Source organism: Meleagris gallopavo, chromosome 5 (genome assembly GCF_000146605.3).
Source record: "Meleagris gallopavo isolate NT-WF06-2002-E0010 breed Aviagen turkey brand Nicholas breeding stock chromosome 5, Turkey_5.1, whole genome shotgun sequence".
Taxonomy (NCBI): domain Eukaryota; kingdom Metazoa; phylum Chordata; class Aves; order Galliformes; family Phasianidae; genus Meleagris; species Meleagris gallopavo.
In genome coordinates, this window is record NC_015015.2 from 5,225,005 (window position 1) to 5,288,200 (window position 63,196).

General features: G+C 45.1%; 1 protein-coding gene, 1 long non-coding RNA gene and 1 other non-coding gene across 4 annotated transcripts; all 3 read left to right on the plus strand.

Moving 5' to 3' along the window:
• Positions 1 to 913: 913 nt before the first annotated feature.
• On the plus strand, positions 914 to 9,103 carry LOC109367638. Its single transcript, XR_004159805.1, has 2 exons — positions 914 to 1,049; positions 5,968 to 9,103. It is a non-coding gene; the product is annotated as an uncharacterized LOC109367638 (long non-coding RNA).
• A 5,865-nt stretch (positions 9,104 to 14,968) lies between these two features.
• Positions 14,969 to 57,956, plus strand: CCDC9B (coiled-coil domain containing 9B). 2 transcript variants are annotated; one of them, XM_010710851.3, is made up of 14 exons: positions 14,969 to 15,164; positions 18,968 to 19,081; positions 20,431 to 20,535; positions 21,269 to 21,331; positions 21,704 to 21,865; positions 29,510 to 29,659; positions 37,241 to 37,315; positions 39,905 to 40,089; positions 41,421 to 41,482; positions 41,986 to 42,039; positions 42,491 to 42,587; positions 49,552 to 49,609; positions 49,978 to 50,771; positions 56,143 to 57,956. In XM_010710851.3, exons 1-13 carry the CDS (start codon positions 15,144 to 15,146, stop codon positions 50,737 to 50,739), a joined length of 1,908 nt encoding a protein of 635 aa, XP_010709153.1. In that variant the 5' UTR covers positions 14,969 to 15,143; the 3' UTR covers positions 50,740 to 50,771; positions 56,143 to 57,956. The 2 variants fall into 2 exon arrangements, with proteins under 2 accessions (XP_010709153.1, XP_010709154.1); XM_010710852.3 differs by lacking the exon at positions 21,269 to 21,331 and having other exon boundaries at positions 14,971 to 15,164.
• On the plus strand, positions 43,544 to 43,656 carry LOC116216728. Its single transcript, XR_004160043.1, has one exon. It is a non-coding gene; the product is annotated as a U5 spliceosomal RNA (small nuclear RNA).
• Positions 57,957 to 63,196: the final 5,240 nt, after the last annotated feature.

Here is a 63,196-nt window from a genome sequence, read left to right on the forward strand (position 1 = left end):
AATGACCACGGGGCGCTGCCGGCGGAGGCTGAGGACGGGTGGAGGGAGGGGGGAAGCCGGAGGAGAGGCTGCGTGGTGTGGGTGAGCCCTCGGGTGCTGTCCGCATGTTCGGGAGGAGACTGAGCCAGAAAGGTACAGGTAAGAACTCTGGGCAGCGCAAGAATGTGGAGTTCTCAAAGATGGAGCAAAGCACCTCACCCAGCCCCAAACTCACTGTGCGTCCTCACTAAAATGTGAGTAGAGCAGGCTATATGTTTGAGTAGTTCATTCTTAGGGTGGCAGGTCTCTTGAAGAGTTGTGCTGCTTTCACCCAAGGTAGGAAAGCTCCCAGAAGCACTCTTAGACTTCATATCACAGGTGCAGGGCAGCATGTTGAAGTGCAGAAGTTCACTATCTGGATTTTAGCAGAATTAAGTTTGTTTAAATAGATGGTAGCTTTGAAATAACTGAGTTGAAAGCTAGAAGAACACCAGGAGGTCAGATCTGCTAACACTGGTTATCAGTACTGCAGACCCATGTGAATGTCCATGACATTACTTGTGCTGGGAATGGCCTGAGCTTTTCTCATGGCTATGCATATGGCCAGGGGAGTGATAGCAACCTTCTCCCTTCTCATGATTTTTCATGTGGCTATGGACATGGCTGTGACCTCCTTTCTCATGGCTGTGTCTACGACCCTCACAGGGGCAGTGACCTTCTTTCTTATGAGGGTGGCATCCTTCTTGCTTCACTTGATACAAAAAAGCCGAAGCAAAAAGGGAGAGTATTAGACCAGAGAGTATCCTGTAATTCCCACTAATCCTCTAGCTGTTTGGAATAAGCCCTTCCTGCCTTAATGATTTAAATGCCCAAGTCAGTTTAAAGAACAAAAAGCTTTCTCTAATGCTACTATACTTTCTCCAACTGTAGGCTATCACCTCTTCAAACCCAGCAGGAGGGACTTCCAGCAGCAAGGCTTCAAGTGTCCTAGTGAGATGAAACCCACTGAGGCGCTGCCCACAGCGAGGGGAGCAGCCTGCTTCGCTGATCCTTAGCCACAGAAATGCCTGGTAGGATCAGATACATTGAGCAGCTAGAGAGTAGCTTGTATTATGTTGCTCAGCAGGAAAGACTGAAACCTGGTATCTACTGAAAGGATTGGCTGGGATTAATGGGATGGCAAGGGTATGGTTGCTGTTTCCTTTTCTTTCTTCCCGATGCTTAATAATAATACTTACAGCAGCAATAATAATAATACAGCCATGGGAGCTGAAAGGACTATGGGAATAATCTGAATTGCAAACATCCCACAGCTTCTGACAGACAGTCGCACCGTACAGCTTCTAGTTTGGCTCAGTGCGATGTGTGAACTCTCTGTCTGTGAAGTGGGGGTGATAACATTTCCTCACTCCCACAGCTTGGCAGTATTCCTGCATGGCCTGTGAGATATTCAGTGTCGGGATTTTTTTTAAATTGCCCTTAAATGAGGAGTACTGTAGGGCTTGTGCTCCCATGTAGAGGCTAAGCACTATGCAAGGTGTCAGTGGGGCTGCTCACCTCTCTCCCAGGGCTGTTTTTACCTAGACAGAGCTGGAGCATTGCAATGGTACAGTCACTGGTTGGAGCTGGGTTTTTGCCATGGCAACTCACATCCGAGACCTGCCAGCATCACCTAGGTCCAGCTGGTCCCCAGTGGTGAGTGAGAGGGGCACAGAGAGAAGTTGCTGAAAACCTCATAGAAACTAAGAGAAAAATAGGAAAAGAAAAAAAAAAAAGGGAGATGTAGGCTTAGGAGTATTAAAAAAAAAAGCAGACAGGCAGTAATGGAAATGTGCGGAAAAGGGGAAACCTGATGACAGATCAAGGGAAAAGGAAAATATACAACAAGTGAATAGAGTAAGGATGCACAGAGGGTGATGTAAGAGGTGGCTGAAGTAGATTTACAGAGCTGCTATGCTGCAAAACCACTCTGTCATCCTAGACAGCAATTTTCTGCTGCTGACCCTGAGAAACTTAGGGGATCCATCAACTACTCCACATTTCATGAAGAGCATCCAAGAGCATCAAGCCTCCTGTCTCTGGGCTTGAGCTCCCCAAGCAAAATCAGTATTTGTGACAAATGAAGACAGATTTCTTATCTCTCCTGATTGACCTGTGAAAGAGATAAGAGAAACTTTGCACTAAAGCTTTGATATGTTTTTTACTCAAAGCATCTTTTTTCTTCATTTTATATAGCTTATTACTTCTCCTGACTCCCTTGCTGATCATCCATTTGCATTTCTTTAACAAACAGAAAACAAAATGTTGTCTCTCCTCTGTAGGAGAGAAGTCTGAGTTGGAAGTGAACACTACGTGGCACTTGATGTGTGTGCAGTGTCCCCATAGCTTGGAGATTCCCCCTCTCCCACCAATGTATGTAAAAAGGCTCCTTTTATTCTTAGGAATACAAGACGGGCATAGCATTAGAGAAGCCGAGGAAGGAAGAAGTCTTACTTCAGTGGGCTGGAGATGTGGCTGAGAGCATTTCCAGATGGATTTGCTTTATAGTCACAATTCAGCATGCATCATTTCCCAGCACCCTGTCTGAGCACAATTCATTTTCCTTCACTGTAAATCAACATTTCCATGGGAGAATTTAGCTTGCTTTGTGCTGCCCTGACTCCTGTTTGCAAAGCATTGCAGCTGTTGTACTCAAAGGCTCCTGTTCTCAAAAATGTCACTGAGCATGAGCACATGGGTGGACTTTAAGACCAGAGGGAGCTGTGTTGCTCATCTCTCTCCCTGCAGCACAGAGCACTCTATTTCCATCAGCTGCTGTGGCAGAAAACTTGGGAACTGCTGCAGTGCCCATCAGTAACAACAATTCTGCTGCACAGCAAGCAGTGCTCTCTGTATATCCAATCCTCTTTGAGGTCTTCAAAAACTGCCATTTCTTTGGCTTGGTGTACTCTTTGAGCACCAAGGGCAGAAGAAAGAGTGAGCTAAAAATATTACCTACACTTCCAGTTAGGGCAAACCCTAAGGGCCTTTCTTCCCTGACTGCAATGATCCACAACAAGCAGCATGAGTTTGTACACAGCTGAGGCATTTCACCAGCCAGTGCAGCCATGTTGTGCAGCAATGCTTCAGAACAAGCCTGTGCTTTTCTGGCCAGACACTCACATTCTGCTGCTTCCCTGCTCTGCTGTATGTGTCTTGCTTTCTTCTGTGCTCAGAGGAAGAAACAACAAATCCTGCAGTCCTACTGGCTGCTCATGCAAACAGCCTGCTGCAAGTACAGCTCTGTTCACACCATGCCATTTACATCCAAGGAGGAGGCTGGCTTCTGTTAGAACCTTTACCTAGACTTGCTGTTGGGAGCAGGCAGCTGTAGTGGTCAAAATCCTGGATGCTAGGAATCCTGTTCCTCAAAATCTGCTTGGCTCTTGTCCTGGCATTGCAGCAACCAAGGAGCTTCTCATGCCCATCGGCCAGAAGCTGTTGTTGGCCCCACTGCCTGTTACGTCTACATATTGCCAGAATGGTAGAAAAGAACTTGTGCCATGGTAGGGGATACTTGTGCTAATCCCAAGATTTCCTCCCTTTAAGTAAAAAATACAACAGTGAACAGGAAGGATTACCAAATAGGTCTCCTAAACTGTTGTATGGACATAAATGATCCCCGTAAACCCATTCCTTCCATCTGAAACCTTCTTGCCACTGAACATTCATACGGAGGGATATTTTATTCCACAGTGCCTGGTCAGCACGATGGATACAGAGTGGTCCAGATCCATACCTTTGGATGGTGATGCATCCCTACCTCTCAATGCAGGTAGTGCTACCCTGGGTCTCAGAAAAACTGCATTCCAGCCTGACTGCTTGCAGTGGTGACCCCACTACAACGCCAAAGACTGTTCTTTTTCCAGCAAAATCACTCACATTATGAGTTTTATAGACAGCTGAGCTCTTGGAGTCACCATGGTCATGTCAAGGCTGGAGATCACAGTGTAGCCTACAGCTGCTCTATGGCTGCACTCACTGCTTTGCTTTGCAGCAGGCTGACATTGTAAGCAATGTGCACTGTCTTGCAGATCTGCAGCCAGCTACATTTGAACTCAAGCCTGCCTGTGCTCACTGTAGCAATAAAATAGGAAGGGTATTTTTGCTCCTCAAAGCCAGCAACTGCATGCCAGTCCCTTCCCATGCTGGAAGATTTCCATGAGTACAGCAGCAGTAGTCCTAAGCTTTTCTGCTTCATAAACCTCTTGTTGCCTCAGCCCGTGAAATTGTTCCCTTAGCCGGAGCACAAGTCTTTGTGGGAGTTGGTGCTGTGTTAGCAAATTGAGCCCCATTCACCTTCACTTCACGGAGCTTATTTTACAGGTGAATTTATCTACCTCCTTACTGCAACTTCAAGAAGGTTTAATTTAGTATAGAAATGTGCTTTAGTCACAGGTTGAATGCCAAGACCTGAGTCAGACCTATCTATCCAAAAAGCTGCTTACTTATAGGCTGACACTTATGCCAAAAACATCATCTCTGAGCCTGAAAGAGAAAGGTCTGGATGCACATTTTGTCTCCTGTACAGAACTGATCTGATTTCCTGCACCAGTAGCATGGCACAAGCAATGTCACTTAAAAGGACGCATATCTCTGCACACATTCACACTCAGTGGATCCTGTCATGTTCCTCTGTGTGACTCCATTTACATGTGTCAGGTGAAATAGTCCACAACTGCCTTTTTGTTGTTTGGAGGTGCAATTCTGAGAAATATAACTACCAGGGGAGAGCTAAAACAAGCTAGAGGCAGAAACCAGCAGGTTCTATGGAGTTTTGCTTTTTATTTTAAAAGATATATGTATTCAAAGCTATCTGTTGATTACTCTCTCCTGAGATGGGCTTGAAGGAGCTGTCACCTTCCAAAATTTGTTCAAAGTTTCTGCGCTGATAGTTGCAGCATCCTCTGCAACTAATGCTTGCATCAGCAAGAGGCACAGGATTTCAATGGGACTAAGGAATCAGGCTCCGGGGATCTGCTATTATTTCTGTCCATCACAGACATACAGCAATAAGGGGCAGTACACCCATGGAGACCTATTTCACCATTGTCTTGGCAGGGAAAATCTCACTGTAGAAATGTTGTACCATTTTCTGCAGTGCCTTGTGCTGGGACCACAGCCATGTTTGCTCTGAAGCAGCCCATATGTTCACACTATTTCCCAGTATAACTGACAATGAGCCAATTCCTTCAGAGCATCCTGAGATATGTAAGACTTCATTTTTTGCAGGTAAATACGGTCCTTATGAAAGTCTGAGACAAGTTTTCAGCTTGGGGAAGGTCTGAGAAGATGCTAGGGTATATCAACTTCTATCTTGTCTAACTGTGTCTGCTGTAATATGTTCTTTAGCTTCAGGAAGGTTTGAAAATCACAACTGACTTTTAGTGGAACTGAGGATCTTGCGGACAATCTTCACAGTGTGGCCCTAGCAGGACACAGCCATATTTGTGTATAAAATACAACACTTCAAAACCAGCCAGCCCCTTCCCAGGCTCCTGCAATTCACATGTGAGACCCACATTTCAAGCTTGGTTCTACAAAACAGGCTGAGCCCAAATATTTCACAGCACGTTAGAGCCTAGCACATAGATACCTGTGTCTCTGAAGTATCAGTGATTGCTTTCAGGTTTCTTCATGCTAACAAAAGCAGGAAAAGAAGGGAAAGAGATCTGGCATTAAGGATGCAGTGAATGAGGGAAGCTCCTTCCTTTTAAACTCCTAAGAATAAATAAAGGTGTGTTGCCACTTATCTGAAAAGTGTTGAGTCTTGAAGAAAGCCCTGGCATGGTTGGTCACCCTCTCTACATCCTATGTACATCCTAGAAATGGGAATTTTGCCTGGGTTCTGTCATTCAGGATTCATAGCACATACACAGCCTGCTAAGTGTGAGGATGCTGTGCACGATATGTGACCCACATTGTTAACACAGTCTTTGATTCTTTCAGCTCCAAAAGAAAAGCAGCAAGCTAGATGCAGACCTGGTAGACACCATGAGGAGAACATGAGGAACCTACAGAGTTTTTGAAGTAACCCCAGCACAGCTGAGATACATAAACTCTCAAGAGAGAGGTGCTCCTCTATTGTTAAGAAGATGTAGGAGGAAGGATGACATGGCTGACACCCTGTACCATCTATCCTGACAGAGAAAGGAACAAGTCACACATTTTCTGCTACATCCATTGAATCTCTGCACAACTTCCTTTTCTCATACCATATTTGCTCCTGGCCCATTGCAGGTAAACTGTTCTTTAAAATGGATTGATCACAGTTCAGTGAGCCTCAGACATTACATCTTCATTCCAGAAGTATGGGTTGATAGTAAAGAGGTACACTGAGAGGCACCGTTTTTCTGCCAGTGCCTTGGACCTCTAATCTGTGTAGTGAGGCAGCTTTGTACAAAAGAGGGATTTTGATTGATGCTGAGGAGGTAGGAGGCAAGAATATTTCTGTTATCTGTAGGTTTGGGCAATTTGTGTTGAAAAACAAAAAGGAGGACAGGTCCAAGATTTTAGAATAATAATTTTCTAAAAGAGGAGATTTACTGAAATCAACTGGACATATGAAAAAAAAATCTGTTTTCTGAATGGACACTTCCGCAATGGGGAAAAAAATCTTATAAAATACTGTCCTGTGGTAGCTGTGAGATATGCCCTTGAAGACTTACGGCTTCTGCTTTACATTCAAAATATTTCCACAGAGCTGCCTCTAAATCCCATGGAATGCTGCTCCCCATCACACACATCTCTGGCATCTCCCTCCTGTCCTGGAGGCCTCTTCTGCCCTGAGCTCCCCTGCTTTGTTAGCACAGGATGTAAGTAAGGAGTGCTGCTGGTTCCTGTGGTTTTGCAGCTGATGACACGTGTTATCACTGCTCAACAAACACAGCCAAGGTATCAGTTACCAGGAGACTCTCAGTCTTTCTAATCTAATTGTTCAATAAGGAAAGTTTGGCTCAGAGCTCCAGAGAGCATTTAACTGTCTGCCTTCCTGCTCCAGCCATGTAAAGAGAAGACCATGTTGCTACTTCTACTGTGGCAAGGCTTATTTAAGGGCTTCCTGCTCTCCTCTCCTTCATCTGAGTTTGTTAGAACAGTGCTAACACGTTTATGGGCAAGGGAAAGTCTCAGCCTGTAAGACTCTGTCCATACCATGAAAAAGAAAATCAGATGAATCAGCTAATTAGACCAGTGGTTATCAGCTAGAAAGTTTTAATATGGGAATAGCTTTTAAATTTACAATCCTATTATATCATTCTTTCTCTTGATTCATCTAATCTTTCTTGCAATGCCTACAAAATATGAATATTCTTGCCAAGGATGCATTTAAATTTCACTGATTAGTGACTTTATGCTGTGAGTCTTTGGGAAAAGCCTTTTTCTTCCAGAGCTGATGTTTGTAGACCACAGCATGCTCAATCCAATAGTGGTGGCACCTCCTTGGCTCTCCCTGGGCACTCCTGCTACCAGACGGTGGCCCAACAGCTGCCCCAACACAGAGGCATTAGGCCATAAATTTAGCTTTTTCCTCATGCTTTTTAAACTCTTATGCTGCACTCACATGTAATTCTTACTTTGTACACCATCCCAAACATCCATCTCCATACTTGATGATGCTGTGGGACATTCATCTCTGCCAGCTCTATCTCCCTTCCTCTCATTGCTGGATTTGAAGTTTGGAAGGCTAATGTTAAACCTTCAGCCCCTGCCTCAATTCATGCCTGGCTTGGGGATCATGGTGGGCTCACAATGAGTTACTGGCCCTTTGCCTCTACTGGGTCTGCTTTTTGACGGCTTTCACTCTATGCTTCTGATCTTCGAGCAAATCCTAGCTGTAACCCCAGCCTTCACATTCCCCTTATGAACTGCTGGCAAACCCGCCCCCTTCTTGCTCTAGGAACCCAATGGAGTAACTCCTGACAAATTGCTTTCTTCTGTCCTTGTGGCCAGTGCACAATCTTAACATTACCTTCTTGTCTTAGTTAGTGCTGGCAGCTTTGGATCGCTTTGGAGAGGACTTTAAGTTAGGATGACTCTCACTTTTTATGTAGGATTAAAATTTGCAATTTTTCAGGTAGTTAGGGACAAACTTCTGCCTGGCTCTGGGCCAGCGAGGGCTCTTGCACAGCCTGCTGGGGCAAAGGAAAGCTAGCACAGCAGGGATGGTTTCACTGAAACCAGTTTGATGGCTCTGGCAGGTTTCTGGACTGTTGTGAAGGTGATGATCAAAGCTGCAGATGGGAATAGGACCCAGATGTAATGAAAGACAGAAGAGCTACTCTCTAACATATCCTTAATCTTGTCAGTTTAATGCATTCTGTATTCAGTTATGAATTTGCCCATTTGTCTTCACAATAACTAATGCTACTCAAACCACAGATACTAGCTTTATGGCTGGATCTCACAGGATTCCAGCTATTCTGGCTTCTTCACAGTCCCCTGTGTTGGGAGGAAGACTCAAGCTAGCAGAACTGGCTGCAAACTGATGATCCCTGCCTTGCCAGTCTCATACCCACAGGATCTATAGGACCCAGCAAGAACTATTCTGTCCCTATGGCACTGGTGCAGGTGATTTGGTCTTATTCAGGGAACTGCCTGTTGACATTTTGGAGAGGAAATTGACCAAATTTAACAGATTTCTTCTTAAGGGACTGAAGGAAATGCAGTTTTTTCTTTTTACAAACGCAACTCTAAGACTCTTTGTTTTAACCCTTCCAAATGCTACGTGCTTAGACTGTGATGTTCCTCATCCCTTCTGTCATGCTTTGGATGACACCATCATCCAAAGGGATCACCAGCTGGCCAGACTCCCAGATGAATTTCACCTTGTACAAGAGCTCACACAGGGACCAGAAATAGATGTCCAGAGAAAAGTAAGAACAGGATGAGCACATATCATGGATCCCCAAGTCATTTGCATGGAATTCTGCAAGCATGGTATGGTGTGTTCAGTTGGGAAACCTCAAAAGAGCCATTGTACAAATATTTGTGTGGTCTCCTTTTGGACTTGGGTAAACCTTTTGCCTCCATGTGTCCCTTGGTAGGGTGTTCTGCGGATGTGAAATAAAGCCTTTGTTACTTTGAATTTGGCTCCTGCTACCTTCATCTGATGGTCCAGGGGTCTTTAATTGATGGAAGCAGCTGGGGCAAGCCATACTTTACTACTGTAGCCATGGTCAGGGTGGTTTGCAGCCCGAGAGAAGGGACACAGAAACCCTTTATTCCAGAAGGAAATCTTTTCAAGTGGAGGTTCCAGAAAGCTCCCTGAAGTACTCATTAATTTGGAAATGTAGTCACATATATGGGTACTGGAGATGGAAAGGCTGGGGGATAGAGACAAAAAGGCATCTATCCAAAATGACAGGAATTGTTCTTTATTTCTTTATTTCTTTATTTATTTTAGAAAGAAAAAAAAAATTGTGCAAAGGGAGAATCAAGGCCAACGTGGTTCAAATTATGACCATAGCTAGGATAAAGACCAACGTTTCCAGCTAGGCTTTAGTTCATCTTCTCAAAATATGATTTCCATTCTGGTGAAGTATGGATTGTTGGTATTTTTCAGAGTTTGGTGACACATGAGGGCCATGTTCAGTCAGACAGATATAGCACAGCAAATGTCTGCAAACACTTAGTGTACCTCCACGCTTTCTCTTCACCCAAGGAGAGTATTGTTGAATTGGTTCTTTAATATTTGTCACCTTGTCTCCTCTTTTCATCTCCTCCCTTCTCAAGTCACCTCTGCTCCGCACTTTCTCCTTCTGCAAGTCTGCCTCCCTGCTGAGTCCAAGTTGAACCCATAGAGCATCAGCGTGATGTGACGCTGCTGGAGTCCATGAAGAACCTTCAATCCAGTTTAGATCCTGAAGCCGAAGTTGGTCTCTAGAGTTTGCTTTTGAGTTCTGCTGGCAAAGCAAAATGAGTTGGATTGTTAGGTTTTAATTCAGCTTGGTTGAGATGAGAGGCCTGGAAAACAGCCACGGAGTTTGCCACTTCTTTCCTTCTGCATTGGTCTGGAAGTGAGTAATGTTGCTTCTGGTGGAGCCCTGAAGCAGCCCTGTGTCAAATAAGTCGGACACTGTAAAGTTCAGCAGGCACACATGACCATATTATGAGCTAGTTGAATATTGGCTTTCTCATTTGCACCTTGCACACTACAATTTATAGGCCACTGAATTGCCCATGTCCTCCTAGCTCTGGGCTCAAACCATGTGCTGAAAAGGAGAAACACCCTGGCTGATGGCACCTTGCACCCAGGGCGAGTTGGCTGCTGTTCTGCAGCTCTCCCTGCTTTCTACAAGGACTGTATTTTCATAAAAGATCAAAAGAACCTGTTTGACTGGCTCTTCCTGCCACTTGTCACATCTTGGCATCCTTCCCAAGCCTGGCCTGTATGTCCTACATCTGAAGGCTGGAGATGCAAATGGGGTCAGCAGACCTGCATTTTGTCCTGCTCTGCATGTCTGGAAGTGGGAAGAGGGAAGAGACCAGCTCCTTTTCTTGTTACTTTGCTTACTTCAGGGACTTTACAGAAAAATTACAAGTTTTCCAGGAGTGGGAGATGTCAAGTCAGGTTGTGACAGCACAAATTATTCATGGCATTAAACACTGGTAGGCTCAAAACTTACCCACAGGATGTGCAGCGGCAGCCTGCAGGCTGGGATGATGTGCAGGGAGGGGGAAAAGAGGGGAAAAAAATTGTCTTTCAGTAGGAACAGAGCTGATTTGCACATTCTGAGAGGTTTCTCTGTTGTGACTGGTATCACTGTGTGAAAGCAATTGCTTTTATATCCTTTAACTGTCTTCAGTAGTTTTCGATTTCTCTGGATATTGATACATTTCAAAATTAATGTCTCACCAGTCCTTTGATCCTCGTGAGACTCTCCAACTAAAGCCCATTTAAAATTTCTGGCTTATATCTCCTCCCAGTCTAGGGAATATGCAGACCTTTCATCTGGCTGGCTTGAGGAACAGCCTAACTCCTTTTTATCCTGCAGTTACAGCTGGCCAAAGGGCCAGAGCAAGGAATGAGCAAGGGAGGCAAAGGAGGAGTTTGCTTATTGCAAGTAAGTTTTTGCTTTGTGCTTGGTACGAAAAATGCCTCCAGGCTGTCAGCAACCTCTCCTTTGATAATCTGCATGTTCTCAATAGGACTGGAAAAGGGTTGCTGATTCCACTCAGGAGCCTCGGGCAGCATGATCTGAGGGTTCTCTGGTACATGTGGCAGCACACTGTGGTGCTTCTGAAACAGAGCGATGTGCCTTATCTGCAGTCTCAATACATGACATACAAGCAGCGTCCCAGAGAAGGCAGATTAACTTCTACAGTGGGCTTTTTGGCAGCTGGCTCCCACTTCTCCCAGCAGTTACCGAGTGCCATCTGTTGACTAAATAGCAGTCGTGCAAAAAATGGAAGGGAGCCAAGGTGAAGTTGGGCACAGTGCACTTGGGAGGAGTGTCAGCATGGGACTAAGTGACTTTGGAAGATTTTCACAAAGTGCAAAAGAAACAGGGAAGAGGATTTCAAGGCAAGGTGGTTTCAACTGTTGGAAGGGCAGATAAAAGCATGCCAGGAATACTTCTTGTGATAGTCATATTTGGGTTAATAGAGGGATCAGATTCTTTTCTTCAAAGTCTGTGTAAGGCAGAGAGATGGAGAAGAGACAAACAGCCTTACTGTCAAATGTGGAGCAACACAATCTGCAATCTGCTAAATGCTATCCTAGAGCTGAGAGATTGTAGACCGCTGTCAACTACTTTCAGAGAGGTTTTTTTTTTTGTGCTAAAGCAGGTTAGGGAGAGGCTTTGCAGCACACAGCTAGAAAAAGGAATTATTTCATAGCTGTGAGCACAAAATGGACAGCTCATTCCTCTGATCTTCTTATTTTGCCCCAGAAAATGGCAAACTTTGCCCCGAAAGGAGACCAGGGCTTCTGTGAGGGCACCTGGAGGCTAAACTTAAGGTCAGTCAGTCAAGTCCCTTACTTTCTCTTGATTTCAGGGTTTTCTGAAAGCAAACCACTGTCCATCACAGGGATTGCTCTCTCAGAGGGTTCTGATAGTTAGCAAATCTGATACATCCCCTTTCTATAAAGTGGAAACCACAGAGGCAATCTGGAGTGTCCATGCTGGGTGCTCCCTGTGGCTTCTGTGCTGAGTAGGCTTTAGAGATGGAACAAGCCAGTTCACAGCAGCCAGACTACAATAAAACCAGCTTAGAAAGAGGTCATCCTGCTTATTAAAGGCCTTCTGGTGATTTTAGAAGAATAAAAGGATTACCTTGGGGGTGGTGGACAAATTTCTGCATGAGTAATTAGCCTGTTTTCTCCAAACATCCTTACTGTCACACATGGGTGTAATATACATTCACTCTCTGAAGTACTCCGTCAAGTGCAGCAAAATAGCTGCCACCGACTGCCTGAGAGAGTATGTGCTTCAGCCACCAAGGTGGGTGTGCTCATGTGAACAGGTGTCAGAGTGTCCTAAGGTCCTGCACGGCCACCAAAATGTCCCATATCCATCACAACCCTCTCACTGTAACTAAAGACTGGGGACCATCCTCTCCTTCCTGGTGCGTTTTTGTGCTCCCCAGGGTCAGGGTGGTGGTTCTGGATGACCACCCTTAACCTGTGGTGGGCATGGATCCCATGGTAAGGCATCACTGATTCCAGGAATGACACACATGTAAGAACAAAGCAGAGTTCTAGGCAGTATGGAGAAAGACCTGAAGCTGAGTATGGCTGTGGTGTAATTGCAGCTCTTTCTGGCCATAACACCATGTATAAACAAACATATGTGCATGCATATAACGCCATAAATCTCAGCATATTTATAGGATTTGTCTTTGTACATCCCGTGAGAGTCCCGAGAGCACCAACAAGTCCCCAAACCAGCCTGTTCTGCCCCACTGCTGAAGCTGCAGATTCTGCTCCTCTGACTGGTCCCTTTTGCCCGTAGGTTTCAGTGTCCACAGCTTTAACAGAATCCTCATCCTCTTCTCTGTCTCAGATGATGATGCAGAAGTAGATGCCTATCAATTTTGCCACTCAGTCCAGGTGAGGGACAACTAAGAAATGTCAGCTGTTTCTGCTCAGGACAGCAGAGTAGCTGACGCTGCCCTGGGGGAAACTGCAGCTCTCCAGACATTAGCAAAGGGAATAGTATTTCAGGGCCTGCTCATACCACTGCTTATGACTGGAAGAGCTTGGCTACACCATCGGTAACAGTAAGTATCTGGTGTGGTGTGGCCTGTAGAAACTGCTTGTGAGCACTTAGCTCAAGCTCTGACAACTTGGGCATGATGAGCACCCTTAGCTACTGTGATTCACCCCACTGCACAAGACATTTATCCTGTGCTATGCAAGCAGCCTAGCCTTAGTATTTGGGATAATTGTGTGAATCTCTGTGTTCATCTGGACCCACATTTTGGTGGTGTGTGTGGATTCCTTGAGCTTAGAAACGCTGCTACCATATAAACAGGCTATAGCACCAACACTGGGTAAAATGTTTCCATGAGCCATTTTCATGAGTAGAAATATTTTCCTTAGGTGTTTCTGCTCCCTGACTAAACCCAGTAGCATCTGCCAGACATGACCCATTCCCTCTGGCCCCCAGACCAACAAAAAATGGGCCACCGCTCTGCTGTCACAAAGACCCTTGGAAATCCAAGGCAGCATCATCTTCCCAGCTCCCTCTGTCTCAAGTGGGTTCCAAGGGCAAGGAAGGGCTCGGCATGGCTCCACACCTGCACATAGCCTTGTCCATCACAAACCTCTTGCTAATCACCTGGGCTCTAGCAATGCTCTTCTGTCTTTCTCTGGAGTTACTATCCACAGGAATGTCTTCATTTCTTTCCTCAAGCCTGAATCCAGAGGCACTGGCTGGGAAATGCTTTAAATTTCTTTTCATCATTGTAGTAGCTACTAATTAATATGGGTCAGTCTTTCCCTCTGAGCACTTTTGCTAAGCCATGTTTCCTCCTCCTTTATTCCTTTAGTAGTCCTGATATCCAGTATTTAAAGCTAAGTGCAGAAGAGGGGCCAGATTCAAAGTTATTCAGAGTCTTTTGAAGGCTTCCCTTGGACCTTGCTGGATTTGGGGTTGAGCTTTCTGGATTTTGTGAGTGGCTGACCTATTTAAATATGTTAGAGGGGTTATGTATCAGAAGTGGGCCTGTTGTTTCTTCATGCTACAATATAAAAGCAGAAGTGTTATTGAGTTTGGGGTGGGTGATAGTTTTTGAGCGATAGAATATTTCCCTACGTTCTTCCAACTCCCATTCACCTCTTTCTGGATCTTGTAGGTTAAAGAAGAAGTCTTAAATCAGCATAGAGGAAGGACACAGCACATGGCCAGGAGGTGGTCTGAGATAAGGATTTGAGTGCAGCAACCCAAGATGCAGCAGCTAAATGCTGCCTATTTTCAGAAAGCCTCTCTGTGATTCTTCTGCGGTCATTTTGGCAGCTTTCAGTTGAGGGCTTTCTGAGGGTCCCTCTTCCTTGACTGTGTGCTTTATGCCAATCGTGGTGCTGGCTGACAATGTCCACCCACAGCATCGCTTCTCCTCCCTTCCTGAATGAAAGACTCATTTTAAAAGTAGAAAAATAATTCCCAGAGAAGACTGAAAATAAAGAGAAAAAGGCAAATCTGGCACTTGTTTTCCCGTAAAGATTCATGAATGTACTCGCAGTGACAAGGTATTCAGGACCGCAGATATTTCCCCAATTCCCTGCCAGGCGTGCAACTAGCCATGCATAGCAAATAACACCACCCCATGAATGGCCACAAAATGAAGTCAAGCTGTTTGCCTGATCCATTTGTCATTGTTCACCAAGCTTTCCCCACTTTGAACGAGGGCTTGTGGCATCAGGAAGTTAAAAGGAGTCAGGAGGGGGGAAAAGGGGGAGTGTTTCTTTTAAAAAGAGAGTGAGATTGGAGAGGAGGACACAGGCACTCAGAACCCTGTCTGTGCTTGGTATATTAGGCAGCCAGCGCTCTTGGCTGGGAGCCCAGACGAGGCTTTTGTAATCAAAACATGATCTTGTATGCTGTGCAACCAGTGCTGAGAAAGGCCGTCTGATGGCTCTCTTCTTTTAGCTCTGCGCTGGAATCCGCCGGGCTTTGCTGCTGATGTCTGACATGCACCGAGCGGTGAGTGCCGCCTCTGTGGGTCCCAGGAGGGCGCGGGCAGTGGGGTCCATACCCAAAGAGGCCCTGAAACAACTTGCACTTGGGGTGGCCTTTCGCTGATTGGGGCTTTGTTATTTTTATTCCTCGCCCGCCTGCCAGCAGGCACCGGGAGCAAACAAACAGTGCTGCGTCATGGGGGGGTGCCAGGACGTGGATGTGGGGTGCTGGGATTTGTGTGGCAATCTCTAGGGCAGGTTGTGGTGGCTGCTTCAGGACATTGTACCTCCTGGGTGGGTGGGAGGTGAGTACAGATAACAGAGACCCACGGAGGGTTGGATGTTGCCTATCCCGGCAAAGGTTGCAGCTGTCAAGCCAGAGGATATTTCTTAAAAAGAGCAGATGCGTTTGCTTATGCAGAAGAGTACTAGTTAAGGTCCCTGCTCTTCTCTTCTCCTCCCTCCCCCCCACCTTCTGTCTCTCTCTTTCCCACTCTTGCTGCCTCCAAAGTCTCTCGCTGCAGAAGCAGACAGCTGTAGGAGCTTGCAGGAAAATCCTGCACGCAGCACCAGCCTTGGGTGAGGCAGCCCTCCAGCCCCTGGGGAGCTGTGCAGCATGTGTGTGTGCTGCCGAGCCATGGGCGTATGGCAGAGTGAGGTGTCGGCATTTAATGGAAGCACCAAGGCACTCGCTTCCCATATCTCATCTTCTGCCATTTTATTTGTGATAGAGAGGGGTCATTCCTTCCTTCTCCCTGGCTCTCTTGGAAGCATTGGGCTTTCTGATTCAAAGCCATCGCACGTCCGTTCTGCCAAAGCCATTTATAACACTCCTGTCACTAACATACGGGCACCTCACTTCCCCGGAAGAGCTCTGTTCTGGGGAGGGCATGCTGCAGCCACTTGTCACCCCAAACACCAGCTTCAGCAAGGGCTGGGGTGGCAGTTTCGTTTCAGAAGCAAAGAAGAGGGCATGTCCTCGCTATCGGCTGGCTTGCACTGGCTGCTGAGCTAACGCTGACTTGGCTGAACTATACAATGGATGAGCCCCAGCCATCTTTTGCTTGCTAAAAGAGAAGAGCACAAATACAATCTCTACTGGAATTTTTAAATTCTTTCTGAGCAGGCAGCTCTGTCAGCCCTTGTTCAAAGCAATTTGAGGATGAAAGGGGTGTGTTTGAGGGCATGCACTACTTTGATCCCACCCTCAAGCAGCCAACACCCCAGCATTCAGCAAACACCGAACCTGCCAATTTAGAGCTCACAGAATGGCTTCTGTTCTGGTAAACACAGGAATTCAGCTTTAATCAGGCTTGCAAAATGGCCATGAAAGTGTATCCACCCACATGTACAATCTACTTGTCTGTCATGTACCTGAATGATAGATGGCAATAGGAAAGTGCATTTAGCTCTCCCTCAGACCTCAACAAAATCCCATTGTCCAGCAGAAGAATGTGTGGGTGAATGTGTGGTTTAAATGTCCCTATTGTTCCACCTGAACACGGATGTGTTCCTGTGTCCTGGCAGAGCAGTCCTCGTGAGGGCTGTTAAATCAGCACTGATAAAATACCATCGTGGTGATATGATTGAAAGTGTACTTGTGCAAACTGGTTTTCCTATCTTTCCCCTTTCTGGTTTGTGACAACATCTGCATCCATCCATCCCACCCCCTTCTCTGTGATGGTATCACACTTTCAACTCTTAGTCCTTCTCTCCAAAGAACACTATGCAGGGAGATTTCTGCCCCAATCTGTGGTCCTATTTTTTGCAGTGGTGGTCAAGTTCAAGCACAAGTCTTGCTTGATCAGAGCTGAAATGTCATTAGCTCTGTTCTCATGTAAAGCCTTTGAAAGGAATACCTGGCAATGCTGGGATGCATAGTGATTCAGCAGCTGGATCTCTTCCTTTGAAAGCATGTGTTGGCCATGTACAGCAGCAGATGATTTGCAGATCTGGCTCCCAGGAGCCCCATAACATTTTTGAATGAGCAGTGATGCTCTGGCTAAATTCCTATATGTTACCTATGATTATTTTCTGCATTAGCATGGGCCATCAGGAGTCCAGTTTGCTGCTTCTGCACCAGCACAGGACGAAACCACAACATATCCATTACCAAAGGGCCAGCAGATCAAATGTGCCTTCATTCTCACCTGGTGTCCCATCTCCGAGGCAGCCAAAAGCCTTATAACATTAAGGAGATCATTCCTGCAGCTCAGCTAAAATCCCGCTTTCTCAAATGGTTGTAGGATATTCCCATGCATTTCTCATTTTGGTGAAATGCTAATTCCACTACATGAGAATCATGAAATCGAGGTTCAGGTTCACAGTACCTAACTTCTGCCTCATTTGATTTACAGGCACGCTGCAATCACACACATATTCAGGAGGTTGGAGCTTGTGTAAAGTACTGGATAAAGGGCATGAACAGCTGGCAACATAGAGCAGAGTCAGAGGCTTTCCTTCCCCTGGGCTATTGCTTTGTGGTTTTACTCTTTAGTCTTCAAGCCTTAGGCTTCTCACTTTGTTTTCTCTCAGTTGAGGAAGAGCTTTGTTTGACAGCACCTTCTCTGGACCTCCAGTTTTTCCTCTGGTGACCTAATTAGGACCAGGCAAAAGGTAGGAATGCAGGAGAAGCCCTCTATTCCCAGGAATTAGCCTTGCAAGTCCACTGGCTGGCTCGAGGTGAGACCCCGGACAGACTGGCTGACATCACAGGCAGGGAGGCACCAGGGCATGGCGAGGGTCAGACCCAGATCCTGTGACCCAGCAGCCATGACTGGACACTGACGTATCTTTCCCTGAAGGAGGTTGCACCTGCCATGTTGTGATTAATGAAGGAAAAACCTCTCCTGCTTGTACAGCTATTCCCAGCCTTTGCTGTTCTGGATTTCAGCAGTGGGGCTGATAGGATTACTGGGGTTTTGATTCAAGAAATGTCAAACAATTCTATTTGTGATTAAGCATCTATTAATGTCTGATTCTGGTTTCCAAGTCTGGGGCCCAACTTTTTCCCAGCAGGTCCCTCTCAGTGCCCCTGAGGGCTAACTGGGAGCCAAAGTGCTCCTGGGCATGCTCTGATGCCAGTCCTGACTGATCCAGACTAGGGATGGGACTGTGGTTTGGGCAACACTGGAGCTGCAAAGAGTGCTGGTGCAGGTGGGCTGTGCCTATCCCCAAGCCAACTTTGTCTTACTCAGCTCTCTGTGAGCAGAAGAGAGGGAATGTGAGATCTCTGCAGCATGCAGATGCCATGCTGATAAGGAGAGTACAAAAACACTGCTTAAAAATAAACCTGTAGTGCCTTGGAGATCTCAGACTTCCCACCTTGCTCTTTGTGTAAACAGCAGGGAGAGTCTAGACGATATGGATCACCTTGCTGCAGTGTGTTGATACCCATCAGCATTAATTTTCACTAGATGCTGCTGTCACTAAAATTCTAAAATCTAATTTCTTATCTCCTGTGGTAACCAAGGTGCTGCCTGAATGTAAATGGAGTACACTGGGTGTGCCTGAGAGCACCTGAACTGAGAGCAGGCAGAGGTGTCATTTACTTTGTGCATTAAGTGGTGTGGTAACTCTGGAGTTACTGGTAGCCATCAGTGTGGGGTATTGCTTTTTCACTCCAGTTACCTCATTGCGGAACAAAAAAAAATGTTAAAGTAGAAAAGGTCAATTCCATCAGGAAGAATTGAATTTACAAGATGCAGTGTGCTTTTAGATGGAGGTCAAAAGGGGAAAATGGTGGGAAAAGACCATTCAACCTCCCCCCACTATTTTGTGTCCTGTCAGTGTGATTACCAAGAAAAGCTTTGCTCTTTATGTTTTCAGGATGCCACTGTGGATGATGCTGTGCTAAGAAAGAAAGAACAGAAAGATGTTGAACTTGATAAGAAAATCCTGGCTCTGCGGAAGAAGAATGAAGCACTTATACGAAGATACCAGGTGAGACGATGATTCTTATCTTTCTCAGCTCTGTTTTAGAGTCCTCACAACTCACAGCATGAAGAAGATAGACAGTCAGCAGTGGAGGGATGACTTTGTTAGATAACATTATTACGTAGGAAAGTGTTTGGGGAAGGTCAGCCAAACTCTGCTCTTTGCTACAGCTCCTCAGATTAGAAACCAGGCTCACTGATGCTTCCCTTTCTGCTGCAGCATTTCTCGCCCTACTCTCTTCCTCCATCTGCATCACAGCTTTCCCATCTCTCCATCTCATACACACTGTCTTCTTCCCCTTCTGTCCTTCCCAGTGCCTCAAGCTTATTCTCCTGGATGAACAGAAGGTTGCATCCCTGAGACATTTGAGAGCCTTTGTCTTCCCTCTAACTGTCCTCACCCAGCCTGGGGCACTTGTATGGACTGAAGCTTGTCTCAGACCAGTCCCAATGTTTCTGTAGAGCTCACAGGAGAGAAAAACACCTCATTTTTCTTGCCCTGGATTGATTGGCTTTGGCCAAGAGTCTACCCAGTGACCTGCACAAGATATCCAGCCCGGCTTGTAGGAACTGTTCAGTGTGACACTGTGGTAACTTGGAGCTCTCTTTAGGTTTGTTTACCCTTCTCCATGAGAGTCTGCATGCAGCAGTGCAGACTAGAACAGCCTGAGGGTACTACTTGAAGAAGGATCCCTCCCTTCCTCCCGACTTCCCTGGAATATTTTCTTGGCTTTTCCAATCAACACTGGGCTTGGGGGCTGCTTAATATTTGCTGGCTGGATGGGCAGTCTTGAGAATGGCAAAGAGCATGTTTTGTGTCTTGGACCAAGAGCCAAAATGTTCAGTGGTGCTCTAGGCTGGATTTTGCTTAAAAGACTTACTTCCTTTGAAACCAGAAAAGCCATTCTGAACATTTTTTGATCATAGCAAAAAATAATGGTATCTAGTGGAAATCTATGGAATGAGTTGAATGTGTCAGGCACACAGGGAAGAGGAACTCTTACTCTCATATTAAATGTTACCTTCCTACCTACCACTACTTGGCTTCAAGAAGAAGCTGCCTAATAGATAAGCAGATCACAGCCAGAGATGCCAGAGCAGATCATTGGCCAGAGATGATGACCCCAGTCTGGCACAGAGACCCTGGCTTCTGTGCAGAGCCTTCCCTTTCTGCAGGCCAGGTGTGTCCCAGGCTCTTCACATGTCCCAGCTGCCTGTCACCCATTCCGAGGGCACACTGATGGATCTTCTTTCAGAGCTGGAGCTGTGTCCATTTAGGAAAAATTCTAAACAGGAACTTAACAAAATCTGCGCACAGCCAGGTACAGGCCTATAATAAGGATATATCTTTTTCAGGAAATAGAAGAGGATAAAAAACGTGCTGAGCAGGAGGGAATGGCTGTTACCTCCAGGAAACCCAAGCAAGATGGACTCACTATTACCATCACCAAAGCTCACAATGTAAGTGAGTGAATGCCTCTTCACCACAAGCCACCACAAGCTTCGATCCTGCCTCCATGAGCTTCACAAGTGGCGTTGCTGAAGGAGACAGCTTCCAGAGCAAAACTCTTTCAGGCATGGAACGTAGCTCCTAAACATTCCTATAAGGGCGTAAAAGCTCAAAATGCCCAAAGTGTTGTTTGCTGATCCACTCATTTCCAGCCTTGCCCAGGCACCTGTACCCAAGCGTTCAGAATGAGCAAGCATGCAAATAAGTGAGTAAGTGAACAGTTACATTTGGCCCTGGATGAGTCTCAGGTGTGAACACTGTTGCAAATATATAGGCAGAACTTGTAGGTTGTGTATGTGCCATTGAAGACATCAGAAATACATTTGAAGATACCCGCAGGATGGTTGAAATCACAATCTCCTTAGGCTTTGTACTTGCAATCAAATAGCCCATAGTTACATAGGGATTTTGAGGCAAATGCTACAAGTCTCAAACATCCTTTCTGACTGCATTAAATCTGTATGTGACAAACCTTATCCTCCCCTACTGGCGGTGTGCTGCCTGCCAATCCTGTGTTAGCCCCTGGGGGAAGCCCAAAGCCAGACTGAGCTGGCCCACCCTCCTTCTGCATCTTCAGCGCTCTTGGGTTGCTAGATCCAAGCTAGTGCCTTGCTTACTTTGCCACACCCCGGCCCTTGCTTTTCTCTGGAGGTGCTCTGTTGCACACATTTTTCTCTCATACAGGACCTGAAAGATGCAATTACCCAGACTGAACACTATGGACAAGATAGCCAAGCCCTCTCGATGGTGAGCACTGACCCTCAGGAGCCATCCTCTTGGCTTCCCAGGCAATCTCCATCAGGACTTAGACTTTTCTGATCTGAGAGTGCTGCAGAAAGTGATAAAACTCTGGCACTTTAGTCTGAAATGTCAGATTTGTAAGTGAAAAGGATTTTCCATACCCACTGTAATTGTGGGTTTTGCTGCTGAGCAGACAATGAGCCCCTTGTTCTGCAGGAATGTCACAGCACAGTGCCATGCACAGAAAGCTTTCCCAGGGCAAGGCCTATCACTCCATAACTGGTCTGCCCCGCTTGTGTGCAGGTGTGTTTGGGGAAGTGGAGTGCACTGGTGAACTGAGAGGCTTGGATTTGCTAATAGAAGTGCTTCATTTTCCAGGACAAAAGGGTTGTGAGTGAGAAAAAGAGCCCTTGCCCTGTGAGCACTGGATTTGGCATTGGCAGTGAGGAAGAGGAGGAAGAGGAGGAAGCGGATCATATGTTCACATTCAGAATGGGGAAGAGGATGCAGCTGGCTGTTACCATGGACAACAAAGCTAAGGTGAGCAAGGAAGAGGATTCCTCTTACACTAAAGTCTCCATCTTACAAAGGGGCTTCTGTTCTTCCTCATCTGAGCTTTCTGCTCAGCGTGTCCCCCATTGCCTTATCTCTGAAGGGAATAGTTCCCTTCTCACTCCTTTTCTCACTCCCTAGCGCAGCCTCAGTCTTCACCTCGAGTTGCCATGCTTTGAGTTTTCCTCTCCATGTCTGATTCACTGGTATCAGCCCCCAGGCCTTCTAAACCTCCCAGTGGTTCCACCAGCCACGCACAGACCTTTCTGAGAGATCAGTCATCTCGTTGCTCACTTGGGTCACCAACATCCCACTGGTTTAACTCTATCACTGTGCCTGGAAAGGGGACAACAACATAATTTCTTCCCATTGCTCTATCCCAGAATATCTTAAATGCAGAATAAAAACCAAAATTAAACATTTTGTGAAATAGCAAAATTGAAAAAATTGAAAATGTTAATCCATTTTTTCAATGCCAGAACATTCTTGCTGGGGTCCTGTCAATCAAATAGTCTGTTCATCTAGGTATAGTGATCAAAGGATCCTAACGGCCTATCAGTTTTGCCAGGAAGGATTTTATAAAAGTTTGGCAGTTAGTATTGACAGCATGTCCAAGGAAGTATGTGCCTGTGTGAGCTTTACATTTCTATTTGCTTCACCTCTGGAATATCCCAGAGGAGTGATTGTATTCTTGCTGGAGTTACTGGGTTTGGCTACTGAGATGAATAGAAACAAGGATCAGAAATGCCACAGTAACTGGAAATTTGTATTATCTGCATGCACAGATACATGCATGTAGGAGCACAGGGAAGCTCTCTACTTAGTGAGTCTCTGGAGGGAGATTATTGCTACGAGTGGAACTTCTCACCATTTAATATGTTCCAGGAGAGTACAAGAAGCAATGTTATCCATTTCTTGATTAGCACTAAGAAGATACCAGTGAAATACCTGGAGACACAATGCCAAGATGAGCACAGCCTCTTTTGTGAGGACTGTGTCGGTGTGAAGGGGATATCAATCCTCAACCGTCCACACCAGAGTGGAGGAGATCAGCCCATTCCTTTTCACAGCAGCACAGTGGAAAGGAAACAGTGGCAGCAAATGTTGCTCCCGTAGAGCCTCTTTTAAGCACAGCAACGTGCTTGGCCCACAAAATCAGAGAGGGCTTTTTTGAAGGGAGGTCCAAGCCAAAGACATTCCCAGGGTAATAAAGTGAAACCTCACCCTTCCTGCTGCCCGGGAGGTTTAGGGTAGGAGTGCTGAAAACCTTGGCTGTAAACAAAGGGCAGAGAGCCATTTACTTCATCTGAAGAAGCTTGAAAATATTTTTCCAATTCTGTGCCTTGTTTCTCCCTTACTTAGCTACCATTTCTTTCCACGAAGAAATAGGCCACAATCACTGTGCCGTTACAAAGACATTATATGTTACCTTGAAGGAACTGAATCATTTTGGAAATAATGTACCTTTCAGAATAAATTATCAGAAGGAGACTGAGGTCTCTCATTTCCTTCATTTCAGATAGATAACCAGTAGTGAGAACATCCCTTTCAAAGAAAATCACATTCCATAAGAACCAAACCACCTTCTGATATAAAAGAGAGAAATGCTTTTTTTTTTTTCCCTAAGGATAGAGGGTACGTAGACATCTAACCACCTTCATTACCAAGTGAATTTATCAGTGAAATATTTCAGAGTTTCCTCCAAGGTTTCTCATAGCCATGTAGCTGAGGAGGGAGGGAGGGAAGGACTTATATTTGAAGCAATTACATTTGCAGAGTGAAAGGCTCTCGCAGACAGCCTAAGTCCCCTGAAGCCCTTTCCTAATCTACAGATCAGAACTCAAGTCCTAGGTGGGGATTTATATTAGCATAGAACACTGGCAGCTATATCATTTTGCTGCCTTAAACTCTGCACCAGTGTTTTCCAGCATAGCTAATGAATAGACTTCAGAGATTTTTCTTCTGGAAATACAGACCTCTGTATTTGCTATCTGTTCTTTTTCCTGACAGCCCCTCAGATGGGCATTTTTAATACTAACTTTGCAATCTACCTTTGCATGCCTCTGACACAAGAGGGGCACTTCTCAAATTACAGTTTTTCACTGAACAGCCACTGCTTTCCATTTGGGCCCTTCTCTTTGTTCCCATTGGCTCTGCATGGGCTCTTTCCTCATCTGACATCCCCCGCTCTGGGAGGTAGCCCACTGACAGCCTGGATTTCCCAATCTGGTACAAGTAATCTAGGAAACCACTGGTATTCTTAAAATAGTAAACAAGCAAAAAATGTGTTGGCATGTTAAGCAGAATGTGCCTTCAGGCAACCCATCTTAGCTAAAAATAACACGTGGAGGGAGGAGGAAAAGATATTTGCTAGAAAAGCCAGTGGTCTCCCACTCCTGTTTATGCCCAGCTATCACAGCTCTGCTAAATAGGTATTTCCTTTATCAGCCTCTCAGTCTTCTCTGCCATCTGCTCAATAAACTGCAGGGTTTAATGGCTTTGCCAACACGCCAACTTTCCTACTGTGATTTTTAGTATCTAATGACCTGTAAATCCAGTAACACACTTTGGAGCATCAGTCTCATCCACTGTATTTGGATACAAGCTCCTCTGCACTGTTTTTTTTTTTTAGGTTTTCGGGTAGAGGCTTTGTTGTTGTCTATGCTCCTGGCCTGTATCCATCCTCAGGAAGGACTTTCCCAGATAGCAGGTGGAAAGCCAGCTTTCAGCCATACCCACCTAGTGCTCAGTATCCCTGGGTAGAGTTATTTGTGACCATGTTATTTGTTCAAAGGACAGATCATTGCCACCTGGATAGCCATCTAAAAGAGCGCTTGGGTGTGGCTAGAATTAATGCTTGAGCTTGCTATTAGTCTGCTTGGCCATCACTGGATTTACTTTCTTAATATAAAAAACATTAACTAGTATGCTAAACATCTCGTTTTGGTTCTTTGTTTAGGACAGGACAGCCCAGATCTTCATTAATTAACCTCACCAGTACAATCTGATATTACTGTATATTCCTGCTCAGGGTTTGAAGAAGGGAAGATGTATTATTTTGAATTTCCCAGGAAACACAGCATTATACCTGGAGCAAGGATATTTCTCGGGAATAACGAAGTAATGTACCGCTTCAGCAACAAAGCAACTACCAGCTTGAGCAAATCAAACGTTCCAAAGCAAAGTCAGACTGTATTTTCAGCCTCTGAATCATGCTAGAACTAGGGCAGGGAGGCAGGACAGCAAGTAGTTCAGTGCCTGTTCTGCAAGGCGTCATGTATCCTGCTGCCTTCAGAGGTTCCCAGCAGCTCTCAGCTCTTCCCCAAATACATTAGTCATTCAGGATTCAGCCTTATTCTGAAGGTCTAAACTGAGTAATTTCTGTGATTCCCAAGAGCTTTGCTATGATAGTGGGAGAATGCCATCTCTGCCTACTGAGAAAGCAGTAGTGCATTGCTTGGTCTGCAAAGCTCCTTAGTAGCAGTGGGCAGCTTCCTTGTCTTGAGGATTGATGCCAGGGAAGCAGAAGCTGAGGAAAAGAAAGAGATTATTTCACAGAAAATTTTTTTACAGATTGCCTCGGGCAGTTGCCCAGATTTCTTTTTGGAGTCCTCCTCCCAGCAGACATAAGCAAGGAACAGGTTTTAAGAAGAAGACAAGGTGTTTGGGAGGAGAAAACAGAGAAATCTGTCTTGCACACACCTATTCCCATAGCAGGGATGGCTGATTTCGTCCCTTTTGTGACTCCACTGGCATTGCTGTAGTTAAGTTGTGGACCAGTAATATGTAGGGGGCCTCAAAAAGCTGCTAAGCACTTTTCTTCCATGTCTCAAGGCATAAGAAACTGTTCAATTTCCCTTATAAAGGGGAATTGTGAAGCACACACAATGATGTTTTCTACTTCTATCATCACTAGCTGTGGGATCATGTTTCAGTAGGAATGCTTAGGTTTTCAGAGCAGTTATCCTTTTCATTGCAATGGGAAATGTTTGTCCATGTATCTGGAAGATAAGTTTTGTTAGCATAACTTGGCAAGCTATTGAATAAGAGATAGCTGTTTACATAGTCTGTAAAGGAAGAGTTAAATAAAACTTCTTTTCCCTGTGTTTATCACAAGATAAGAACAGAGTCATTGCCCATTAGTATTGAACAGTATATTCCTAAAATGACCATGTTAATTCTGTGTTTCTGAAGTCATCTCAGCACAACTGCCAACATGAGTGAGACTAGAGAACACTAAGAATACTACTGTCGTTGCAGATGTTGCTCCATGAACCCAAAGGGGATGGTAAGAGAGATTTATAGCTTCAAATGATCCAGTCCAACTCTGTGATCTGAAATACAGGCAAGATAGTCTATTCAGGTTATTTTTTTTACCTATATCTATTAGTACTGATTTGCAGTAGCATAAAGAAAAGCCACATTGGTTTCTTTGACTGCAAACAGGAAGCCGACCACTCTAATTCTAGTCTCATTTTCAGTGATATTTAGGAATAAAATACATGAATTACAGAATATGAAAAGGATTTGAAGTATTATTTTAGTTTTAAAACATCCTGTGTTCTAATTGGCCAATACTTCTGGCAACAGAAATATGTCACCTCTGGACACTATGCGACTCAGTCATTCAGAAGCAGGTGCCACTTAAGTGGCACCTTTAAAGGCTAAGACCTAACCACTGTGAGCTTTCTGGCTGTCTGATCCTGAATTCTGGTCTGTACTATCTATCTAGCTGTTGTTGTATAAAAGCTGCACACTGAACAAAACAGACATGTTTTGTTCAACAGACTTTGCATTTGTACACATTAAGTTGCATTAAGTTGTATTAAGTACACATGCATGTACACACCTAAACAGGTTTTACTTCAAAGTTGAGGCAGTCTAAAAGCTGGAATACAATATTAGGACCCAAACTGTTGTGGGATGGGACATCTGGAGGTCTTCTAGTCCTTTTCCCTGCTAAAAGCATGCCTCTACTTCACAGTTATCTTCAGTTGCTCGAGGCTGAGTCTAGTCAAGTTCTGAAACTCTCCAGCACTGGGAGATTTCACAACTGCTTTGGGCAACAGTTTTCAAATGTTTGACTACTGCCATTGTGGCTGCTCGTGTCAGAATCACAGAACTGTAGGGGTTGAAAGAGAACTCTAGAGATAATCTAGTCCAACCCCTCCACCAAAGCAGGCTCCTTACGCCAAGTCCATTGCACCTTGTCCTTTGAGTACGTCTGAGAGAAGTCTGGCAAATCTTTCCAACAGACTAAGGCAGAGAAGGCCTAGATACTTTATTCACTTCTGTAGCACTAAGTTGCTCTCCACGTTTTGCATCCCAGGCCAACATTTTTCTTCATTGCTAATGTACGTACAGAAGTCCTTCTTGCTGACTCATCTCTCACTGGCTTCAATCCCAGCTGAACTTTGGCTTTCCTAACCCCATCCCTGCATCCCCAAGTGCTGCTAAAACATTCTTCTTTGGGAGCCTGTCCCTTCCTACCTCCTACATACTCCTTTTGCAAATTTAAGTTCAAGTAGGAACTCCCTTCTTGCTTCTTACCACACCTGCGTTTTCTTGCACAACAGGAAGTCCTTAATTATATTCTATCTATTTGTCTATGAAAACCAGTCAGGTCTCTTGGGCTCCTTTCTCCTTCAAGACTGTTTCCTCAGGATCCTGTGTATCAGCTACCCAAACAAGCCAAAACCTGCTCTCCCGAAGCCCATAGTCTCTGGTCTGCTGCTTGCCTTCATCACTGCTGTTAGGCTCATAAAAACCAACATCCTCTGATCACTGATGGCTGCCTAACCATGGTAGATGCTAGGACAGTTGTACTCCATATTTAAAAGGTTGTCTGTTTTCTTGATTATCAAATTTTACTCTCTCAAGAAAAGGATTTTGGCATTTTTGGGAGTAACTCATGGATGTCTACTCAGTTAATGGCAGCAGTCAAAAGAGGAGGCTGGACTGACGCAAACATGGAGAACAACACATCAAATGCTAGAAGGGCATTGAGCAGATTGGAAGCAGATTCTTTGAATGCAAGTCATGACTTCAGTTATTTCAAAAAAAGTAGAAATAGCTAGAGTGCTACTAAGCACAGCAAAACTTCTTAGAAGCTACAGCTAGAACCTGAGACCAGAGCTCAAGGGAACAATGCCAGCATATCCATAGGACTCTGGCAGTCAGAAACTAAAGCAGTATAGAGACCCACTCCTTCACTTGAATGCACTGAATTAACTCAAGAACAGTCTCTGCTGAGATAGCAAAATTACACAATGCGAAAGCAGAATCAACACGAGGCTGCAGGTCTGATGCTAAAAATATTCCACTGCCTTCAAAGCTTTTCTCGCGTTTTAGGAAGCACGATGACTGGACAAGCAATAAAAAAGGTCTTGCTTATGGAGGCTGTCTACACTAAGGCTGCCTCCATGCTAACATCTGCACTTCTAGCAGAGCCAAGTGAAGATCAGGCTAATGCAAGACATCTTGAAATCATATTTCATGGCAAGTTCATAAATGCTTCCAAGACTTCCATATGAATCTGAGGTCAGTGTGTTCTGTTTGTTTTTGAAAACAAGTTCATAGCAACAAGGAGTTCCCACGTTTCACAGCAGTTTTCTAGGAGATTTTGAGATCCTTTGAGATTTTGAGATCTGTTGAAATCAAGTGTCTGGAATTTGTAGAAGTCCAGGGAGAAAATCAGAAGAAAATATACTATCCTTTAGAGAGGGATGCTTCTGAGGGGTGAACCCAGATAAGATCAAGCAGAGAAATCATTCAGATGAGTAGAAAAGAAAGAGCTCAGAGGTAAAAATGGAGATGACTTAGTGAGTCTTGCATTTCCCTGCCAGGCATAAACAAAAAAGACACACAATGGAACCAAAAGATGATACTTTTAAATGAGAAAAAAATATGTATTTTTGCACAAAAGATGTACTATTTTGTGGAAGTGATGGCTGAGGGCACTGGCAATGGCTCAACTGGCTACAAGGATAGTTAACAAAATAAGAACCAGATGTAAATCCGTGCATTAAAGATGCATGAACTGATACGAACAGCTGGAAATAATATCTGAAAGGGGTAAACTGCCCTCGTTTGAGGATTTATAGATCTGTTTTCTAAACTTTTCTTCTGCTGAATAAATTATTCCAGAAATACAGGTGCACAATGATGGTGAAGATGACAAATTATCAAGGATTGGTGCACTTCAGAGTAGTAGCTGCGTTGCAGACAAGTGTGGAGAGAACACCACTATTTCCCTTCTATCTCATCTTCCAGGTTCTGCTCCAATACAGCCTCACATTTTGCTGCGACATGTTGTTTGGTGAGAGGACAATTTCCTATTTGTGTCAAAGACAAAAATGGGAGCTGGCTCACCTGTCTGGAATTAAACATCAACCTTGTTCATGCTGCAAAGGTGAATAGGGTAATCCCACCTTACCTACTGGTATGCGCTCAGTTAAACAAGGCTATGTAATGTTACATATCCCTTAGAGGATCTGGGGTGACAGCTTTACAAACCAAGAAACCTGGCTCTTGTTTGTGTTCTGTCAGACCAAGATCCTGCGCAACCTGGGTACAGGAAGGGAAATGCATAGGCTAATGGTGATGTTGTTAAGCTCATCCTGTCTTTTCCAGGGCAAGCGAATTGTCAGCGAGAAACGCACTGAGTGCTTCCCTGGTCCAGGCAGGGTGCCAGACCTGAGTGAAGAAGAAACAGACCACTTGGTGGCTTTCCGCCGGGGGAGAAGAATGCAGATTGCCATCACCATGGATAACAAGGAAAAAGTAAGTACATTGTGAATGACTGGATCGCAAACTATCAGTGGCATCCAGCAGGCCTGCTGGTTGAGAAGTGACATGTGGACAATTCAGGAGCTGGCACAACAAAAAAACATTGGGTGAGACTGTATGTTAATAGTATGGAGTTTACCATATAAAATTCTCTGGTTTCGATAACTGTGAAAGCGGAAAGGCTACAATTCTTTCTCCATTCTTTGTATTCACAGCTACAGCTAGCAGGCTCTTAAATACACAGGGTCCCTAAGAAATAGCAGATTCTGTTTCAGGAGGATCGATGAAAGTATTACCAGATATATGACACGAATCTCACAAATGGCTCCTGCCTCTCCTACCACCTTCTTTTTAGGGCCATACAGCAGACTGTGAGTCAAAGGCCTTGCCCCTTGACACACAGCACAGCTTAAAAGTTGATAGAGCCGGGCAATATCTGCTTCTAAACCTAAGTCCTGCTGTGCCTCGCCATAGCCTACTGGGTGAACAGAATGAACTTTGTTGATCTTTGAAACATATTTCAAATACTTCCTTGCAAATACCTTCCTCTTTACACACACAGAGGCATGTGGCATTTTCCTATTCAAGAGTTTGCTCAGATAAGTAAGAATGCCTGCAGCAAACAGGGTCGGTAAGAACTATGAAGGAAAATAACACATAATGTAGCTGCCAAACACACCCAGGAAAACTGGGAGACCTATGAAGTGCCATCTCTGGGACAGCAGCCACCCATCTGCTAGCTGCCCACATTAATCTTCAGCTTCTCCTCCTCCTCAGAGTTTCCTTAGACTTTGAAAGACCATGAGCTTCTTTCTCATGACTACCAAGCAGCTCTTTGAGTGCCATCAATCTCATATTGGCCACTAGTGCCTAGTGATTTATCACAGCTTCATATTGCTGCTGTCACTTGGTTCAGTCAGGGCATCAGGGAGACATTTAGATATGATGATGGGCTGAGACTGACCTGACTGTTCCTGTGCTGTAGCTATCCTTCAGGCTGTCAAATGTAATTCTGTGTTGCTCATGGCAAATCTCTCCACTTTGGCTCTTGCTAGGCTTGTTTAAATTTTTATCTCTGAGGTCATCAAGGCTGGAATAGTGCTAGAAGAAAACAGGAGTGCCTAAGTTTTGATTTCAGATCCTGAGCTCTGTTTTATAAGTGTTTTTAAAGGACAGCCCTGGAAAAGGTAGTATCTCATTTACTATGGAACATGAAATTTGAGGCTGAAAGACTGCATATTCTGCAATCTGTGGTTTTGGTGATACCTTGCTTGTGTTAATCACAAAATGGTTAGATTCAGAGTGTGTGAGAGCAGGCCTACAATTGTGCTAGCTTAAAGTCATATCTGCCAACACCTTTTTACATGAATCTGAGGCTTTGAGACCTAGATGGACAAGGAGGATGCCTGACAGATTTGATTTTGATGATTGAGCAGAGGTTGTGTTTTAGTCTTGATACCTTCAGTTCCTACTGTGCTGCCATTCATCTAGCTCATTCTTTTAAATTCAATCTCAGTGAATGCAATTACCTCCATATAGCAGTACAAGGAGCTCATGTAACTGTCCTCCTGCCTTTCCTCATGTATGTAGCCACAGTGGTCTCCTTCACACAGCTTGGGCTAGAATGTTATCCTAATAATCCCCAGGAATGCAAACAACTCCATGCTGCTGCTCCTCAGATATCAAAGTTCATTTGAAATATTTCCTTTTTTCTTCCTTAATCCAAAGACAGTCACTCAGTTGGCAGAAGGTAGGACTAAAGCCCCAGCATGCTTCTAGCATAAGTGGGCTGCGAGGGAGGCTACCAGCTGTTGACATCTGCAGGGAAAGGCATTGTGTAGAGACATTCAGTGCCTTCGTGCTTTGGATGGTCAAGAGAAGGATCTCTTTGTGTCAGGAGCACAGGAAACCCACAGGGGCTTGATATAAATCTAATTATCAAACAGCAGTACCAAGGAGCAGTGCATGCTCTCGCTATTACTTAGAGTAAAAGGAAAGATCCATTTTCCTGGATCATCTGGTTTCTGGCAGGACAGATATTCTGGCTCAACAACAGTCTTGGACCAATGTCATTGGCAAGATTCATCTAGTAATAGCATCACACTTCTTTCTGGCACAAAAAAAATTGTGCCCTGTTTTCTGTTCCTGAGCTTGGCAGCATATCTCTCCCAGCCTCTCAGAAGCTCACAGAGAACAGAAAGAGAGCTTGCAGCTCCCTGGAAGACAGAGTGCTTTCAGGAATCATGCATTGAGACAGCAGGCAGGGGGCAAGCACGAGGGTCCGCACAGCACAGTTCCCAGAGCTAGGAAATGGAGGGGTTCGTAGAGCCCATTTTAAAAATGGGCTTTTCTGGAAGTATTTGTTGTTGTTGTTTGGATTCCTCTTGTACTTTAGAAAAATACACAAAACTTTGTGTTTGAAATTCTAGTTTCCAATACCTGTTAGCAGATGGATATATTTCGGAATCCAGCTGAGCTCGGGAGATCTTGTTTCCAGTGATTTCCCTAGACTGATCAGGTCCTGCTCTTCTGTAGCTAATGAAGATAACTTTTATTTGTATTTTAAATGTGTAACCTCAGGGCATAAAAGAGCTCTCAGTGCACAGGCACTTTTTAACTCGAAGGCCGTGGCTGAAAGAGAATTAAGTGTTTGGGTTTCCCAGTCATCTCTACAGGCTACTTTCATCCATTTGCACTTTGACAATGCTTTCCTGGGATCAGTGACAGAAGCAGATGGGCCCCAAAGTGACAGGTCACATTAGCATCTCACACATCATGCCAACTTGGGCTTGTTGTGGCAAGTGCAATTCGGTCTGACCTGCCCTGTCACTTCAGCTGTTCCTAAACTGCACTAAGTATTAGCATTTTAAACAAGTGCTTCTGTTTTCTGATTAGGATAGAGCTTGAAAAAATGATACCAGGCGAGTCTGATTTCATGTACTATGCCTCAGAGCAATGAGTTTCGCCACAAGGCACTGGAAGACTGCAATGCAGAGAGCAGATCAGAATTAGTAATACCCAAACGGATTAAACCCTTTATTAAATAATGTTAGCCTGCAGAGCTCACTGTGCGTCACATGGATGTTGAATACAGCAACCCACTTTGGAAATGGAGGGCAAATCCCACCAGTGCTGATCACGGCATCTACAAACCTCCAGTTTCCCCCTGCATAAAGGGGGCTTTAGTATTCCTTTGCCTCCCTAGCTTTGGTGGCAATAGGCATGTGAGCAACACAGAGCTGCTGAGTGCAGCATCATTACAGGAAGGCTGATAAAGAGAGCTGGTTCCTCTGCAGCCCAATGCCACCCCAGCACTGTAGAGGAATTAGTGAAGCACTATATGCACTGACAGTGTTTGCAGCAGCAGCACAGGGGCTCAGAAGGAGCAAACCAGGGATGTCTGCAGTTGTTCCTTACCTCCTACACTCACCAGCCCCCAAGTTCTTTGTCAGGAGCAACAACTTTGTCTTTGACAGGTCTTTCTTCCCTTGTTCTCTTTTTCAGAGTACATGTGATTTCACTGACCTGTTTCACATCTCCCTTCTGCCATGTCTTCTGCAGATGTGGGAGTCCAGCCCTAATTAGACACGTCTGCTGAAGAAGTAGTCCAGCATCTTGGATCACCCCCATTGTGCCTTGTTTGCATCTTTTTAGCTTTTACTTTATTCTTTTAATGCAAGAGGACCAGAACTGTATGTGGCATTCAAGCTGTGGGCTCATTGTGAATGTACTCAGTAATGCAGCAATGTTTCTGGCTTGTTCTCTATTCTTGTCCTAACAATTTCGCATTTTCTTTGTTTGTTTTCTTTTTTTTCTTTTTTGCCCCCTGAATAATTGAGCTAACATTTTCAGAGAGCTAGTCACAATAACACCAAGATTTCATTCCTGAGTAATCATAGCTCACTGTTCACCACTGCATGCGTATATATACAAGAAGGAGCATTTTTCTCCATGTGAGTTACTTTGCATTACTGATATTTAATTTCATCTATAATTTTATGATGCAGGCATTCAATATCAAGAGATCTTTTTCAGCTCTTTCCTAGCAAATTACATTCCTCGCCGTGGATGATTTAGTACCATCAGCAAACTGTCAACTCTCTATTCAGTTACTTTTCCAGACCATTTATGAGCATGTTGAGCACACCAGTTCCAGTGGCACACCCCAGCTAATCATCTACTGTGGAAAATTACATTTTCTTGCCACTTTCTGCTTCCTACCCTTATATTAGTTGTTAATCCACAAAAGAAACTTCACTTTCACCCCCAAATTTTTCAGCTACTATGAGATGGGGCATCAGTGTTGTCATCTGAGGAGCTGTTTGTTGGGATCCCAGTTTCAGGCTTAGCTTTCAGCCACATTATCCCAGCACAGTCTCTCCTTTGGCCTCTTTCACTTTGTGCCCAGCAGGGTCCCCGCTCATTCTGGGTTGTTTGTGCTCTCCTTCCTGCAGAGGCTGGGGATGCCCAGGAGAGGGAATCACATCCATCACTTCCCCTTCACACTCTATAGCCCGGCCACTGTCACACCCAGCCCCTGTACTTGCCAAATGTTATTGTAAGATTTGAAGGCTATCCACATTTCTTCTCTATTTTTATACATGATGAAATTCATTAAAAAGCAGAACAAGCAAACAAAAGCCTCCCATTCTTGCTATCCTTGGTGCTTCTAGCTAGAACCACATTTCCAGTCCTATACCACATCACAGCTGTGGCAGAGGAAATGTGAGAGAAAAAAAAAGAGTTGTTTTCATGATTTTCTTTTCTAAAACAGCCTCAATTCTGAGCATATTATTCTGCCATCTTGAGCCCTATTTTTTTCTTACCCTACTATACACAGGTAGGATAGTTCTGTTATCACATGTCTCTGGGGACCAAGTCATCCTGTCTCTTTGCAGAACAAATCAGACTGAGCACATGACTCTACTGATACAGCTTCATGGCCTCCAGTTCTGCTGCTGGCTTAGAGATCACACGACTGAGGCTTCTCTTCCCACCTCTCCCTGGCTACCCCTAAATCTGCCAACCTCAGGCTCTTTCTGCACAGAGGACCAACAGTAACAGTTTTCCATGATGACATATCAAAAATGACTGTAATCAAGAAACACAAGAGCCATTTTCAGGATTTAAGCAGGTTAGCCTGACCCCGTGCTTGCTCACCAAACCTGCTGCAGGAGAAATGCTTTTACACTGCAGATGAGAGGCAGGGACAGGCAGGAAGGGTGGCTGGGAAGTCTTCAGCTCCATACAGACCTCACATCTAGTAGGCAGATTTTTCAAAAGAGCTGGAAAAAAAAAAATCCTCTCACATGCTGAGCTAGGTTTGAAAATCCTGCCCAGTGAGGGATGTGAGCTCCAAGCCCCCTTCACCATCCTGGGGCTGAGGAATTTAGAAATCCTTGCGTTAGGATAACGTTAGGATAAAACGTTAGGAGAAATAAATGTAATCTTCTCTGCTTTGGGCTTTTGTTTTCTCCTCACATCTCCTCCGCTGCTGGGCAGGAACAGTTAAACGAGGAGTCGATAATGTCATTGTCATATTTCATAATTTTGGGGGCGGAGAAGAGGAAGGAGGAGAAAAACATGTTTTGTTTCTCTGTGGCCTGGGTGTGTCATAAAAGGCTAACAGTGGCTTTGGGGCAGCATAGAGAAAATGCAAAAATCTGCTCCTGAGCCAGTGCAAAAGCCAAGCTAAGTGTGTTTTCTGACCTGCACAGTTCAGACCTGCTTTTCTGGTACAAGTGAACCAGAATTTTTTGGTTCTGTTTTCCACAGTGTCCTTTGAGAAGCAAAAATAGAAACCAGCTAAGGAACAAGGCAGCCCAGGTTTGAGCAGAGGGAAGTATAAAAAGATGGAGAGTTGCACACTGTCCCTGGAACAGAACGATTTGTGGTGCCCAAAATGGGACAGCCTCCAGCTTGGCCAGCCACGCAGCAGCTGTGTCTTCCTGCTTCTCATGAACTGCAGCACGTTTTCCATTTTCCAGCACGTTTCCTGGGCGCAGGCTTGCTCTTCATTTCTCCTTGGAGAGCCAGAGCTGAAGTCGAACTACGCTGGGCTGCAGACAGACAGAAGCACACTGCTCCCCCCACCAGCCTGCACAAACCCTGGCTCAGCACTCCAGCTGTGCGGATGCTCCGGCTTTCCGCTTCCCGTCTTTGGGGACACAATCAGGCATTGTAAAAGCTCCAAACCAAATCACTTTCTGTGTGAGCTTGCATGAGAAATATGCAGACACAGATGAAACAATAATCACACCCATGCAGGTCCCTGCCTCAGTTTCTCAATGACCTGTCTTTGGCATTTCCAAGGCAATCAGTGCTCCTTCTCTCCCATCTCTTCTCCCAATCCTCCTGTTTCCCCCAGGGACAGAGGGGCTCCAGCTTTCTAAAATGACTCATTTCTTTTTCAGCTGCTTCAAAGGCTAAATATCCATCTACATCTTGCTCTCCAGCCAGCCTCCTCAAATAAGCTAAATTTCCAAGTTTCTTCTGTTTTAATCTCTCTATAATGCAATGTCTCAGTTTATAGCACTGGCTATAAGGTCACACTTCCCACGTACACAACCCCAAAAAAGACTGCCTGCTGCTGTCGACAGTTCATCTGTACCCTAGCTCCTTCCCTGCATGATCCCACAGCATATGTGTGAACAGCAGAATGAGTTGCTTTAGGGGGCTGTGTAGAGATGTGGAGATCCAAGTTTCCAGCATTCAGCCCTATCATGCCAGACTAAAGCTAGGGGTGATAAATAATTGGATTAAAAGTCTGTTTCCAGCCTGGGTTTGCCCTCATAGCACTGACGCTTTCTCGAAAGGCTGATCTGGCAGTTTGTGCTGTGACTTCCTTCTTTGTTTTTCAGTTTTGCCTGGCTGTGCAAAATGGCAGCATGATAATCTCAGCCCCACACATAGCCCAGCCCCACAGAGTTCAGCAGAAAAGGGAATCTGAGGATGCCTCAGCTCTGATGGGCAAAAAGCTGCATGAGCTGGCAGCCCCAGGGCTGCCGTGTGTAGTTACAAAATAGGAGGGAGGCTGCTGTGACAAATGGTGTGGCACTTGGCAGCTGCCTTTGCTTCTGCAGCATCTGGATGGGAGCAGAAACCTCTTTCAGTGAGGTGGCACCCTAGCTATTGTTTAAGCAGAGCAGAAGGCTATTCTTAGCAAATCTTTCTTATGCTCTGCAGTGTGTTTTCCTAAGACCCACTATGACTCCACCCTGCTCCACAGCTGGATCTGTGCCAATCCAAATCTATAAGGGTATCTAAAACTTTGTCTGCTTTAGAAGAGCTATGACCATATAGGTTACTTCTCTCCCTCTGGCTTGGGTGAATGAGTGACCTGTAGGAATTCATCCCTTCTTCTTTCTCTTCCTCTTACATCCCTTACTTTCCAACTTTTTTTTTACTTTTTCATTTTAGCTTGAGTAAGGATCCCAGGAACCAACTTCTTCTCTTTTTTCTGATCTTTCTAGGGCAGCTCTTACATGTCACAATAAGCAGAGGGTTTGTAAATGCACCCCCAGCCAGGAGTCCCTCTTTTATCCTGTACTAATTCCTGTGTCTGTGCTCTTGCAGATAGAGGAGAGGAGAGCAGTGGAGAAGAGGAGATCAGACAGCGACAGAGGCCCTGAAAGTGAGCACAGCCGTAAGGTGAGTGCTATCCAATGTCTTTTGAAGGATGCTTGTTTTGGAAAAGGGAACCAGCAGAATGTGCCTATCTGTCAGTAAACTACCTCAGTGCTTAAACAAATAGCAGTATGGTCTGATGTGATTCCCACTGCTCATTCCTTTCCTCCTCCAAAGCTTTGCTAAACAGCTAACACACCTGAAGCTAGACAGCCAGCCTCAGAGCAGCAGGGACTTGCTCATCACATCTTGTCATGGCTACTTATATCCCAAGCACAGAAGTGGGAATATAGGGAAGCACATTTACCCATGTGCAAAAGTACAGTCCTAATCATTTCCTCTCCCTGTGGCCTGAAAGTCTCAGACCTCATTAGCTGCAGAACCTCACTTGAACAGAAGCTGAGTAGGATGGAGGTAAATTAAAGCATAGGCCTTCCTACCAACTGTTTAATGCAAACCTGGAGGACATGCTGAATCCCCTGAGCCTGCAGATGTTCTTAATTAATGGAGCACAAATTGAATAGACCCACCTCAACAGGATTCATTAGGAGAACACAGATGGGCTCTTAACTGTTAATCCCAGCTGATCCCCCTGTAGCAGAACAGGGCAGCACAATAGCTTTACAGTCCAGCTAAGCACAGCTGTGTCCCAGACAAGGCAAGCCCCTGCTCAGAGACCATCTCCCACTTCTTGGCAGGACCCACAGATCCCACTGTATTCGTCTATGGGAGAGAATGGGCATCAGTCTCAGTTTTTGGCTTCCTCTTTGCTAACGGTCAAGGTGATGACTCAGGGCACATCCCTTATCCCCTGACTTTGGAGTCTGAACCCTGCTCTCACCAGCTATGTGCTGTTCAGCTCTTGCATGCCTCTCATCTATGGACGCATCTGCTTTGACAGGAGTTGCTGTGCTTTTCTGGCTCCGGAGCTCCAGAGCATCTCTGGGCCTTGTGTCCAAACCAAGGGACTGGTGGTTGCCCTGGCTTTGCTCTGCCTTTCTGCAGACCCCATCTTTCCATTCTCAGAGAGGCAGTCTCAGGTCCCTCAGCTCCCACAGCTAAGGAACAGAGGAACAATTACTGCCACCTCAACTCCGACCCACGCAGGTATATCTCCTTGGCAACAGGGCTTTCAGTCACTCTTCCCCGCTGCTCTGCTTTTATCAGCAGTACAACACTGAGGAGTTAATTCCCATGTGGAGAAGGGCACGTGTGTGAAGTAATGAATTATCCACCGGTAATTAACACCCCAGGACTCAGCACTAAGCTATTTGCTACACAGCGTTGCTTAACAACACACTGTGGCCAGTTGGCTCCTATTTCCACCATCCATTAACCTGATGGCTGGATTACCCATTTCTCCCTCTTCATGCATTTTGCTGGAGCTTCACAGAGCTCCATCAGCTCTGAACTATCTTTTTGTTAAGTTTTAAATCTTGAATGGTGGCAGCCCTCATCTAGTTTAGGGCATAACCCTGATTCAGGTGCACTAAAACCTTCAGGTGGGCAGATTCATCAGCTTAAATCTCCCAGAAACTTGGAAATGTTGCAGGCACACTGGGAACTAACTATATGCCGTAACTACACTTTATCAGAAAGTATTTTTAAGGGAAAATGGAGATTTTGTTTTAAAACCTTCAAAAAAGCAGGAACATGGTAAGTGAAAGCCACTGGCCAGCAGTTAAAGTGACTGCAATTACAAATGGGATGAAGTTTGTGGCCATTTGCACAGAGAATTACAGGAGTATGCTTTGAAAATATGTAGTTAGGTTTTGAATATCTACAATTAAAACTTAAGTCTGGTGTGGCTGCTCCCCAGTCAGGGTACTTATTGCAGGAATCAAAGAAACACTGCAGTTCTGTTTAGGGAAATAGCAGTGAAGCCCCATTTCATTAAGGCAACAGGAATATATCCAGATGACAAAATTCAGGGGTTTAGTGGGTGAGATTTTAATCCTTAGGAATCCAATGTTGTCCATGTTAGTCTGGACAAAGTGGAACAACTGTTCAGAAATGCGTTAACACAATCATCTTGCTGTTGAATATCTCTGGGATGGAATGGTTGCTAGCTTTGATTTGACCATGGATTTACAATGTGGATCTGAGGAAGCTGTACAACTTCTTTCTGCCTCAGTTCTTTTCTCTGTAAGATCAATGAAATGTTAACAACCATGGGACCAGCATATTTAGGCTATGGTTAAAGTAGAGTCCCTCTGTGTGCACATGGCTTTACAAAGGTGGCACCTTGCTCCAAACAGCTTTCAGATATTAGTGAGCATTAGGGCAAGAGGTAGTGGCCTTGAGTTGTACCAGGAGAGGTTCAGGTTGGATATTAGGAAGAAATTCTTCCCTGAAAGAGTGGTGATGCATTGGAACAGGCTGCCTGGGGGGTGGCTGAGTCACTGTCTCTGGAGGTGTTCAAGAAAAGGGTAGATGTGGCACTTAGGGACATGGTTTGGTGGCCATGCTGGTGGTAGGTTGGTGGTTGAACTCAATGATCTTAGAGGTCTTTTCAAACCTTAATGATTCTCTGATTTGGTGATCTCTGGTGGTAACAATCAAATGCAGACTTCTCAGACAATTTATTAACAAGTAGCTCTTTTGCCTCCCTAGGAGGGTGGGAAGTCAGTCCAGAAGTGCCCCGGAGACCTGAGTTTCCCCTTGAGTGGACGGGAACGCTCGGAATACATCCGCTGGAAGAGGGAGCGAGACCAGATTGACCTCGAGCGACTGGCACGGCACAAGAATGCAAAGGGCGAGTGGAGGCGGGCTTGGGATGTGGAGAAGTCAGAGCACATGTAGGTCCTCCAGTGTTCTGGGGTGGTTTGTCTGCAACAGGCTGAGTAAAGCCAGTGATGTACAGTGTTCATTGCTTACCAAATCCCATGCTGCAATCTGCCTCTGATAAAATTTTCATCTCTGCTTCCAACCTAAGCCATTCTGTGGTTCTTCTGGTCATGTCTGTCAGTGGGATACCAGATACCAGAGCAATTCTCATCTTTTCTTTCTGTCTTCTACCCTGATAGGAGATATTTTGTGCTAAGATTGCCTGCCATTGGTCCTCCCAGGACGAGGACTGAAGAAGAGAGGGAAGCATGAATCCCTGCTCAAGTCTGTACCTGGAGAGTCTTCTCCACCCCCACTAGGACAGGGCCAGTGGCAGGGGGGTGCAGGTGCTCTTCTTGAAACAAGAATGGACATACTTGTGTTGCTAATCCAAAGGTTTTCTCAAAGTCTTTGTTTCTCCTTTTCAATCACAAGATGAGAAAACAGACTTATATCCTCCTCAGGGAGGAGTGATTACTTCAAAGACTACCTGCATGGTACAAGAGAAATGCTGGGTAACGTGGGAGAGCTCTCAATGGGCTCTGACATTTCCCCACTTTAAACACTGTTCATTTAACTGTGTTTTTCCAGCAGAGCTACACATGTCTCAAAAGCTTTGGAGGATGACTTAGCACTTGCAGCAGGATAGAGTTTTGATACGCTTTGGAGTTAGGGCATATTACATAGCCTTGCTGCTAAAATACACAGGGCAGAAGGATGGGACATCTTTTGGTAGGAGAATAGGATTGAATATGTAGATTTTCAGTGAGATACCAATGATCAGAGGTTGACTTCAGTGGGTGCTGAGTACTGCTGGCAAGACAGCTCTGAGTCCTACTATTCTCCCAAATACCCATTTTTAAGAGAAAAGCCATAATACTGAACAAGCAGGATTAGAAACCAAACAAACAAATCTAATCCATGGGTCTGACCTGAGATGTTAAGTCCTGAAGCTACTTCAGATTGTGATTAGGAGCTTGGGAATCACAGAGTTGTGTTTGGACTTCATACAGTTACACTACAGGCATCTCATAGATTACATGGATGTTCATAGAATTAAATACATACGTATATGGGTACAGATGTAAAGGTTTTAGAGGTTCTCCTTTGGGGTAGAATTGCCTCACAGCCTCATCACTCCTGGTTAGTGCATGCAGTTTCAGCTTCTGCTGACAAACCTGCACATATTTGCTAGTGGGCAGGTGCAGAGGGGCTGGAGCCTGTGTCTTGAGGTCTCCTGCCCACACTTTTGCACACCGGAAGAGAATGGTCAGGTCTGACAATGCCTGTTTTTAACCTGCAGGTTTGAAGAGGACTTTGTTAAGGATGGGGAGCCAGCCTTGGATAATCCCAGCAATAAGAAAGGTTGGCAAGGGACACCTAGATTCTGTCCTGATGCTAATGAATGCTGATCGTGCGAATCCCAGTGCCACAGCTGACATGGCTGTCACTCTGCTTTCCTGGGCAAATGCCTCTGAGTACAGTGTTGGGGTCTCAGCCCTCTCTGCTTTGCAGAGTGCTCAGGGGATGGGATTTGAGTATCTGGTTGCTAGTGCTTCTTACCTTCCCAGGGAGAGCAGTGGCATGGTTTCTGTAACCTTTTACAACACAATGAGGAGGTCTACCACTGCCTACTTTCCCAAACAGTGGTTTGAGAGGCAATCCTATTCCAGAGCACTTCATCTCTGATCCCTGTGGCATATGCTGGCTTCTTTACTAGCATAAGTCCATCATGATTCCTGTTTCTCAGGAGATGGACTGGGAGAACAAAGCTTTCCCTTGCAATACCCTATTTGAATGCCAAGCTCTCTGCTACCTGTCCATTACAGACTGTCTCACTTTGTGCACGCTTCTCTTTGTCCTTTTAGGGGGAAGAAACGCAAGGAAATTCCAGCACAGGTCCTTTCCTCCCAACGGGAGAGGTGAGTAAACCACATGACTCAGTTGTGTCACCCTACTAAACATCAGCACCTTTGAATGTGCCCTATGGGGAGAGTTCTGTCCAGGCACTGTCACAGACGTGTGATGTGTGTGTGCTGGGAATACACTATGTGTGTACTTTCCTAGCCTTGTGATTAGATCGGTGCATTCTGGCAAGGAAGAACAATAACAGTCTCCCAAGAACAGCGCAAGGCAGACTGTATCCAAGGGATAAGATCAACGTTTATTATTGGAATTTGTAATAGAAAATGCAGAAGAAACACATCTAAATTCTCATTTTGTATTCATAGCTTTAGAAAATGTATGCATAGTATGCATGCAGCTTCAGAGGCTTTCCCATCCAAGGGTTCTTTTCACTTATACAAGGACGTCAGCCCTGCCAGTGGTCCATCAACCAGTTCTGCCTACTTTTGCATGGCCTTTGTCTCGTAGGTGTAGGACAGCACAGCGTGAATGTGAGTGATCCTGGTCCCAAAGCAACGAGCAGCCGAGCCAAAGGAAAGGACAGACTGACCGGCAGAGCCAGGAGGTAAAGAGACTGGCAGCAGTGCCACAATCCAGTGCTCGTGATGTCCATTTCCAGGTCCGATTCCTTGCTTGATTCTGAAGACAGATAGAGATAATGTGCAGTGGCAGCTATTCAGTACATTAGCACAGATCATGTCTGGCAGGACTTCACTCCATGGGGTTTGTGACATCTGTGGGGTGCATCTTCACAGTACTGACCCGTTGCACCAACTCTTTGCAGGGCTGCCTGCAGAGGCTAGAGTTTCTCTGGGACCAGATTTGGGCACGTGCCCCAGGAGGCTTTTTCAACACGTTATCTAACTTTCAGGCACCACTGATGTGGAGGAGCTGCCTTCGAAGATAGTTTCCAGCTGAACCAATAGTAATTAGGGTTGATAATGTGCTAGAGAAGTAACCTGTTCCTGCCAGTTGTGGGCAGCACATAGCAATGTAGTAATTTTCACTGAAGCAATTTCAGAATATCTGCAAAAGTAAGTGCATTTTTCAGGTTCGTCCACATACTCCCATGTGTCACTTCCCCTGCTGCTCTCTGTAATTAAATTCCAGTACAGTCTTCAGGTTCCCTGAGCCACACTATCTACTGGTTTAATCATAGGGATCATCTTCACAGCACTGCCATGCCCTTTAGCAGACAACACAAGGATGAGTTGCTGATTACATACCCCAAGCTTTATCCGGAACACAAAACCATTCCAGTAGCTTTTCCTGTTAGTTCTTCAACCATTCAGGTCAGTTATGGCCACACGGTTAAACATAAGGTGCATAAACAGATACATGTTTTATAGGCATAAAGCACAGCATTACACAATAAATTAGCTGGCTGGAGGTCATCTGCTATTTGCTGTTACTTGGCTGAAATTTGGAGTGCTAGGCAGGGTCTGTGCATGCGGGATTCTGCTGCCAGGGTAGTACACAGGTAGCTCTGAAAGTAATGCTTCTTATTTATTTCCATGGAAACTACTCTGGTTTCTATTCAGCTCGTATAAATCTTTCGCATTTTACTAAAGATTCCCGTGGAGAGGAACAAGCACAAGTGTCATGAAATTTTTTGAGGCTCCATTTCGGCAGAAAAATTTTTTCTCCTCACTATAAGAAAGACATTGAGGCCCTGGAGCGTGTCCAGAAAAGGGCAACAAAATTGGTGAGGGGTCTGGAGTGCAAATCTTATGAGGAGCGGCTGAGGGAGCTGGGATTGTTCATTCTGGAGAAGAGGAGTCTCAGGGGAGACATCATTGCACTCTACAACTTCCCAAAGGGAAGTTGTGGTGAAGAGGGTTTGGCCTCTTCTCCCAGGCAATGAGCAGGACCTGGGGAAATGGCCACAAGGTGTACCAGAGGAGGTTTAGGTTAGACATGAGGAAATTTTTTTCTCTCAGAGAGTGGTCAAGCACTGAAATGGCTGCCCAGGGAGGTGGTGAAGTCGCCATCCCTGGCAGTGTTCAAGAGGCACCTGGATGAGGAGCTGTGAGATCTGGTTTAGTGCTTGTGGTAGCAGTGGTAATGAGAAGACGGTTGGACTAGATGATCTTACAGGTCGTTTCCTACCTTGTGATTCTGTGATTCTATGATTCTATGATAAAACAGACACAAAGAGCACAATAACACTATTTTTCAACACAGTCACCACCATTAGCTATGCATTTTCACCACTGATGAACAAGAGCCTGCATGTTGCACTTGTAAAAATCTGCACCAGTGGAGGTGATCACTATTTCACAGCTGCTATGACAGCATAGTTGCTAGGAAAATGTTGCCCATGCAGTCTGTCTTTCATTGGTCTGAACAGATGAATATCAGAAGGTGCCAAATCTGGACTATATGGTAGATGTGCTGTTTTGATTCCAGCTCATAGTGGTGACACCACGTCTCATCACTGGTAATGATGTGATCCAGGAAACTGTCATCTTCAGCCTCAAATTGGTTCAAGAGATCCCAACAAACTTGCATGAATGTTCTTTCTGTTCCTGTATGAGTGCTTGTGAGACTACATCCCCATCTTCATTTCCAACACACTGAAAACAATATTCTGCTCCTACTCAGTTCCCTGGCCGTAATCTGGTTCAAATTCTACTGCTAACCACCAATATCTGCCTCTGACATCATGAGCAAACATAATAAAACAGGAGGCATTACTTTCAGATCAGCCCCCGTACTTCTGCAGCATAAAGATGGGCTGTCTTCTGCCTTCCTAAGGCCCATTAGACTTTTCAAAAATTAATTTAATTCTGATAAAACGATAAAGAGTAGTATCACCAACATGCAAAAAATGAGGTTAGTTTTGTTTGCAAGTTACATTGAGCTTCTCTCTGTTCTTCAGCTCCATTCTCAATAGCATTTGGTTTGGAAAGAAAGGCTGGTGAGCTCTTCTCAAGCTCCCTTTACCCCAGCCACTGACTGCAGCACTAGGGAATTACAGCAGTTCCCAGAGGATGTGCAAGATGGGCATGCTGGTAGATTCACTCTGTTGTTACTTTCTGTGAATACCCTACAGTGCTTCCAACTGCAGGTTAAGTGATGCTTTCAAGACCATGAAAGACGCACTGATTTCACACAGTTCTGCCCTGGTTGAGCATGCAAACCCATGGGGGCCAAAACAAACTCCCATGCCCTCAGAACTACCCTCAGGATCAAGTGTTGTTCTGAGGTTTGCTGCTGAAATTTGGTCATTTGTGACAAATGCTTAATAATTATTTCAGCTGCTGTGAACTTAACTGGATCAGTTGTTATCTATTGTCCCAGTGTATTCCAAGCTAGTCAGAGCACACTAGCTCCTGGGACGCTTTTTGTTTGGACTTTGATCCATCTGTTCCTTCAAAATAAATGCACCTCTAGTGCTCTGCCTTCTGCATTGATGAAGATTCATAGGACAACTCATTGCTGCAGAGTCGATCATGTCTCGGTTGTGGGAGACACGTTCAGCACTCCCAAGGGCTGGAAGAAATCACACAGAACATTGTGATTTCCCTGCCAGAATTTGCTGGGAATGTGAGTTACACTCATTGATCATGTTGTTGTTCATAAGAAGCAGAATATATGGAAAGACCTCAGAAAATAGGATGGTGTTGGAAGAATATGGCGATAAGACAAGCCTTGTGCGTTTCCAGTGTTTAAAGTTTAATACTAATGTGTTCTGCTCTGTGGAGGTTTAGTTGTACAGTTTGATGCATATAGCTGGTTAAATGTGCGCTGGGAGAACGTTAAATGAAAGAGCAGTGTGGATTTTCAGTGGCTTCAGTGGAATGGACGAAGAGTCCTTTGCTTCCCTTTTACAAGCAGAGCAGATAGATGGATCACATAATGATCTGCTCTCTCCTTGCAGATCAGAGGGCTACACTCAGGTCTTGCCTCTGGTTGCATCTCAATCTCAGTCAGACTCTGGGGAAGGTCAGACCCCTGTCTTCATCTCCTCCTCTTCAGCAAAGGTTGACTTACACCCCAAAGTATGCCTGTGTCAGAGGATGCTGACAGGTTTCCAGAAATCATAACAGGCTCTTGAGGTGTTTCTTTCTCCTTCTGTGCTGCATTCTGCACACCATGCTCAGAAAGAATGCCTTGGCTAGCTGTCTTATGGCAGGAATTCAACAACGTTGGGCTGGGATTTAACATTTTATACATACTGCTGATGAGCCCCTGAGTGCCCAGCTTGGAGTGCTGTTTGATGACATCTCATTGAGCTGCCCCTCGTTGGCAGTTTCTTCCCACGGTGGTCTCTGCTTGCCTCTTCTGCTCCAGTGCTTGTGTAGGTCATCAGAGACAGCCTGCCCTCTGCCAACAGCTAGGACAGATAACATCATTTCAAACTGTAGTGCTCTACGTGGGCATCAACACTTTTAATTGCTTAATAGGAGTTTTAATTGTGTAATAGGATAGTATTATCACCTTGCTTTCCTCAAACCACTGTCTTTAGCATTTTTATGCAGTGCACCCAGCTGACTAAAGGTCTCTTGAGCCATGGAATTGCACAGCCTGTTTTTTCACAACAAATTGGGCAAGTGTGGGTTTTCACTATATCTGTGGCACTGGTGCAGAGGCTTGGAGGCATTTTAGTGCATCTAACCACTGTAGGGTCGCCGGGTTTAGTCGAGATGTTATTCATACCCATTAAAAATGTTAAGTCCCCAAAATGGCTAGAATCCTGTGTAGACGCCTAAACTGTCTTGCTGGTGAAATTATAAAATCTTATGTACTGTTGTCTTCAAAGAGACATTACTTTTTCTTTTTTCTTGCTTTGTTTACCAGTGAACTAATTCATCATACTCCTCCATGAATGTCATCCATTAGAAACTGGGCTAGAAGATCTCTTGATTGACTTTTTTCATTCTTGTTTGCTGTTTCAGTACTCCACATATATCAGCTACCAGGATGGAAAACCATGGTTCATTTAAAACTACAGAGGAGTATCTTAAATACTGCTGAGATGAGTAGGAACATGGAATCATGCCCTAAAGTCCTTGTGTTCACCTGTGGACATTGGAAAAATAAGGAAGCCAAACATTTGTCTACTGCAGCATGGCCGCCACCTTCAGCACTAATTGCTCCATCCTGCCTGAGTAACTTCAGAATAGCTTTTCTCCTGCCCACCCATCTCACCTCCTGGACTTTATTTTTCTTACCTCCTCTCCACTGCTGCTTCTGCATCCTCTGTTGATCTAGAAGAGGTCCTGTCTGTCCATGTAATCGTATCTTTGAAGCTGGAAGAGCATCCTTTGCTCTCCTACTTCTTTTTGGGAAAAGCTTCTTTTTGGGAAAAGCCTCATTCCAGAAAGGCTCAAGGTGCCTTTGGGGTGATGAATATTCATTACCTTCGTTTGGATCTGCCCTTTATTGCTCACAGACTTTCCTCCCATTCAAGTCCAAGCAACCCAACAGCAGTGGTAAGATCCATTTGGAGCATTTTGTGGATGCCCAGTCCCTCGAGACATTCAAGGCTGGACAGGGCTCTGAACAGCCTGAACGAGCTGTGGGCGTCCCTGTTCAATGCAGGGGAGTTGGACTAGACTACCTTTAAATGTCCCTTTCAAATGATTCTGTGATTCGTGACTTCCATCCTAAAACTGTTACTGAGTTCCTCTGTGACACCTGTCATGAATAACACCAGCATGCTAGGGAATACACTGAGATGTTGGATGTCAGTGATCAGTAACACATTCTGGTGCATTAGTGGTGATGATGGGGAGGAGGAACACATCAGGCAGAAATGATTATTTCAAAATTGGTGTCTGGTTTGTTTTGGCTATACTTAGACCTGTGGTGGTGGCCTGTTCTGGACCGTTTCTGCAGGAGGCACAGCAGCTGAGGAGTCAGAGCAGAGTGAGGCAGAAACCCACAGTCAGCACATTACTCCTCCGTTTAGACATTTATCTGGGGAAAGTGGTCTGTAGGCCCACCAATGTAGATGTTGAGCACAGAGGGAACTGGCGATGAGGGCAGCACATGACAAAATGTAATGCTGTTGACTATGTGTGATGGACTGCCTGCACAGCTTGACTTTCAAGGCACCACTGAAAATACACCAGCAGCTTCCAAGAGCAGAAAACCTTTGGCAGTTTGAGTCAGCACACCCAGTGACAAAGTCCTGCCTTGAGTTCTGGACAAGACCTCGCTGGCTGTGCTCTGTGTGCTGGGTCACAGCTGCCTCCAAGTCTTATCAGGCTGATCCAAGCTTATTAAAGTTACCATACCCAGCTCTACACCCTATAAAAGCCTTGAGGTGCTTGCAAATGCAACGCACTGCTGCCCAAGGAGCTTCACTAGCTACACAGATAGCATGGAGTAGTTCAATGTGATTGTACAGCAGAGCCTGTGATGGTAATTCCCACACAAGTTTCACAAGGGCATGTGTGATCACTGTGCACATTTGCCTCTGGAAGTGCCCGAATGCAGTCACCTCTGTGTACATTGTCATTTTTTGGTCCAAGTTTGCCAGCTGAAGAGGCCAGTGAGTTTAGCATAATCTGTCTAGAGAATTAAATCTCACACACCTTTCCATATGTGCTTTTCAGAGTATGTGGCAGAGAGAAATGTATATATATATACATTTATGTTGTGCACTTGTGACTCAACTCACAAATATGAGAGGTGCCCTGCCCAGTAATTCTGCATGGGCAAATTCACATCTACATTTACCCAAGTGAACTCTAACAAGCAAAAGAAAACACTTCTCCGTGCAGCCTTTGGCTGAGCTGCTGCTCTCTTTGGCACAGGATGTTGTAGCTGCTGCAAATTTAGTATGGGGCCAAAATGCCCTTACACAAGCCTTTGGAAGAGACTGTACAGAGCATGACTCAACATACAGATAGTGTCTCAGGCTCAGGAAATTGCAGAGCTGCATGATTCTGGAAGCTGGGCAGGGTTCTGGGGAGGGATTAAGTATATCTGCTCCCTTTTCAAACTCTACCCCAAGAATCTGCCAGTGATGCTGAGAGAGCAAGAGGGCCTGAATTAGCTGAGTTCAATCTGACTCTTACAGCCATTCTTGCAGTCTTGCACATGTCCTTACCTCCAATTTCTCCAGCTACTTCAATGAGATTTTATCCTGCACTGTCTGCCTCAGTGTCTGCCACTGCAGAAATCTGGAACATGTGGGCACTGCCAGGGGAGCAGTTTCAGGCTGTGGCAGACATCAACGCAAACAGACTGTATATCTTGTTATTCTAATGACAACTGTCTGTTCTGGCAATTGGATTTTAAGTTTTCATTACATTTAGAATTATAACAGGCAGTTCATCAAGATTTAGTGGTCTCAGATGAGTGTCTCTGAACGAGCTGAATGCTTTGCAGGTGCCAGAAAAGGAACTGGACCAGATATGTTGACTATTTTTATCTCTTACTACTTGAAGATGGGGCTCAGACAAGGAATGGATGACGTTGGTAGAAATTCCTGCCCAGGCATCCAACAGGGAAAGCAGCTTTTTCATATGAAAACCTGAAAGCCTAAATCTTGTCTTTTTTTTTTTTCTTAACAGATGGGATGCAAAAGAAGGTGAGGACACGTCTTTTCTGAAGGATGATCCTGACAGCCAGGTGAGCTCATCAGCTCAAGAGGGGCTGTCGAGTTTATTCAAAATATGCACCATCAGGAAGGCTGTCAGCCAGTACAGAGAGGGGTAAATATACCCCTTGATAGCACACTCCGGGTGGCAGGATGTAGGATGTGAGACCGCTCACCCTCTGTCAGTATAACAACCCCCACTTAGTCTGCTTCACCTGCATCCTTTTGTTTCTTTTAATGGCCTTAGCAAATTTATTCTCATGTGTCGGGAACCACCATAGACAAGGAATACCACACACTGACATTTTAATAAGTTAAAATAAATATATCCTCCATTGTGTTGGGTTTTTTTGTTTTGTTTTTTGTTTTGTTTTTTGTTTGTGTTTTTTTTTTTTTAAAGAAGAACATTGGTACAGACAAGCAGAAAAGCAAAGGTGAAGAGGCAGTGGAAGAGAACTGCACAGCTGAGTTGGAGGAGAAGGTGAAACCGCCGAGCCTTCAAGAGCATGGGAGGAGAAGTGGGAAGGCCTTGCCTGCCCACAATGGACAGAAGGAGGAAAGGAGAAGAGTGAAGGGGCTCAGCAAGGAGGTCTCTGAGGCCAGCACAGGTGACTTGGAGCCAAGGCCCAAGGCAAGTAAGGAACATACTGAGGAAGATGCCAACGGGAAGCCTAGCACTGCTGATGTGGTGAAGGAGAGCACAAATAGCAGTGCTTCACAAAGTGGCCTTCCAAGTGCTGTGCAAACCACTAAGCGCAGCAGTGAGGAGATCTTGTTATTGCCCGTGGGAGCTGATTTAGATGGAGGTGGCTTAGAGAAAAAGTCAGCTTCTGAATGGGAATCCACTGAGAACTCTTCAAACAACCATGGAGGAAAGCTGGACACAGATGCAGGAGACAGACTGGATGCAGATCAAGGACAGCTGGTGGGAAAAAGAGGGGAAGAAGTGGCCCAAAACACTGCCCTTGAGGGACAAACACTTGCTCTGAAAGGAGTTGAAGATGCTGAAGACACTAAACACACAGGAGAGCCTTTGCCCACAGAGAAAGACAACTCCAACGAGACTGTTGTTCCTGAGCAGGATATGGCAAAACTACAGTCCAGGGAAGGGGACCAGCCTGAGGATGGCAAGGACAAGGACAGTGGGGACACACTCGACTAGCAAATAATGCACCAGTTTGCCTGAGATGGAAGGTGAGTTCCTGACCCCACTCATCATCGTGTTTGTTGCCCTGTGACACTCACAGCCATAGTACAGGTTCACAGCTCCATTTTCCGTGGCCACAGAGGCAACATATCAGATAGCTATTCGGAAGTATTCCTTAACTTTTATATGGATCCCTCAGATACTCTAAATCTGTGCACCACAGATACCTGCCTTGGTATGGATGCAAAAACAATGGAAATTAGGACAGAAAAATTTGTACAGAAAACTGGGCTGCTGAGCCTGGCTGGTGACAAGCATGAGTTAGGGCACAAACTGAAACTATTCCTGGAAAGGGATAATCTCAGAAAAGTGAGAATAAAAGCATGAATGTATTTCTGTCTGTGATAATCACAACTAGAATAACTAGAGGTTAACGTGATCCTGTTCCCAAAACACATACCTATAGAGGCCCATCTTGTGAGCAGCAGCCCGAAAAAGCTTGACTTCAGATGGGATTCTGCGATTGTAATTGCTCTGTGAATGTTAAAACTTGAATTATCTGGCAACAATGACATGTAAGGCAGGATAAGATGGCTTACGAACCAAACAGAAAGGGGAAAAAACAGACCTGGTTACATAGCAAAGCTCTGGGTTTTATTCAAGCAAAGAAATTTTTTCCAGAAAGGCAAATGCAGAACAGGAAAAGCCAAAACAAAGGTAGAAACTAGGGAGGAGGGACAAAGGAGGAGAGCAGGAAGTCTTTGGCAATTACCTTTGCCAAAAACGTTCTTCCCAGGCAATGTCACAGATCAGGGTATCATCCACACGTGCTACATCAACCCAATAAGTCAGGATGTGATTCTGCCACCAGGTGAGGCCGTATCTCACTACCCTGTAAGAAGAAAGGCAGCAGCAATATTCCTAAGTGGGCACTCCAGGCCATCAGCTGCCCAAACTGCCCACCAAATGCCTTTCCCTCATTTCAGCAGGCTGTTCTTCAGACACCTAACCAGCAGCTTATCAGCTGGTTTGGTTTCATATTCATCCCAGAGACACAAAGGGGCTTAGAGATGAAGTGGATAAACTGCTAACAAAAAGACTTTCCCTGCAATCCAGTTCTATACAAAAGGCACGGAGAAGCTCAAGCACTGCAGCTATTTAAAAAAGACAAAACACTATGAAGTAGCAGGAGCTGGTTCTGTACTGTAACTAAAACTCTTTTAAGTGAGGAAAATTAATTCCAGCAGTATTTAAGAGAAAGTTGAGACCTGGATGCATGTAGTACTTGGACTTCACTGCGCAGACTGTGCCTCTCCAATCTACCAGAAAACCTAGAAGTAGAGGAAGGAGGAATTAAAATTATCCTGAGTGATAAAAGTAGTCATTAATTAGACACCAGCTAATAGGGAACAATAAATTAGAGCAGTCCATTTTCATCTCAGCAATGCAGTGGAGATTCCTTTGGCTTCGTAATGGGGCCCTCAATTCAGCACACAGTTCTTTACTCCATCACTCTTCAGTTAATTTATTAAGGCAGGCTTAATTATAAACACAGCCTTATGTCTTGGAGAAGACTTGGAGGTGACTTAAGCTGGTGTTTGCACTTAAGCACTCATGCATCCATTTGGCTAAGCTGGAACCTGAGACCAAGATTGCTCTCTAAATTATTTACTGCTTGGAAAACACCAACCATAGCGATGCCAGGGGATCAGTCCCACTGTATAGCAACTGAGAATCCTGAAGGCAAACGTGGTGTGGGGAGACTGCAAGGTGGCAGTGGGCAGCAGATGGTGTGTGCAGTACTCATAGGAACAAAGATCACAGCCCTCATGGAGACTGCTGGAGGGGTCACTCACCTTTTGAAGGACTTTCTCACAGAGAGGACACCTGTGGAGGTGCCAGGATGAGCCAGTGCAGTGATTTCTATGATCTCATCTCAGAAACAGGTTTCTCTTTTTCATTTTTTTTTCCCATTACATCAACAGCATTCAGGGAATGAGAGAGTGAGCACAGCATGGCTGTTTGTTTTTAGTGATGTTTTGGGGCATCGCTGTCACCTCCTCAATACTGAAGTCACCACAAAGCGATCTGACCTCTCCTTTTGCACCCAGAGACAGCCCACTATCAGGATTGGCTTCCCAGAAAAGATCATTTGCAGACAGGGTGAGTTATGCCAGGAGGACAGAGGGCCTGTCTTTAATTCTCTGCTCCATGTGTCCAATTTGCCAGGAACACCTCTCAGCATGGGGTGAAATAAAAAGCAAGACCTGGATTTCCTAGCACCAGCTCAGCACAACCAGGACAATTCATCCCTTTGGACTGACAGCAGGGCTCCTAGGAGCAACAAAACAGCAACAATGACAACAGCAACCAGAAAAGCAAAAGCTCATTTGGCTCAAGTCGGTTATGTTGTCAGTGTGTTTGAAGCAAAAAGGTCTCGTGTCTATTCCTGCTGTTGCTTTGAAGTTCCCAAATCAACATGACAGGCTACATAATGACACAAATGGCAGTCATAAATAACTATGGGCTGGTAACAGCCACTAACCTTCTCCCCTGGCTTCTTTTGCCTTGTACAGCAGATTAGTTTCAGACCATGTTATGTATAAAATGCTGCAAAGCTCTATCTTGTTTTCATGTAATTCTCCCAAAAGTGTTATTTCACAGCAGTTTTTTGGAACCAGATTCCTTAGGCTTGCAAAGCAGAGAATGTTAATGTCATGTTTTGAAGTACTGGCGATTCAGTTTCGATACAGTGCAATTTTTGCAAAAATCAGCTTAGAAATTGATGGGATGATTTTCCAAAATAAAAAACCTATCAACTCCCAAAGGGATGTAAAAATATCAATTCCATTGTGAAAGTCCCATCACATAAAACGATTCTGTAGCAGGCCAGTGCACCTGATGTCAAGAAGATGGGAAGATGTCCCCTGTTCCAGGATCCGACCTATCCCAAAGCACAGCAGTTATCTGTAGCACTGGATTACTCAGCAGCTGCTGCTAACTCAAGCATTTCTGCAGAGCAGTAGCTCCTTGCAGCAGCCACTATGTGAATTTCACAGCTTCCACTGCTAATGTCTATTTATGGCACTGAAAATCTCCTGCACCTTCAAACCAGTTGGAGATGCTGTGCAGTGAGCATGGTGGAGCTTTCATCATTTGCTTCAAATAACAAGGAATAAATATTTACCCAAAGTGCAGGACTGGAATCCCTGGAGAATGTCCAACAAGTCCCAGAGAAGTAAACGATACACAAAAACCACAGAAGCTTTTTCCCTGAATTCTCTTGAGAAAATTAATCTTAACATCTTTAGAGAAAATGCAGCTGGGGGTACATTTCCAGAGCAGCTCCAGGGATCTGACCTTCCAGCTCCAGCTGACGTCAGCAGGAGTGGGGCAGGCAGGGCCTGTGTGCTGCAGGATGGGGAGGGCGGACGGGGTCAGCTGTCTGATGCAGATCAGTGCTAAAGGTTGGTGCAGGAAGCAGGACAAGCAGAAGCTAACACTTCTCGCTGCAGTTCCAGGGCTACAAAGAATATACCTCTTCCCTCAAGGTCCAAGAGTTGAGAAGATACTGCTGCTGTCTCAGATGTTGGTCCGGGACTAGGCAGGCAGAGATCTCAAGGGTTTAGCTTGGAGAGCACTGGTTGCCCTGGTCCTTCTGTGCAACCCAGCATCATATTGTGACTTGTGGAGAGAAGAAACTACTAGAAGCTGTTAATGCATTGACAGGCACGGACCTAAACTAGTCACTGGTACACCTTTGCTTCCTTATGGCTACTTAGTGAGCACAGTAAGGCTGAACCTAAACAGGGGCTCTGGCAGGCAGGCTGTTGCCATTCTAAGCACTGAACATAGAGCTGCTCGCCCTGCTTTGCAGCCTGCAGCTGCTGCTGGTATGGCAGAGCTGAGAGAGGGGAGCACGCACCCACACCTCAGACGTCTGCGTTAACTCTCCTAACACAAACCCCAGACAAAAAGGAGGCAGAGATCAGTACACCACATTCTGATCTGTGTTTTACTTTCCACCAGCTCTGTGCTGAGAGGGAACACACAGAATGCAGAAAGTGATGGTAGCTTAAAACCACTCCAGCAGGATCCTCCACCGAAGCCTGCCTTCTCACATTTCAGCTCACCAAGAGTAGCAGTGATAACCAGTGGCAAATCTAGGCAGCAACCCACAGATTTGGCACTGCATCCTCTTGTTGCTGATGGCAGAACTAAAGGCAGCACACAGCCACACTGCTCTCCTGAGTCCCAGACAGAAACACCAACTAAGGGCCAAGCCTCCAGCAGCCCATCAGTTATGGAAAAGAGGATACAGCAAACAGGAGAGAAATGCTAATCACTATTTCTAATTACTAAAAGCAATGACTCTAAAGCCCACCAGTGTCTTGGATGCAAAGACTTGCTCATGCACAGAAAAGTTTCTGTACTGAAAGGATAATACTGCAGAAGAGGAAAGAGAATGTCTAACTGCAGGAAAGAGCGCAGGGATGACAATGAGATTTTTGGAACCATTAACAATCATATAGATTAACGATAAACAGAGCTAGCTCTGGGGTCATTTCAGGCTTGTAAAACAGATTATAAAAATGCCTACAGCTGCAGCCTTAGACTCTTCCTTCTGCGTCAATTATTTCGGTACCTTGGGTATGACTTCTGTGCAGTTCCATATTGGATCTCTGTCATTAGATATTTCCTTTGAATCTTCCCTTTTTATGGGAGCCAAGCTGTCTATTGCCTCTGCTTCCTTCACAATATTTCATCTATTTTTGCTTTTATATTCCTTCTCTATCCTTTCTTATGAGCTTTGGGTGTTGAAATCTGCACCAGCAAAAGGCAGAACTGTGAATTTCAACGTGGATGCAGAAAAAAATGCCAACTCAGCAATTCTGAGCAGCACTCGAGCATCCGGCAACTAGAGGAGGAAAAAAAAAAGAGTATGCCTTTCCTAATGAAAATCAATGTATTTAGGTCTGGAGGCAGAACAGCAATTTCAACTCACAGGTTAATGTTTTCACTGGAGAAAAGCTGATACAACTCCAAGATAGAGGGATGCAGAATCCTACCCCAATCAGACCTCTTGTTGCTCCAGGTGCTGTACAGGCAAAAAGAAAATCACGCAAAGATTACTGTTCTTAAGCTGAAAGGAAAGCAGTCTTACCTAGCCCAGAGGAGGACTACAAGTACATTTCATGCAGTCTCACATATTTTATTCCTCCCCTGTGCTGCAGAGCTCCCCAGTTGCTCCCATCAGATCTGGCAGGTAGATACTTGGGTTATGCCATGCTGGTATCCACAGCAGCTGCAACCACACAGGAAGGTCAGGCTGAAACTCAGCAGATATTTTAAGTTTAATGTTCAGCAGTTTCCTGAAGACTGATAATCCTGTTACTGTCTCTGCTCTTGTTTTGCCAGGATAACGTGCTGAAGGTGGTGGATGAGGAGCACAACATTACCCTCACTCTTTGATCTTCTATGAAATCAACTTTCAGCACCTTGTCTGTACCCTTGATCACCCCCAGCTCAGTTTCAGCATCAGCCCTTGCTCTCCATACGTCAAAGGGCAGGAAGGCTACCCACGCTCCCCACAAGAAAAACACCATCACTTTTCTTTCGTATTTGTTTTGCCTATATTGCAGCTGCGTGGCAATCCAATGAAATGTCTACTGTATGCACTTTATTTTGTTTAATAACTAATTCTGTTTAAAGTTAAGATTTTTCCTTCTGGGCAGCCTACCCACTTCCTCCTCCAGAGGCTGGCAGGGAAGCACATGTGCCAGTAAGGACAGTAGGGGCTGCTGGGCTCCCCAGAGCAGACAAGTGACAAAGCAGAGCACTAGGAGACAGCACGACAGACTGTGTCGTAACTCAGTAGGCAGGTGAAGCAGGGCAGCTCTTGTAATAGAGATTTGTACGTAGTTGAAGTGGTGGTGGGCACATACAGTAGTTGCATGGGTCACAGGCACAAAGAGGTTCTTGGGTTACACTGTTGAGCACAGGTGCTTTTGATAAGCGCATGCCAGCTATGGCATCTCATCCTTTCAGAGGATCCTTTCTCTACTCCTCCAGCTAGATAAGGTAGGGCAGAAATATCACAACACACTCAGATATAGGGTTTGGATTTTGGTTCATCCTGTACGGAGCCAGGAGTTGGATCCCTGTGGGTCCCTTCCAACTTGGGTTGTTTGATGGTTCTGTGTCAGGAGAGCACAGTTTTTTCTTATGGAAGGTAGCTGCTACATTGATGAGGTGAAGCTTGGCAAGTACTGCTGCCTAATACCAAGAAGTACAAAAGCTGCAGTGACTGAGGATACAGCTTTGTGTCAAGTGACACAAGGAGTAGAGCAGCACAAATGCAATACTCTTCCTTCTTTAACAGCAAGGAAGGAGTGGCAGCAAGGAACACAGCCAAACTGGATTTGCAAGTCAGAGCTTCCTGTCGAGTGCCAACCTTCATGGTTGACCTTCCAAAGCCTTGGGCCTGAACAAGAAGGTAACTGCTCCCTTGGAAGCTACCAAGCATAATTTTTGAGCAAACCTTAAAAGATACCTTTCAGATTAAGGAAGTGGATGAGCATTACAAACACAGATGAGCAAAAACCCCAGCTTGGATTCCCAAGCAACTGCAAGGCTCACAGCAAACAGCAACTACCAAAATATGGCTACTTATTAAGAAGCAGGCAAAAAGCAGGCACAAGTGCTTAGATTTCTAAGTGACAGAGAAGCAAGGATATCACCCTCCCTTTGCATCACTGCCCTAAAACCTGAAGCAGTTTCAGGAGTCAATTGCAGACACATATGTGTGGAGATTTATTGGATTTCATTGCAAGATGCATTTGCTAGCCAAAATGGCAGGCTGCCTTGGTGATAAGGTTGGCATATGTGGTAGACTGAAATACTGTATGCTGTTTTAATAAACTAGTATTTGCACATATAAACATTTTGCTTTTCCACATCTGTAGCACCTAAGTCATGAAGAACAAGCCTGGGAACTTCTATGTGCCAAATTCAGGACAATTTATTGGCTTCAGACCAGGCATTAGCAAGAAACAGAGCATGCTGCTTTCACGCTTTATTTGTAGAAAAATCTTTGCCTCACCAAAGCCTGGGCTGGGTTTATTTGGGAACGGATAGACAAAAGCCAGATTATAAAACTACTCCAGGTCCTGGAAATTCTCCATCGCTTAAAGACTCATTCTCCACAACCAACTTAAAGTCCTTTTTCAAAAGAAAAAAAACAAAGAGCCCTGCCCTCTATCCTCCTTTTCCCCCCCAAGTCCATGCAAATCCAACAAATTTTAATGATGCCTAGGAAGGATCAAGCTCTGTACACTGCACTGTGCAGATGGTGCCTGTCCTCAGTGTAATTTCTTCCTGCTTACGAACAACCTGCTTGAATGCATTTTGGTTGGTGCCCAGACTGCAGCTCTTCAGAAAAATTGGAAAAATCATGGCTAGCTATTTCTTCTTTACAGCGAGAGAAAAGACTGAACAGATGAAAAGAAGCTGATGTAGAGGGGTTATTTATATTAAATAAAAGTTATGAGAAGTCTCAGTTTTGTAGTGTTTCTCAGCCTCGCGTGCAGAGCCTTCTCTACACAGAATTGGTACCACCTACTTCTCTGAGAGAGAGCTCCAATGTGGACCACTCAGTCCTTAGGCAAGGACCCCCCTCCTGGGCTGGCTGTGTTAACTCACCCAAAAGCTCATTGCAGCCATGCAGCAAAACACAAGGCTCACTCATCCATAGAAGTATCAAAGCTACCTCATCACAATGTCACCTTTCTTGCAAGCAAATGTGATGGCAGCTTGCAGAGTGCAAATTAAGCTGCCTGTAGAGGCACCTGTCCCCTCTCAGCAGTGGTTGGTAGCTCAGGGATTTTGCTCAAGATATTCTTAACTATCCCATGCAACAGGAAAGCAGAAGCAACTATCAGGCAGAAGACACCTTTTTCTTCAAGTCAAAGGAACAGCTTGCTACTACTTTCAGTTGGCAAAATTCTACTATCAGTTTCAACACAATTCTGTAGTCAAATTGAATATTAAAATGGATTACAGACCAGTGAATCAAATCTCGATTTCAAAGAGATCAAGAAACTCAACCTAAGGGCAAAAATACACCTGGATAAGGTTGGAAATACTTCAGCCTCAGGAGCTTCACAATCCAAGTGCTGAAGGAAGCAAAACTAGAAAATCTTGACAGTCGTTCTAGCTCTCTCTTCCCCACCTCAACAAGACTAATGCTATAGCAGAAGGTTATCACCCAGGTATCTAAGAACAGGCAAAGCCCAGTACAGAGAGACTAAAAGTATAGAAATAACAGAAACATTCACCAGTTTTCCACACCAGTTCCCCTCTGCATCAATTGGTTGCAGAAGGCATAGGCGCCTGAAGCTAAACTGGCACTTAGCGAGAAATTCTTGTAATTTAAAGTATGTAATAGTGCTTTTTTTAGTTACGTGGAATGCTTGAAGTCAATTAGAGGTACAGAGCAGGGTACAGCACTGCTGTGAAGTTAAAACACTGCCTACTGCCTTCCCTTTGAAGAGCTGTACAGCCCGCTCACAGGTTTGCACTCACAGCCACTGGCAGGCAAAGTCTGCAGCCATTCCCTGAGCACAGCAACACAGCAGCTGACCAGAAATGAGGTGCTCCCAAAGCTCACTGCCTCTCTGAAGACCATCCTGAAGTCAAACTTCACCTCCTTTGCTTTAATCCAGCTCTGATGTGGCTGTTTCTTCTATCATTCTCTTCTCCAATACAAACACACACACATACACACACACAAAACACATCCCAGTGGCCTAGCGAGATTAATTTTGGCTTCCCTGAAGGAGATCCACGATGCTCAGAAGCAGCCACTGATTGCGTTATCAACATTACGCCGCAGGATTGCTTTTCAGCCTCACCAATTAAGCCGAAATCTGGAATAAAAGCATAATACCTTCCTTCTCAGAATTACAGCTCAGTCCTAGAAATCAGGGAATAAGAAAATACGCATTACACCAGATAAGGCCAAGAGAGAAGATACGCATGGGGAAACAGGTATCTTTTATCATATGAAAATGTGAGCCAGCTACTGGAGCGCATTACACGCCCCAGTAATTTTTTTCCAGCTATTTCCCCTCCTTCTGGTCATATCAGTGCACTCTCCTAGAACAAATTGAGCTCAGCAGAACAAGACCAGTGCGTACAGACAGAGGGCAAGTGCATTAAGTCAGTCAGGTTCCTTCCTCGCTCGTAAGACCCTTCTCAGTCAAAAAGGAAAAGCAGAACATGGTTTGGTCTTCAACTCCATTCTCTTAAGCAATTACTGTGACTAGGAATTGGAAAATTTAAGATACCATGTTATTTACTTTCTCCTGACACTTGACAATGATGTGTTCTGACACTCCGGTACAGAACTATACTGCACTTGAAGCACAAATATGCAGTGATTTCTGCACCACAAACTCTTCTAAAGGCTCTTAGAGATCAAGAAATCTGGAATCTGGGCCCAAAATAAGGAGGCTTGAATTACTGCAGGGAAGATGGCATTCCAGAATCAGTAGCACATTTAATCAACAAGAAGCTCAAATGGAATAAATAAATAAATAAAAATAAAAAGCACAGATATCACTATTCCAGATATATTCTTAGAGCCATCATGCTTTCACATGACTGTCCCATAGCCAGATGTGATGCTGTTAACGTCCTCAGATCGCTCCAGTAAACAGTTTCAGATTTAACACTTCACTCGTGTTTAACTTATCTCCATCCAAACTTTCAGACAGCTCTCTCCACACATTGGAAGCATGTGTGGAGACAGTTCTGCAGGACTGCATGTGTGTCAAGGGACTGATCTCAGCAGCAGTTCCAAGGATACAGCATGACAAATCACAGTGTTAGTGATTCCTATCTAGGAAACAGCACAAAAGCCTGTGCCTTCTCTCACCTGGTACAATTATGCTGGCTAGAGAAACGATGCCGTACATCCTTAAGTGATCCTCCTCTAACAGGAGCAAGAGGGGAAAGACTGATACAGTGCTGTCTTCAGTTTGTGAGCAGTTGGTAAGTGCACCACTCTGGGGCTCAATAAATACACATTCAAGACACAGACAATTGCTTCAGTGCAAAGACAACAACACAACGCAAAAATTCACAGTCCAGAATGACAATCCAAGCTATTACCTCTTGCAGCCAAACTACCTTCCCTAAACATTCCTAGTATCCCCTGTTATTAAAAGTTCATGTACACATGCACCGTTATCCTGAAGATCCTTTGCCACTAACACCATGCACAGGTGAGAAGCTTTAAGTTGTTACAGCTCCTGAACACAAGACATCTCTCTCCTGTTACACGGCTGATTGGAAGAGGGCCATGCAGCCCATTTAATTCAATTCCCTTCCTCCTTCCATCTGCCCTAGACAGCCATGCCCTATTAGTCTTCTGAGAGCAATTGTATTTAAAGTGAAAAAATGCCAGGAGTCCAAATACATCCACTGTGCTTGGGATGTACTGTTCCAGCCAGCGTAGGCCTGCCAGCTCTGAGCTGCAGGCCAGTACCAGAGCAATCCCAGCCTCTGTATCATTCTGCCCAGCTTTTATTTATCTTTAAAGATGGTTTTAAAAATTAAACATGAGCTCTGTTCCAGAGACACCTCCCAACTGCTTCTGTATTAACTACCAGAGCCAAAAAACAGATTCAATTGGCACCAAGGAAAAAAAAGAAAAAAGAAAAAAGAGCATGCTTTGTTTTTGCTTTGCCCATTCCTCCCTTTGAAAGCTCTTTCCTCTACAACCAGATGTGTACCAAAAACAACACAGAGCAGCAGCTTCATCAGCACCCAAAGCTCCTGCACGCATACAGCAGCCCTACAAACAAAACAGGTACTGATATGCTGCAGGTACAAGGAAACCAAGTCACCCACTGCACACAGGGCTAAACCCAGCATGGACAAAGCTGCAGAGCAGTGCGCTGCTGCCAGGATGCCATCAGTCACTACAGCAAATAAAGGCGAAGAGCTCAGATGCAGCCCAGAAGGTAACAGTGCAGCCACCCGATCCAGCAGCAGCAGGCTTTCCACTCCTTCGCCTCTTCTAGCTTTCTCCCACCTGTCCTGCAGAAAGATGGCAATTTTACAGGCACATTTTTGTTTGAGATGACTAAGCATGATCTTTTCCCTTCCCACCAGCTTGCCTTCTTCTCTTGTGCAGTAGCAACATAAAGCCTTCTCTGCTGGAGAAGAAAACTAGAAAAGGGTGAAAGATCACATCCAAACCACTCCATCCTTTTGCCCATTTCCTTCTGGAAACCCTCTGCGCATAGTCCTCTGCCTTCAGCACATGCTCAAGTGGAAGCATCCAGCCAAAGCAGGCCTTTGCTCAAAAGCACACCAGTTTCAGTATGAAACAGCTATTTCCCCACCACCTCAACTTAAGAATAGGGAAAAAAAAGCGCCATGGATTCGACATGTGGCACGTATGACCAATGTAATTCATACATGCCAGCAGAGCACCTTTCCCATCCCCAGCAATGTCAGTTCCAAGTATCACTTTACAGTGACCCGTACAGCCTCACTGTTATGCCATACAACTGAAAGCACACGCATGACACAGGCACACAGCTTCCCAGCGGGCAGCCCAATGGTCTGAGTGACAGCCACCACCTTGCAACCACGCCATGCCACCTGCCCAGACCTCAGCTCAGCAACGACAGCAGGAGATGGGCGCACACAGTCTCACCTACAGGGACCAAAAACAAATGAACGAAGATCACGATACATCACAGAATGGCCTGGGCTGAAAAGGACCACAATGATCATGTAGTTTCAACCCCCCTGCTATGTGCAGGGTCACCAACCACCAGACCAGGCTGCCCAGAGCCACATCCAGCCTGGCCTTGAATGCCTGCAGGGATGGGGCATCCACAACCTCCTTGGGCAACCTGTTCCAGTGCATCACCACCCTCTGTGTGAAAAACTTCCTCGTAATATCCAACCTAAACCTCCCCTGTCTCAGTTTAAAACCATTCCCCCTTGTCCTATCACTATCCACCCTCATAAACAGCCGTTCACAGAGCAAAGAAAGCAATTCCGTACTCAGAGCTCTTCCAGCCCCCCACCCCATCACAAAGAGAACGTACCGTATTACAGAGGCTTTCATACTGGGAAAATATTTTAATATAGTAAACAAGTCGATTTACCTCTCACATGGTTTAAATAAGTTTACGCTCATGGCTAAACAAAATTCGGGACTTAAACAACGGGTTACAGCCTACGGATCGGCATCGCTCCCAGGCAGTCCCACACACCGAGCTCCTCGGATGGACACAGTCCGGCCGCGGTTCGGGGGCGAAGCCGGAGAAGAACGAAGCCACGGAAGCCCACAGGACGAGTCCACAGCGCCGTCACACACAGCCCGTCCCTCCGCTCAGCGTCCGGCGCTGCCCCCCGGGCCTCCACCCTCACGGCGCACTGCGGCCCTCCC

Excerpts from the sequence above, each read along its gene's own strand:
- CCDC9B (XM_010710851.3), top strand. The coding sequence starts at position 15,144 with ATGTCTGACATGCACCGAGCG. Across the intron at positions 37,316-39,904 it reads AAAGTGAGCACAGCCGTAAG|GAGGGTGGGAAGTCAGTCCA; the intron begins GTGAGTGCTATC and ends TTGCCTCCCTAG. Across the intron at positions 42,588-49,551 it reads CTGACCGGCAGAGCCAGGAG|ATGGGATGCAAAAGAAGGTG; the intron begins GTAAAGAGACTG and ends TTTTCTTAACAG.